General features: G+C 36.8%; 3 protein-coding genes, 1 non-coding gene and 1 pseudogene across 6 annotated transcripts in view; 2 read left to right on the top strand and 3 right to left on the bottom strand.

Moving 5' to 3' along the window:
- The window catches only part of LOC105054577 (uncharacterized), a 61,059-nt gene extending 39,320 nt beyond the window's left edge, over positions 1-21,739 (top strand). For both annotated transcript variants that reach the window (XM_010936115.3, XM_010936112.4), the window contains exons 3-4: positions 20,674-20,944; positions 21,263-21,739. In XM_010936115.3, the coding sequence (XP_010934417.1) occupies positions 20,674-20,944; positions 21,263-21,599 (608 nt within the window). In that variant the 3' untranslated portion in view covers positions 21,600-21,739. The remainder of the gene's footprint in view (positions 1-20,673; positions 20,945-21,262) is intronic.
- LOC140853031 (small nucleolar RNA R71) lies at positions 8,925-9,030 on the top strand. Its single transcript, XR_012136109.1, has one exon. It is a non-coding gene; the product is annotated as a small nucleolar RNA R71 (small nucleolar RNA).
- Positions 21,740-32,572: 10,833 nt separating the features above from the next.
- On the bottom strand, positions 32,573-35,509 carry LOC105054576 (MYB-like transcription factor ODO1). The gene is made up of 2 exons (XM_010936111.3): positions 35,182-35,509; positions 32,573-33,347 (listed from the first exon to the last, which is right to left on the bottom strand). Exons 1-2 carry the CDS (start codon positions 35,442-35,444, stop codon positions 32,870-32,872), a joined length of 741 nt encoding a protein of 246 aa, XP_010934413.1. The 5' UTR covers positions 35,445-35,509; the 3' UTR covers positions 32,573-32,869.
- Positions 35,510-37,712: 2,203 nt separating this feature from the next.
- On the bottom strand, positions 37,713-45,526 carry LOC140852853 (uncharacterized; annotated as a pseudogene).
- A 193-nt stretch (positions 45,527-45,719) lies between these two features.
- LOC105054574 (non-specific lipid transfer protein GPI-anchored 9) lies at positions 45,720-58,760 on the bottom strand. 2 transcript variants are annotated; one of them, XM_010936109.4, is made up of 4 exons: positions 58,202-58,760; positions 57,871-57,903; positions 53,056-53,173; positions 45,720-46,035 (listed from the first exon to the last, which is right to left on the bottom strand). In XM_010936109.4, exons 1-3 carry the CDS (start codon positions 58,743-58,745, stop codon positions 53,061-53,063), a joined length of 690 nt encoding a protein of 229 aa, XP_010934411.2. In that variant the 5' UTR covers positions 58,746-58,760; the 3' UTR covers positions 45,720-46,035; positions 53,056-53,060. The 2 variants fall into 2 exon arrangements, with proteins under 2 accessions (XP_010934411.2, XP_010934412.2); XM_010936110.2 differs by lacking the exon at positions 53,056-53,173.
- Positions 58,761-72,089: the final 13,329 nt, after the last annotated feature.

Raw genomic sequence — 72,089 nt, 5'->3', positions numbered from 1 at the left:
AGATTTTGCACACACCCCAAGAAGAAGGACTCTCCTCTTCCTTTTCATGTCATGAACCCATGCCCAACTCTTTTCAATGTGAAGGTCTCTCTCTCAGGTCTCTTACATGCACGAAAATGAAATAAAACTCCTTTTATTTCAATGTGTAAGGAAGTGGGATGAAGAGTCCTAGAGATCATGGACTCTTGATGTGTTGTCACCCCTACTCAAAAATTCATGCCAAAACATGCCAAAAAAAAAATGAGACACCACTTTTTATATTTTTCTAAGGTAAATAAATTCTCCAACTGATCTCCTAAGAAAACCTTCTCAAAAAGTTGCACATATAAGGAGAAATAAATAAGTTGGTGTGGAGAGGTTGATTTGGATAAGAACATACTCTCTTGATAAGGAATATTTGAAATCCAATTTCAAAACCTTCTTTTTATCAAAACCTAATCAAATTTGGATGTGAGATAGAGAGGAAGAAGAGCACTTTGGGATGAAAAAATCTCACACAAAAATATGGCGTGCAAAGTTGGTTGGTGCAAGGGAGAAGAGTCCAATCCTATATGGACTCTTTATTTTCTTATTTGAATCCAAATCAAATCACATCTAGTTTAGCCTAAATAAAATAGATGAAACCCAATCTAATTAGATTCATAAATTTTTAATGATCTTAATTAAATTAAAAATTAATTGAACCAAAGTCTTGATCAAATCAGGGATAATTCTCCCTTAGCGATTAGGTCATCTCATAACCTAATCGGGTCAAACCTAATTGAATCCAATTCAATTAGATTTTATTTAATCCTCTTTGCTCAATTAAATTAAACTAATTAGTAATTTAATTATTAATTAATTTTTATTAATTTATTAACACTTAGTGAATAAATCTATTATAACTTTTGCATAAGGTTAATCATCAATCGAATGGACGATTAAGCCCTTGAACGATTCTCAATTATTGATCAACCACATGATCAATCAAAAATTTTTTTTGAGTGTGACTTCATAGGTTTGAACCTAAGTCAGTAGTACAAAAATAACTTTTTGAATGAATCAATGTAACCATCTAGCAATGATGACCCGACATCTGATAGGTCAAATGAAGCCAAAGCAATATTCAAGAACCTATTGGCGTATGGTTACCGTATAATTCATCCCTTTAACCTTAATGCTCAAGGACGACCAAAGATTTAACTGTCAATCCTAGATAAATCATTCATATTATATTTCAATCTTTCAAATCTATCTCATAGATTATTCGAGCTTAGATTTTGCTTAATTGAAATACATTGATACATTAACTCCTACTAATTCAGAGGGGTCAATCCCAACTTGACTCACACACCAACTTGATAAGTATTTGACTGCATCCAAAAATCTTTCATCACTAAATTATAAACTTAGATAGTCCGACAGTAAAGTACAGTGAGTTGCTTGTAAGTCACCATGATGATCTCAGGTTGGAGGGATACTTATATCCATACCCTTCGTGAGCTATCCTTGATAGTAGAGTGCTCCACAGTTGATCACGTTTAGTGATGATGTACTCCTACATCTCACCTACATGCCATACCAACATCTCCACATAATTTGGTTATAAGGACAACCAATGCATATGGCACACAACGACCTACACTTGATAACGCTATCATCCTAGTAATAGCGTATCATTTGGTCGCGAACCAATTTAAGGATTATGCGATAAATCTTCCTTTATCAATTAAAGTAATCCTAAGGACTTCATCACAATATAGAAGTTCATTAGAATATATAACCTTATGATAAAAAAGATCAAATAACTTTTATTATTTATCAATTCATATACAATTATAATTAGTACAATCATCAAATGATTGGCTTTAGGACACATTTCCCAACAACTTCTATTTGGACTTGATGCGTAGTCGTTGATAGTACCAAAAATAACTCTACTCACTACGTAGGTAGGATGAGTCGAGATCGTATCTTCAGGGACCTTGGGCTAAGTTGAGATTGCAAAATTAAAAAAAATATATTATTTTAAATTAAAAAATAAATTATCTTAAAATTGATATAATTAAAAAATAAAGAGCTCGGGAGTTTTAAATTAATTTTGCACTAGTAGAGTTGTATCTCTTTTTTTAATTAAATAGATGCGATTAATCTTAGAAAAAATACCTATCTTTCCTCGACACACCCCGTACCCATAGATCACGGTGCATCTCCAAAAAGTACTAGGTAAACAACTATTCTTTTCTCGGCACACCCCGTACCCATAGATCACGGCATGTCTCCGAAAAGTAAAAGTTGTTCTTAATATTAATCTAACAGGAAAGCATAAATAAAAGCATATGAAAGAGAGCAAATAAAGAACTCATGATGATTTAAATAAAAAGCATAATCTTTATTGCATATAAAGAAATACAAGAAAGTTTAGAATAATAAACCCACTCTGTGTCATTACAAAATTTCTTCTCCACTCCTGAGACTGCAGCCTAGCTGCTCATGGAGTAGTCCCTTTCTCTTCCTCTATGCAAGGCTCTAGAAGAATTTCTGGGCTCTCCCCAATGGGATTACAAAAGCCTTTTTTATAGGTGTTAGGAAGGAGGAGTTTTACATGGTTTTTCGATGTGGGACTAAAGAAAATACTAAGGACTAAAAGATGGATAGATGAGATGGAAAGATCACAAGCAGATAAAGAAAATACAAATTCTTCCTCATAAAGTATTTTCAAGTATTATCTTTTTTTCCTTTAATTTTAGATCCATTGCTATCTGTTCGCCACTGTGTCCGCCAGCAAAATCTCCCCGCGAACCCACCATGCCGCGTGCCCGATGCCACGCCCACTGCCGCGCACCCGCTGCCGCACGCCAGATGCCGCGCGAACCCGCCATTAGTTGTTTACGCTCCAAATTACAAAAAAAACTTTTGTTTCTTTAAAATGACATCTATATCCTTTTTGGGTTTTTTGCATAGTATCTTCATTTTCTATAATACCGTATGCATCCTTCTTTTATTTAAATTTTATTTTAAGTCCAATTTTCTTCAAACTTGAGTCTTTTTGATCTGCAAATCGGACTCTTTGTATCGACGATCATCTTTTCTGTAAAATATAAAAAGAAGCATCAAATTCTTAATAAATAAAATAAATTAACTATAATTTTCTGCTTTAAATGATTTAAATTAAGTGTTTATCACACCCCCCAACTTGAATTTGCTCGTCCTCGAGTAAAATAGATATATCAGCATTGTGTACTGACTCGATCTTGAATAAAATATTAGGTTAGGCATCCCAAAAGGTAGATGATACCTGGTCAGATCATTAAAGAGATACTTCATTGGATTATCAATTTGACCCAATTAGTGGCTGAATATTAACTAAAAAATTTCAAGAGCTTTTCTTTCACCAACTTCCCACTTTACTCTTTAAATCCTCTAACTTAATGTGAGAAAGCTTTATTATCTTCTTGCAATTTAGTCTCCTTATTATCCACTATTATTTTTTTTTTAACATTGCCCAACTTTTTACGTGAACCACAATGCTTACTTAGGCGAAGGGGCCCGATTACTCAGTAGGAAATCAATGATTTTTTTTTAAATAAATTTTAAAGAAAATTTTTGCATACCTCGACCTTTCCACCCAATCTCTCAAGAAGCAGATTCTTTATTGAGATCAGTAAGAAGAGGGTTGTAGAATCACTCCTAAAATTTGGTCTAGTCTAAACCCTACCATTCATTGGGTTTTCTTAATAATTTATTCCTCAATATCTCTAAAATTATCTTGATCGTTAATCATTCATTGATTAGGATGCCTAATTGACTCTTAATCAAAATAAAATTTGGATACACAAAACTAATTATTTCTGACCATACTCGAAGATTTGATTAATTTTCTTTCCCCCCAACTTAATCTACATTATCCTCAATGGAGTAGGAAAGCAAAGAAAATAAAAGGAGAGAGTGCACCTGGGATAATTTTGCTTCGAAAGTTGAAGATAGCTTCATTGATTAATAGGCTCTTGTTCTAAACTCCTGCAGCTGCATTAAAGTAAAAAAAAAATATATGAAATCGTTGGGTTACCTCCCAACAAGCGCTAAGTTTTACATCTTCAGCCAGACGTCAAGTTTATTATTCATTATAAAGTGGATCACACAGGTAGATGGTGTCGATTCATTCTTTATGTGCAATTTCATCTACATATGGCTTCAGACGTTGGCCGTTTACCTTAAATGTATTGCCATTCCGGGGGTCATGAATTTCAATTGCTCCATGTGGGAATATTTGTGTGACAATGAAAGGTCCATCTCATCGGGATTGAAGTTTACCGAGAAAAAGGCGTAACCTGAAATTGAAAAGCCATACCTTTTGATTTAGCTCAAATGATTTTCTAGAGATATATTTGTCATGAAATACTTTGGTTTGAGCCTTGTAAATTCATGAATTTTCGTATGCATCATTGCGAAGTTCTTCCAGTTCATTGATTTGCAACTTCGATTAGAACCTGCATTCTTCATGTTAAAATTAAACATTCGTATGGCCTAGAGTGCACGATGTTCTAATTCAACCGACAGAAGGCAAGCTTTGCCATAAACTAGTCGGTAGGGTGACATACCGATAGGGTTTTAAAAGCTGTACGATAAGCCCATAATACATCATCTAAGCGAAGAGACCAATCCTTTCTATCGGGCCTAACCTCTTTTCTAGGATATATTTAATCTCCCTTTTTGACACCTCTACCTGACCATTAGTTTGGGGATGATATGGTGTGGCCACTTTGTGTGTAATATTATATTTTTTCATAAGTGCTTCAAAATATTTATTCATAAAATGAGTCCCCCCATCACTAATGATCACCCTTGGAATCCAAATCGACTAATGATGTTTGTTGGATAAAACTAGTTACAATTTATTATCATTAGTCCGTGTAGCTATTGCCTCCACCCATTTTGACATGTAATCAACTGCCACCAAAATATATTGAATCCAAACGAGGCTGGAAAAGGTTCCATGAAATCAATCCCCCAAACATCGAAGATTTCTACTACAAAATGGGGGTCAGTGGCATCATATCCTTCTTGGATAAATTTTTATTTGCTGACATTGCAGACAACTTCGGCCAAATTCATGTACATCCTTGAAAAGCATTAAGCCAATAAAACCCACTCTACAGTACTTTTGTGCAGTTTTTCTTCCACTAAAATGTCCCCCACATGCCGAAGAATGGCAAAAAATGAGAATGCTTTGGAATTCACTTTGGAGACACAACGGTGAATAATTGATCAGGACAGTATTTGAATAGTTCAGGTTCTCCCAGAAATAATGTTTAATTTATGAGAAAAATCGATCCTTTTCTTTTTTGTCCAGTGAGAAGGTACTTGTCCTGTTGACAAGTAATTGACAATATGGGCAAACAATGGAGGACGGCTAGAGAGATTGCGAAAAGTTGTTCGTCAGAAAATTTTTCTTTGACCTCATCTATGCCTATCGTGTGTTCAACTAAGATCCTGGAGATGTGATCAGCTACCACATTCTCGGAACCCTTCTTATCTCGGATTTCAGATCAAATTCTTGTAAAAGAAGGATCCATCTGATCAAACATGGTTTAGTATCTTTCTTTGAGAGGAGATGTTTCAGAGCCGCATGATCAGAGTAAACTAGAACCTTAGACCCTAACAGATATGAGCAAAATTTTTCAAGGGCGAACACTACTGCTAGTAGCTCTTTTTCTGTTGTAGTGTAGTTTAATTGGGCATCGAAAAGAGTCTTGCTAGCATAATAGATCACATGTGGCTCTTATTGATTTTTTGGCCTAAGACGGCACCTATTGCAAAGTCAGAGGCATCACACATAATCTCAAATGGAATGGACCAGTCAGGGGTTTTATTATGGGTGCTGTTGTCAGGGCTGTTCGTAATGTGTTGAATGCTTTCAAACAGTCTTCGTCAAAGAAAATGGTGTGTCCTTAGCCAACAGATTGCACAAGGGTCTTGAAACTTGCTAAAGTCTTTGATGAAGCATCTATAAAATCCGGCATGACCTAAGAAGGATCGTATTTGTCGGACCGAAGTAGGGGTGGTAGTTTTGAAATGACCTCAACTTTGGCTTTATCTACCTCGATCCCTCTTTCAGAAATAATATGTCCTAATACAATTCCTTTCCGCACCATGAAATGGCTCTTTTCCCAACTTAGGACAAGATTTGTCTCCATACACCGTTTAAGAACTTTGGAAAGATTATGGAGACAATCCTCAAAGGTGGTTCCAAACACAGAAAAATCATCCATAAAAATTTCAAGACATTTGTCCACCATATCCGAAAAAATGGCCAGTATGCACCGTTGAAATGTAGCGGGTGCATTGCAGAGCCCGAATGGCATACGCCGAAAAGCGAAGGTGCCATAGGGGCAGGTGAAGGTAGTCTTTTCTTGGTCATCCGAAATACAGGTACTTGATTGTACCCTGAATAACCATCAAGAAAATAGAAAAACTTTGTCCTGCTAACCGTTCTAAGATTTGGTCGATGAAGGGCAATGGAAAATGGTCCTTCCTAGTAACGGCATTTAGTTTTCTATAATCTATGCATACTCGCCATCCAGATGATATGCGAGTGGGAAGCAGTTCACCTTCTTCTTCTCAACCACAGTAATACCTGATTTCTTAGGTACTACTTGAGTGGGACTGACCATTTACTATCGGATATGGGGTAGATGATTCCAGCATCTAACCACTTTACCACCTCTTTCTTTACTACACGCATGTTTGGGTTCAATCTCCTCTGCATATCTCGATGGGGTTTGGCATTTGCCTTAAAATGAATATGGTGCATGCAAATGGAGGGGTCAATTCCTTTTAAATCGACAATGGACCAACCGATAGCCTCTTTGTGTTCCTTCAGAATACCAACCAATTGTGCTTCCTGATTAGGGTCAAGTCTGATGCAATGATTGCCGGGAGGGTGTCATTGGGTCTAGAAATACATACTTGAGCGTAGCAGGAAGGGGTTTCAATTCTAACGTAGGTGGTGATTCTAAAGATGGGACTATTGGTATACTGGCTAATATGGGCAATGGCTCATACTTGATTGTCCATGGAGGAGTGGTTTTATCGTGTGGTGTATCCAATAAGGTTAACTTCTTTCATATATCCCTCAAAGTCATACACTTCAAAGTGAGCCAAGCAAGTATCTAAGGGGTCTGGTGCTAGAATTGTGGGTGTTGCATCTTCTATAATGTCTTCTAGTGTATCTACTTCGAAGCAACTATCCATTGATGGTCCTTGGGAAGCACCAAACACATTCAGTCTCAGTTTCTTATTCCCAAACGATACGTCCATGACTCCTGTCCTACAATTAATGCATGCATTTGCCGTAGCTAGGAAGGGTCGTCCTAAGATAATGAAATTTATCTTGGGTTGCCACTTAGTTCCATGTCGAGAACCAAAAATCAACTGGAAAGTAAAACTCATCTATCTTGACCAAGACATCCTCAAGCATTCCACGTGGTTTCTTAATTGATCTATCGGCTAATTGCAGTGTGACTGATGTGGGTTTCAGTTCTCCGGATCCAAAAAGTTCATACACCGAACTAGATAAAAGATTCACACTTGCCCCTAAATCCAGAAGAGCTTTTTCAATGTGATAATCTCCTATAACACAGGAAATGATGGGGGCTCCTGGGTCCTTGAGCTTTGGAGGAGTGGCATGCTGGAAGACAGAACTAGCCTGTTCATTGAGGCGTACTTTTTTTGGGATTTGTGATCTAGATTTACGTTTTTGGATGCACAAATCTTTCAAAAATTTGGCATAAGTAGGGACCTGTTTGATTGCATCTAGAAGGGGAAGATTAATTTGGACTTGTATAAACAATTCCAACATCTCATCGAGTTTTTCTCCCTTCTTATCTGCAGGAATAGGGGCTTTCAGGGCATCCAGAAATGGGGCTTTAGGCAAGTAAGATGATTCCGGTGCAGTTGGTTCCTTCTCTATTTTCAGGTCCTCCTTGTTCTTGGGTGATTTGGCTTCGGTTAGAGGTTTAGGGTCGGTCTCATTGGTTTTACTAGTGTGTTCAATGATCTTCCCACTTCTCAGAGTCATGATTGATTTGGCATGTTCAGAAAAAACTTCTGGGGTATTAGAGCTCTCAATCACAAATTACTCTCTTGGGTTGCTCTCGGATTGGCTAGGTAATTTTTCTCCTTCTCTTCTACTGAATGCAGTCGCTAGTTGACCTATTTGGGTCTCTAGCTTAGCAATGGATTGTGTGTGGGAGTTAAGGGTCTGAGTGTTGACTTCTAATTGTTCTAGTGCTTTCAGAACTTTTTTCTCAAAAGCTGAGCTGTGACCAGTAGTAGACGGTTGAGGAGCATTTTGAAATTGATGGTATGGTCCATGCCTATATGTTAGGTCCTGATATTGAGGTCGAGGTACGGCAGGGCCAACCACTGGTTGTGGTCTTCAGGAAAAATTTGGATGGTTTCTCCAGTCGGGGTTATAAGTGTTCGAATATGGATCGTTTCCTGGTTTGCGAGCTTGTTGGACTTGAGCTTGCTGAACCTGCTCGTGTACAAACTCAGGAAATTGAGATGCGGCTGGGCATTCACTAACAAAATGGTTCGGACTTGCACACAATGCACAAACTTCTTGGATTGGGTTAGGTGGAATCGGGGATTGTCCAGTATTTAGAAGACGATCTAATTTTTGGGACAGTTCATCTATCTTACTGTGGATATCCATGACGTTTCCAATCTGATAAATTCCACTTCTTTTTTGTTGAAGCATGGGTTGTTCTTTAGAAGTGACAGACATATGATGTAGGAAATTTTCACTAAGTGTTTCAAAGAGCTGCCAGGCTTCATCCTCACTCTTTAGCATGAATGTCCCACCACATGATGCATCAACCATTTGTCGGTGTTTCTCCGATAAATCATCATAAAAATACTGACAAAGTTGCCATTTAGGGACAGTATGGTGTCGACATTTACGAATGAGGTCCCTTAACCTTTCTCATGTCTCATGAAAAAGTTCACCCTCCAATTGGGAAAAACTGGTGATAGCTTTTCTAATTTGATTTGTTTTTCCAATTGGAAAGTATTTCTTGAGAAATTCTCTCTGAAGATCCCAAGTTGAAATGGTTATAGAGTCTAAGGAGTGTAACCAATGCTTGGCTTTGTCCTTAAGTGAGAAAGGGAACAGTTTCAATTTAAGGGCATCATCGGAGAAGTTTTGGAATTTTACTATGGAATAAATTTCAAGAAATTCATCCAAGTGTTTGTATGGGTCCTCGTTACTAAGTCCATAAAATGATGTCAACATTTGAATAATGCTAGACTTAATCTCATATTGGGTAGCTTCTATTGGAGGTGCTTGAATGCATGGAGAGTAGGTATACGAGGATGGAGTGAAATATTCTCTCAATGAGCGTGAAGGATTAGCCTCACTAGGTGTAGCCATGTTTCTAACTCGGATAGTCCTAAGAGTCTTTTCTAATTCTTCGTCTAATGGTTGCAAGTCGGGTTTTAGTGATCGTCGACCTAACATGCAACTAAAAGGTCTATGTAGGACTATCCTAGTCTGTTAAGGATTATTTTTTTTTTTATTAAGAGGAGAAGAGAAGAGAGAAAAGAGTTCTAAAGAAGAGATCCTAAGAAGTCATAAAACTAATAGAAGAATTAGTTGTGGTTAGATTTTAATTACAATCAAGTTAGCACGCAGTAGACTCTTTATCCTAAAGTTACTCTAGTTCTAGACAGCTCTTAACTGTAGTTAGCCTTCAAGCCCTCCAAGTCGGAGCTTGACCAACCAACTGGCCAGGTAAGTGTAAGGTTGGTGGGAGTCCTCCTGTTACTTTCCTTAGACACCAATTAAATTGGCTAGATCAGCGAACGGAACCAATTAAAAACCACTTTCCTTCGGGCCCAGTCGTCCCGCAAACCACTTGCCTAGACACCAGCTAGCTGACCAAGTCTAACCTGGTTCAACTCTCAGGGTCACTTGTCCTAATGAGCTCGAAATCCTTAGGGGTCAATGTCTAATTAATTTTAGATTAAAGTCTAGGTTATGCAAATGCAAGGGAGTGATTTGTGGGCCAAGAAAGGGTGATCAAATCCCCACCTTATCTTAGTTAATGAGTTGCGTCCTTAAAGTTAATTATGGAGATGCAATGCAAAGAAACAAGGTGTCCAATCAAGTTAGAAATTTTTATATTTGAGGTTACGCTATTTTATTTAAGTGTTATGAAATGTCAGTGGCTTTTTTTTTTTAATTCAACTGTGCCAAGGTCTCCGGCAACGGCGTCAAAATTTGATGCGTAGTCGTTGATAGCACAAAAAATAACTCTACTCACTACGTAGGTAGGATGAGTCGAGATCGTATCCTTAGAGACCTTGGGCTAAGTTGAGATTACAAAATAAAAGAAAGAAGTGTTGTTTTGATTTAGAAAATAAATTATTTTAAAATTGATGTAATTAAAAAATAAAAAGCTCGGAAGTTTTGAATTAATTTTGCACTAGCAGAGTTGTATCTCTTTTTTAATTAAATAGATGCGATTAATCTTAGAAAAAATATTTATCTTTCCTCGGCACACCCCGTACCCGTAGATCACGGCGTATCTCCAGAAAGTACTAGGTAAACAACTCTTCTTTCCTCGACACACTCCGTACTTGTAGATCACGGCGCGTCTCCTGAAAGTAAAAGTTGTTCCTAATATTAATCTAACAAGAAAGTATAAATAAAAACATATGAAAAAGAGCAAATAAAGAACTCATGACGATTTAAATAAGAAGCATAATCTTTATTGCATATAAAGAAATACAAGAAAGTTTAGAACAATAAACCCACTCTGTGTCGTTACAAAATTTCTTCTCCACTTCCGAAACTGCTAGCCTAGCTGCTCATGGAGTAGTCCCTTTCTATTCCTCTATGCAAGGCTCTAGAAGAATTTCTGGGCTCCCCTTCAAATGGAAGTACAAAAGTCTTTTTATAGGTGTTAGGAGGGAGGAGTTTTACATGGTTTTCCGATGTGAGACTAAAGAAAATACTAAAGACTAAAAGATGGACGGATGAGATGAAAAGATCACAAACAGATAAAGAAAATACAAATTCTTCCTCTTGAAGTATTTTCAAAAATTAATTTTTTTTCTTTAATTTTCAGATCCCTCGCCACTGTGTCCGCCATGCCAAATTCCCCGCGAACCCGCCGTTCCGCGCGCTCGCCCGCTGCTGCGCTCGCCTTGCCGTGCGCCCGCCTGCCGCGCGCCCGCCTTGCCGTGCGCCCGCCTGCCGCGCGCCCTGCCGCGCGTGCCTTCCGCGTCACGCACGCGTTAACGCTTTTTTTGATTCCAAAAAGAAACTTTTGTTTCTTTACAATTACGTCTGTATCCTTTTGGGTTCCTTGCATAGTATCTTCATTTTCTATAATACCGTATGCGTCTTTCTTTTATTTTAATTTTGTTTTAAGTCTAATTTTCTTCAAACTTGAGTCTTTTTGATCTATGAATCGGACTCTTTGTATCGGCAATCACCTTTCCTGTAAAACATAAAAAGAAGCATCAAATTCTTAATAAATAAAATAAATTAACTATAATTTTCTGCTTTAAATGACTTAAATTAAGTGTTTATCACCAGCTATGCAACCCAAGAGGGGGGTTGAATTGGATTTTCAAAAATTTAAAAATCAACTTACAACTATGGGGATTATTTAACAATGAGCAGGATAAATGTGGAGAGTGAAATTTATGCAAGGTGTAGAAGTTGGATGCAAGAATGCAAGAAGATAAAAAAATTTAAAAGGAGAGCAAGTAAGCACAACACAAACAAAAAAATTTATAGTGGTTCGGTGCCAACTTTGCACCTACATCCACTCCCCAAGCTTCTACTTGAGAATTCAAATCCACTAAACCGTATTCAATACGAATACAACGTTGGAATCTCCGACTCTAGCTATTCCAAGCTAGAACACTTATTTTTCGGGTACAAACCAATCCAATACAATCCGATTCAAGGTTCGGATCAACCTTTCCACGTTTTGGAACCCTTTCAAAATAAAATATCAACTCAAAATAGAGTATAGCAGTTAATCACACAGAAATACAGATGTAGCTCCTTTAATGAGCAAATAAAGCTTTAAATACACTTTACACAATAAGAATGAAGCTCTTCTGATTTTCCTCAAGTGGTTGAAGACTTGAAAGAGCTCTTGAGGGGTTGGTGAACTTGAAATAAAAGCTTCTTGAACTTTTAAGAGGGCTCTTGTTTAGGGTTGAAATGAATGCTTGAAGAACCTTTTCAAAATCTTTTTGATTCTCTCTTTTAAGTGCCTTTTATAACTTTAAATGATGGTGGAGAGTTATTTGAACTGAAATAGAGCCGTTGGCCCACATTAAATGGGCATTAAATACAGCCAAAACGAGCTAAAAACTAGCCGTTGCGGAGTTTTTTCGTCGTAGGGGTCAACTCATAGGGTCGACTCATGCACAGGGATCGACTCATGGGGTCGACTCATGTGGCGCAGAATAGAAATTGACAGTTCTGTATCTTTGGCTTGCACAGCAACAGAGGTCGACTCATAGGGTCGATTCATGCACAGAGATCGACTCATGAGGTCGACTCAATTGGATGTGCCAGCTAAAAATAATGTGCCGTTCAGCTTCTTTTGACATGAGTCGACTCATGGGGTCGATTCAAATTTATAAACATGATTTTCTTTCAAAATACACATCCAAAAATATTGAAATTGCCTCCAATAGATTACAAATCTTCTGCTCTTGCTCTTGAGGCTTCCGAATCAGAACTTGATAAAATTACGATTTTGCTCCTGAAATACAATAAATCTTTTTCCAAGCCAAAATCATTAGCAACCCCCTCAAATGCTCTGTAATCATCAAAATCAATTCAAAGAGCAACATAGAGAGTTTCAAAAGGGGATTTTTCTATGGTTCTGTTGATGGAACTATTATATGCAAACTCAGCTTGTGGTAAGATTAAATTTCATTGTTTTGATCTTTCACCTGCCAAGCATCTTAAAAGGTTGTCCAAAAATCGATTGGCCACTCCAGTCTGCCCATCAGTTTACGGATAATATGGGCTGCTAAAATTTAATCTACTTTCTGCCCTGGTCATCAGAGTTCTCCAAAAATGACTTACAAATTTAGTATCCCTATCTGATGTGATTGATCTAGGAATGCCATGCAGACGCACAATGTCATTAAAAAATAGTTTTGCAATATGTGATGCATTGGATGTCTTTTTACAAGGAGTAAAATGGATCATTTTAGTAAAGCGATCTACAACCATAAAGATTGAGTCAATGTATTGTGCAGTTTTGGGTAGGCCAAGAACAAAGTCCATAGTAACATCTTCCTAAGGAGCAGAGGGAATAGAAAGAGGAGTATATAAGCCTATATTCTGTTTTTGACTCTTAAAAGTTTGACAAGTCATACAACGTTGAACGAATTGTTCTACGTCCCTATGCATGTTTGGCCAATAGTAGCGCTCTTGAATTAATTCCAAGGTTTTATCTCGTCCGAAATTTCCCCCTAAACCACTACCGTGTAGGTCTTGAATTAAGAATTTTCTTAATGAACCCTTAGGGATGCATAACTTGGATTGTCTAAAAAGATATCCAGACTCAACGCAAAAATCAGAGGACAAATTAGTGTTGGAAGACATATTTTTTCATGATAGGTTCGAAGTAAGGGTCATCTTTGTACTGATCCTTGATAGTCTCAAGTCCTACAATCTGTAAGGAAGTTGTGATAAAGAGATGGATCCTATGACTAAGAGCATCAACAATCCGATTGACTATACCCTGCTTATGTCTCAAGTGGAAAGTGTATTCTTGTAGAAATACAGTCCATTTGGCATGCCTCTTGTTAAGGTTCTTTTGGGAATTCAAATAACATAAGGCTTCATGGTATGAGTTAAGGATGAACTCCCGATGAATCAAATATGGTCGCCAGTGCTTCAAGGCTTGCGCAATCGCATAGCACTCGAGATCATACGTAGAATAATGCGATCGAGCATCATTCAATTTCTCACTAAAAAAGGCTATAGGTCGCTTTTCTTGGGATAACACAGCCCCTATTCCCACATGTGAAGCATCACAATCAACTTCGAAAACTTTATCAAAGTTAGGTAGGACAAGTACAGGTGCACTCGTGAGACTGTCTTTAATCATTTTGAAGCTTTGTTCAGCCTCAGGAGTCCAACAAAATTTTTTCCCTTTCAAACAGTCTGTAATCGGAGCAATCAAGGAATTGAAATTTTGAATGAAGCATTGATAGAATGACGCAAGTCCATGGAAGCTTCGAATCTCAGTGATGGTTTTTGGGGTTGTCCAGTCTTGAATTACCTTAATCTTAGCAGAATCTACTTTAATCCCATTGGCAGACAATGTAACCTAAAAAGATGAGGCTGTCAGTTAAAAAGATACACTTCTTAAGATTAGATACAACTGATTTTCTCTCAAGATCTGAAGCACTTGTCGAAGATGGTTCAAATGGAGTTCAGGATTCATACTATAGATCAAAATATCGTTGAAGTATATCATGATAAATTTTTCAATAAACGGTCGCAACACCTGATTCATGGTATGCATAAAAATGCTTGGGGCATTGGATAGCTCAAAGGACATAACTAACCATTCATATAGTCCGTCTTTGGTTTTGAATGCCGTTTTCCACTCGTCCCTTAGTCGGATACGGATCTGGTGATATCTGCTCTTCAAGTTGACCTTGGAAAATATCTTCGCACCCCCTAGCATGTCAAGCATGTCATCGAGCTTAGGGATGGGGAACCTATACTTCACTGTGATTTTATTAATAGCACAACTATCTACACACATTCATCGTGTTCCATCCTTCTTAGGAGTGAGGAGAGCGAGTACAGCCACTGGACTCATACTCTTTCTAATATACCCCTTCTTCAACAAGTCGTTGACTTGTCAATGTAGTTCTTCATGCTCGATCGGGCTCATCCTATAATGAGCTTGGTGTGGTAGACTCATCCTTGGCACTAGATCAATACAGTGCTGGATATCTCTCATAGGAGATAGGCCATCAGGGAGTTCTTTTGGCATGATGTTAGAAAACTCATCTAATAGAGGTCGAGCAGTCGAGGGAACCTTAGGAGTTTCAATTTTTTTTTATCACTAAGACATAAACCATAGGGGATTCCGCTAGATTTTTAGTAAATTGGGACTTATTCAAGGCCATCATGGATTGCCCCTCAGTGGATGGCGATTTTTGAGATAAGTCTGACTTAGGCTTCGGCTTTGATGTACTGTTGAGTGAAATCAACCTAATCTTCTTGTTGTCCTTAGTGGCTACATACGTGTTCTCCTTTTCGTCATGGATGGTGCTACGATCAAACTGCCAAGGTCTTCCTAACAACAAGTGACATATGTTCATGGGCACCACATCGCACCAAATCTCATTAGTATAAGTCATCTCAATGAAAAACTCAACTAGACTTCGTCATGTTACGGAAACCTCATCCCCATCCTTAAATCAGGCAATTTGATAAGGTTGTGCAAGCTTATCAGTTTTTAATTGAAGCTTGTTAACTATCTCTTGGGAGATAAAGTTTTCCATGCTCCCACTGTCAATTATGATAGAGTAGAATTTTTTTTCAACATTGTAGATGGTTCGAAAAAGACTGTTGTCTCCAATCATCCTTGGTAGTTTTGGGTGCTACAAGGACACGATTGATCATTAGGTTTGATTCAGTAACTTCAGCAGGCTCATTGAGGATCTCGCTATCTCTAATAGCATCTTTCTCTTGCATTTTTACCTCTTTTTTCTATTCACTCTGATCAGCATTTTCAATTAAATTTGTCCTGGGCTGAAACTGTCTCAAAGGACACTGTGACGACTTATGACCTAATTGCCTACACTTATAACAAGTGATATTGGACTCCGAGGGCTTAGGACCTAAAATCCCTTTACCCTTAGTATCGACATGTTTTGGAAGGGGTTGGATGTCATTTTTTGGGGCTAGTTTGATCCCTACAACGGTCTTCCCACTTAGGTTTCCCTATCGGAATGTTTATCTTTTCAACTTGGATTTAGCCTTAAGGGCATGACTGTAGGCCGCATCGATCTGTAGAAAATTACAAAAGGTTAATTCATCTTGAATTTGAGGGCGAAGTCCGGCAAGATAGCGAGCTATCCACTGTTCTTCATCCTCCTTAAGATCATTATGGGCTTGCAAGATATAAAATTCTTTGTTGTATTCTTGCAACATTTTAGACCTCTGCCTAAGATTGTGAAGTTTTTGGAATAAGGTTTATCAATAATCGGTTAGAAGAAATTTTTCTCTAAGTTTTTCTTTCATTCTTTCCCAAGAGGCAATTTCTCCTTATCTTGTCTGATCCTATCATTTTGGACTTGCTTCCACCAAATTAAGACACGATCTTTCAACTTAAGAGAGACAAACTTGACTTTTCTATCCTCGAAAAACTTTTTCCACTCAAAGAATTGTTCTAACTTGTCGACCCAATTTTGGAACTCTTTAGGTTCTAACCTACCCTCGAACTCACCGACATCTATCTTAATACCCTGATCCCAATGTGTGGTGTTCGCTTGATGTTGGTTTGGCCAGTTTCTCCTAGGAGGTATGTCTTCTACATCATGGTCGCTCTCAGAATTGGTGGCTCCATCCACCCCGTGTTGACGAGTCATGGTCATAGTTTCTAATATTTGTTGTATTTGATTTAGTTGGTTTTGCATATTTCTCATAGCCCCATGTTGTCTTTCATATGCCTCTCTCCAATCCCTAGGATTTTCTAAGTGATTATTCTTCATTTTGAGGTGCTAATGGCCCTACAATGAGATGTTAATGATTTGAGAAAATTATGGACAGCCAACAAGATGCAAGCGATGGATTTGAACACTCTTTTTTGTTAAAAAAAAAAATCTTTCTGGACAACAATGAAGTGCAGATGGGACAAGTTCATGTAATGTACATGCGATGATGTATGATTCTAATAATGCATGTGAATGAAAACCCTTGGATCAGAACTTGCTCTGATACCACTTGATGAAGCCGCAATAATTTAATGAAGGTCCAATACAGGAAGTAAAAAAAAAATCTCAACAATAATTTAATTTAGATATAAATTAATAGCATTCATAAGAACTAAAGATGACAGACCAATAACTGAGATCAATACATCAATGCCAAGTACATATAAAAGCCTAAAAAAAACTCCAGGAAATGAATCTTTCTGAGCTTAATTATTTAAAGAGAAAGTGGATAGGTTTTGAAGGAAGGTGAGGAGGGTAAAAGGTGGGGTAAAGGGTTGTGATGGTGATGAGATAATGGCGATTACTTTAGATGAGAAAGTGAAGGTCAGCGAGATTCAAAATTGCAATAGGTTCACCAGCTGTGGGTTATCTACGACCACCAAGGCTTGTAGCACCCCAATGAACAACTTCAGCATGGGAAGGATGAAAAACGAGAATGTAGAAGAAGTGGAGAGGAGGGAGAGATCGATGCGGGTGCGAGGGAAGCGACTACAGATCAGAAGATAGAGGGAAGCTATATGTAGAGAGAGAAATTTAGGATTTCTATGAAGTCTTGATGTTTTTCTGCTCCCCTTCTCAAGCCCTAAGAGTCCATATTTATAACCCTTTGCTTCTTTCTTCCTTTTTCTATTCTTTTTTTTTTGATTGGTTAAAAATATCATTTTTTTTCTTTCCTCTCTTTTTTTTCTCTCTTATCTTTTCCTTCCCTTTTTCTCTTTCCTCCTTTTCTTTTCCTCTCTTTTTTTTTCTCTTTCCCCTTTTTCTCTTTCCTCTTTCTTTTCCTCTCTTTCCCCTTTTTTTTTTTCTTTTCTTTCCCTCTTCTTTAATAAGAGACAAATCTGTGGAGAATCATATGGTCCCCGCAAATCTAGATTGGCTTCTCGATTTGGGAAAAAAAAATAAACGAAAGGATTTGTTTCGGATTTGGGTCAATCTATCCGATTTTTCTTAAAATAATTAAGCTAGATTGAATCAAATACCATAATGAAAAATAATCTGACAAATAAGATAAAATCATGGCTTAATGCACTGCATCAAAATCTCCCGAAAAAGTCTCCAGCTCTCAAAGAACTGCTTTTTGGCCCTCTTAACGCAATGCCAAGTGGGGCTTAAGTATAGTTTTTCCAAAATGGGATGCAGACGAGACTGTCAAAGGAAACAATAGGGTGCTAAAATTTGGACAATTTCTAATAAAACTTGTAGTAAACCCATCGCCAATTTGTTTCTCACTGGTTTCACCAAGATCTTATGGTTTTACATGCAGTTTTGACAATTCTCTCATGATTTTATTGGTTGTTTCCTTTTCTTTGGTTTGGAAATCAATTTTATTCCTTATGGGCATTCCCTTTATACTAGTTATTGCATGTGTTTTAGGAAGTATGGCCTTACGGCAAGGAAAATGCTCCATTAAATTGTTTATATAGCCACGAAGGGGGAAAAAGACAGACCAAACATTTAATAATTAAGGTATGAATGGTGGTGAAGGCTAGCGATAAAAGGCAGAGTAACCTAGTGTCAAGCACCTCAAATCTTAAGAAGGCTTTTATGGATTTTGAAAGCTTCCAATTACAGCTTGAATTCATAACAGAATAAAAATCTTCATAACAACTCAACAAAACCTGAACCAGTGTTTAGAAAGTGGGCTTGACAGCTAGGTCTTTCAAATAGCAGAAATGCTGTTCACGAGTGCATGTACAGTTAATATTCATAAAAGTTATAAAATAAACATGATAAAGTATAAATAGATAACAATAAGTGAGAAATTAGAAATAAACAAGTGAACATTAATAGAAAAAATAAGTAAACTAAAGTATACATCTGCACACTTATTTGGGAGCCTATTTTAATATCTCCACTAAGAGAAACCCTATGTACTATTCTCTAATTTCAAGTAGGTTACTGTAGCAAAAAATCTACCACATAGCAAATAAAGCAGGGGAAGTGGAGTGTGTTTGTGTGAGTGAATGAATGAAAGAGAGAGAGAGAGAGAGGGAGAGAGAGAGAGATGAGGCATGGACCGCTGATGCGGGCCACTTAGGCCATGTTTGTTTGCCTGACAACCTGCTATGGGGCTCTGCTGCATCCAGGGATGAATGACCTGCTATGCGACTTGGCTGCATGCAGGGATTACATTTGTGCAATGCATTGTGATTGTGGGGCCACATCTGCATGTGTGGGTCCATTTGCAGCAACATAAACTGCATTTGGAGTCAGAGGCTTAAACAATAAGAAGCAACAAGCTAAACAAACATGGAAAGGAAGTGATTAAGAGATTAAAGAATGGACATGAAAAGAAAACCTAAATTGGATACCATTAAGTAAAACAAAATACAAAACCCTCAAATGAATATTGTAATGGGTGCTATATGGTTCATAAATACTCAGATAAACCTCTGGAGTAGTGTGAAGTTAAAAGCAGGGTAAAGAAGCAAAGCAGGTGCTGTTAGAGTATTGTGTATGGCTCAAAAGACAGGCAATTTGTAGGCATAACAGCAGATTTGCATTGAAAAACTAAAATCTGGTGAATCAGATATTCAGATCAAATCTTCTTTGGTGGCTGATGAAATCTATGGTAGAAATGTTGAATCTAATCCAAAGTTGGCCTGCTCATATATCAGAAAAGGGTAAAAACCTAGGCTTTGGTCAATTGAAGCTTGCTGTTCCATTGAGTTGAATGCCTAATACACTCCTTGGGATGGTTATTAGGGTCAAAATATGGAGCATGTTTCGGTTTAAGATGATTAGAAACGTAAGATGCCACCCTCGCTACAAAAGATTTATCTAGGCATTATATTGAAAAAAAAAAAAAATGTAATGTGTGTACCAAGACTAATGTTAATTACCTTCTGGTACTTTTTGAGATCGGATTTGGTAAGTGTCTGCTTGATGAATGGACTCTGGTAAGTCTATCTTGTCCATCTTTTGTAATTTTGACCAAAAGCAACCCGACAAATTTCAGATAATAACCTATTTCAATATCCTAATCAATGGCATCAGTCCAAGATACTATTCCAGAGATCCCTTCTCAATCTTAGATTTTTTCTTGGGCCCTTCACATCTTAAAGGCATGCATAGACCTCTTTTGATTGCCTTGTGATTTAGTGATCATATCAGAGCATCACTGCAGCCATACAGACTCCTTTATAACACTTTTTTGTGCCCATCACATTATTTGCTTTATTTAAGCATTATGAAAGCTAAGCATATTGTACGTTATTTCTACTCATCATCTTATGTGAGCTTCTGCAAAAACTAGCACTTTAAATCAGAGACTGGAAGCAGCACACTGCAAGGATCTAAATACATAGGTGATGCACTGTTCAACTGATTTTGCCACCAAGGAATGTTCCTCAGCTAAAGTCCAAACACTGTATCTTAAACTAGATATTCTTGTTAGGACTAAGGCGGCAGAGGATCATTCCTGCTGGCTTCTTATCATTGGCTGCGATCCCAGGGTTTTCTGGACAGTGGTCTGCACATGCAAATTTCCAAATTTCTGTTTAAGGTGATGTCAGTTCTTAGTTAGCAGCTTCTCCAAGAAATAGCCAAAACTTTACCAAACTTATCAATCTAATTTTGCTTGTTTAATTCTTTTGTCATTTATAGTGTCTTAGTTTTTCTCCAGTGTGTTGCTTGTTTACATGTTCCTGGTTGGCTAATATTATTTAAATGTTGATTATTCTTCAGCAAATCGAGCTGTTGAGGTTGGTGAAATGTGGCGTGCTCGAGAAAAGGAGCTGGAGTTGGAGACTAAGCTGAAGAGTGGCACAAAAGATAAAAGCACGATCAGGGTTGACAGGCAGCACAAGAATTTGATAAAATCAAGTTCAAGGCACGAACAAGCCAGTAGAGATCCTGCTGTTTCTTCTTCATCGAGCAAATGGGGTCATGAGGATTGCAACTCTGATGATGATGGTGGTCTAAGGGATGATGAAATTGAAGAGTTTCTTCACTCAAGGTAAGCAGCAGCTGATCATCTTGTTATTTTGTCATCGAACTGAGTATTGCATTGTAAATAACTAGGGGCTTGCTGAAAATCTAAGTAATTGCAATTTTCTAGAATGTTATTTAACATGTAAACTATGTTTGTAAACTTTTTTTAGACAGTCCTTTGGTTTCTATAGTCTATTGGTTTTATATATTCAGCTTTATTAACAGTAAAGTGCCACTTTGTGGCTGCACTTCATGAGTAACTTGTGTTGAGTACAGGATGGGTGCTTGTATTGCTTTTTCTGATGTTCCTCATGGACAAGAACTCCTTTGTGTTGCATGCCAGGGCCAAGCGAGGCAGGGGTGCCATAGGTTCAAGGATGGGTGAACCTGGTCCGTATCTCTCATCAGCATCTTTAGATCGTGATGGACAGCCCTTGTTGAATCCTGATGTGCGGGTGAAAGAAGAATGGGAGCGACGAGTTCTTGGTCCAGAAAAGCCTTCTTTTCTAAAATCTCATGAGCTACTTAAAGATGATTCTGATATAAAGATTAAGGCTGATGATTCATGTACCTCAAAGAAACACCATTCCAAGGAGAAGAGATTGGAGGACAAGAAGTCAAGGAAAACGAAAAAGGAGAAGAGATCCAAGCATCACCATAAGAGTCGAAGAAGAGAGTGACTCAAAAAATATAAAGCAAGGTTCTGTACCCGAGTCTATTGTAGTGTTGTCTGGATATTGTTTAGTTGCTCTTTAACAAGGTTGCACTATTTGAAATTGGATCGTGTTCAATAGACGTGATCTGTTGATTCACTGAGTAACTCCACCCCTTTTTTCTATGAGGCTCTGTGGTTGATTAGGTTGTTTAACTTTCTTTTCTTCTTATTTTTCTTTTGGGCAAAGAAAGTCGCCGCATTCATCATGTTTAATATCCATGTACAACTGTAGTAAGTTATGTAGCTTTAGAGTTTAATGTTAGCATTGAGTTATAATCAATGTTTGCCATATGATGCATACCCATCAATATCATATCAGTACCGAACCAGCACATGTTGCACCAATATTAGATATGCTAACTTGGTCTCCATAGAGGATGGTACTTGTAAAGAGTCTAGCATCCAGGGGGCGAATCTTGTTATAACACATGACATTTTTTGCTCATTGTCGTTTGTCTGTTTAGATCGATCTGCTTTTTATTGCGGCCTTTAGAGACCCTTATATTGTTCTCCATGAGTGAATAGGAAAAATATAAGATAATACAGTAGACCAAATGGAAGATGCACCATATATGTGCTATTGGTATTGTAATGAAATTACTTAAATAAGGTATGAAATGAGTCCGGCATACACCAATACATATTAAACTAAACTTTTGTTGGTTTCAGTTTGGGCAAGTATGGCCTAAATTGCTAGGACTGACCCTAGATCGAGCAGTTCAGGGCAGGTAAAGATTGATTCGCCTCAAGCTGGCTTTGAATCGAGCCATACCGTCTGGTACCACATTGGATAACTAGAATAAATACAGGCTCAAAATTGAAATCAAGCCGAGCCAAAAATCGGCCCATCTCAATTCATACATAATGGATCCTTGATTTAATCTAGAGTTAGCTTCAGCTTGTCTTAGTAGGATTATCTAATAATCAAGAAGTCTTCGTGTTCAGCTTGATTTGAAATTAACCTTGAACTAATGATAAATAAATCTAGCTTTTTTTTTTTTTTCAGTACAAACAGACAATCACACCAATCTAATACGAGAGTAGTCCAAAAAATCAAGATACACAAAATCCTGCAGTGCCAGTGGACAGTCATCATCTTGTCTCCACAGCCAATCACCGGAGTGCTCAGCAACAAAAAGTCATCATCTAATCTGTTGCAGTGTTTGCCTTTCGATAGACATACTTAAATAAATCTAGCTTGATTTTGGAGTTCAGGCTAAAAATTTATTTCAGACCAAGCTCGACCAGTCGATCAAACTTGGTTCGATTACATCCAAATGACAAGACAAACAGGTGCTAGTGATAAGCCAGTCATGGATAGGCCCATTGTTAGTTTGATTGTCCGATAAACCTTGATAAAACCTTCTGAACTAATCTCAACTGCAGACCAACCAGAGATGATATCTACCTACAATGAGTTTGTGCTGGCTAATTCATCAGTAACCCTCAAGATATATACCCTATTTTGTATGAAAAATTATTATATACTCCAAAAATGTGTTTTGTTCTTATTTTTATAAACAAGAATTAGTCTAATAGATATAACAAAGACAACATATTAATAAAGAGCATATAAAAAGCTATCAAACAAACTGAATATATGATGCATGCATGCTCCATATATACTCATACCTTATATAAAGTGGCACATTCAGAAAAGCCATGGTAGAAGAAAAAAAAAAAAATTAGTAGTGGCTGGTCGATATCAACATGAAGGAGATCTAGGTTTATATTGGCCATAAAGTATTTTTTTGCCAAAAGTGCAATAGTATTGTCAGATCTTGGCCGACATTATCGGAGCCAACATATCAGAGCATATGCAGTTTTAGTTAAAATCAAGATAAATTACCATCTTAAGATATTGATTTCTGTATTTAATCATTGAAATTTATTCGTTATTTGAAAAGAGATTTCATATTTGCCAATATGTCATAGGTATATAGGATTGTATCGGTTAAGATAATAAGGCCAAGATTTTGGTGCTCGATACAAACATAAATCAAGATCTCTAGCAAGATGAAAATCTTCTTTAAAATTGAAGCTGTTTAAGACTGGACAGAGGAAATTATAGGTCAGGTTTACTTAAAATTATTATACTCAAATTTATTCTCTTAAGAGGGATTCTTACTTAAATCTTAAGAATGGTTCAACTGTACATCCACTTGGGAACCACCTTTTACTTTGAGTTCTCTGCTCCTTTTAGCTTTTATGCTTTATAGCTTTAGGATATTCCCTTACCTTCGTGCCGATATTCTGGCTCTTAATGGAACCAATAATTTCAACTCTTTCTTGATCATTGTCTCTTGTTGCACAAACTTCTGGCCTATAGCTTATGACTCAAATTAGCTTACGAATCCTCATATGATCTATAGATAAGGAAGGATCCTTATTTTTGGTTCTGGCAAGCTTTCCCTTGTAAATTGCTGGTTTGGTCCAATTGTAATCAAACAATTCCTTTGCCACCCACTAGGCTTCATGATGTCATTATACTCCCCTCAAGAAGAAAAAGAGGTGTCTGTCACACAAAAAAATCCCATGAGTTGGTCAAGTTCCTGGTCTAAGCTAGCTTCTTGACACTAGAATACATGTGTTGGTTGGTCACAAATGAGTCTGGCTAGCAACAACTTCTCTTCATTCAGTGATGTCATGCCAAGAAGCACTGTTCCTTTGTTCTCCAATAGTTTCATTTCTTGTTTTCCACATGATTAGAAAGATGAACAAAATCTTGCTTTGAAGTGTGTTAATTATGATTTCTTTGGTTAGCAGTCATCTAAATCTTTAGTTGGGGCCCTATTATTAAAGGCACAAACAAATGCTTTGAAAAGGATGAACCAACCAACCTCCTTTTCTCTATGTCTTGCCTTTGTGTTTGTTGTGCATTCACCAAACCTGATAGTGGTGTGATGACTAATCAACTGCAAGTGGAAGTCAACATTGGTATAATAACCCTTTGTCAATTTGTTCTTGGCTTCCCAATCATAGTTTCCAATCTTTATTGCACCAGATGCAATGTGTGAATCGCATTTCGCAATGTCCCTCTCCCAACTTGTTTCCTGTTGAATGCCATCATAGGTTGCTCGGATGCGTGCTCTCGGCCAATGTTGACTAGTTTTGGTAATTTCTGGTTCCTATTTCGCCTGTTCTAAGAAATGACAAGCCATGTTAGGAGACTATCTATGCTTTGTATTTTATTGATTTGACTCCATCCTTCACTGAGACCCCTTCTTGTAGGAATATATGGTATCAAAGATATCAATAGGTCTTCTTCTATTTTGTATTTTCTTGAGAGTTATGTTTGCATGCCGTCACGCTAGTAAGCAGTCATTAACGAGCGTAAAAAACAAATCACAGAGAAAATTCAGAAGAAATACGAAATTTCATTATTCAATATTTTTCTGATATTATACAGTTTGTCATGGACGTGGATTGTTTTTATGTATCTATTATTTGTTTTAGAATGTTGGTAACAAGTCACCTTTCATTAAACTAAGACTAAAGACTATTTAGCTATAGTGTTCTATCTTAATTTATGTGAGAACGCTTTGTGTAAACTTGGTCAAACAATCCAAGATATATCTAACTGCTCTAGTCATTATTCTGTGCTTGTGAGGAAGGTTTGGTAAGATTTCATACACTTGGAAGGAATTTAGTGAGTTCGGAATTGGGTAGCAGATCACAAGAAATGTACTACCATTCTCTTCTTTCTTCTGTCATTCTTCTTTCTTCCTTGCTAAGCATTGTGGCTATTCATTTGTATCTTGGATCGAAGCATTACCGAAGAATTTACTACCTCTTTCTCTCTTTGTGCAAAAAATCTGCCTTATTCAGTTGCAAAATTTCCCTTTTTTACATATATTATAAAAGAAGATGTTGCTAAACACAACTTAGAATTGCTGGAGTATATGGTTGAGGTACCATAGGCAGCATCATAAAACTCCCAAACACCAAAGTGGCATCTTAAGGATGATGAGCAATGAAATAACACATAATTTTTTTTCTGAGAAGAAATATAGAGCAATTTATTTTTTGAAAGAATTATTTATGCATGTGAATATGCTCTATGAGATGATTAAGCACCTGTTGCACGTATCCTTTATTTTTTGAGAGACATTAATTGCATCTTATTGAAGAAAAAGAACTATAATTGGTGTGTTATAAGTAAACTTATAATTAACACTACTAATCTTGTGATAACTGATAAAGGTAAAATTGACTATTTACTAACAGCATTTTTAGCAATGTGTTCGGAGAGAAAGAAGAGACATAGTCTTTCCCTGCCTTAATTGAAGTCCTTAAAGTCATGGAAACTTATAGTAGGAGATTGGATTTTCCTTTTTTTTTTTTTGGGGGTACTTTGTCAACAGAAGTGCGGCTCCATACATAATATAATAAAGTTTCTCTATTATTTGTCATCGTTTTCCCTCTTTTTGCAAAGATTGTAAGCAATGCCAAGCACAATCTATGATGGATAAATTGACTGATAAGTCACAAACAGGCTTCATAACAGGCTTCAAACCTACAGTTTTCTTTGTGGACATGAGATTCATCATCATTACAGTAGAAAAAAAAGATTGAAGAATTATGTGCAAGCTTGACTTTGAGAAGGCTTATGATAAGCTAAGCTGGAAATTTGTTCTGCTTGTAATGGAAAGAATGGATGCAAGCACTATTGTCAACAAACAGAGCAGCTGTTCTCATCAATGGTCAAGCAGTGGGAAGAGAGAGAGGACTCAGGCAGGGCGATCCCTTGTTTCGGTTGTTTATTTCATCTTTAATTTGCTCACTGCAATCCTTAACAAAGCTCGATAGAAAAACTTAATCAATTGCATTGATCATAGCCAGCACTATGCTGATGACACGCTACTCTTCTGTGAGGCTAAGCATGATCAGGTGTTAACTCCTATTTATATGGATCTGAGATCCTGTCAAGCCTATCCATTAAGTTTCATAAGAGTTTCTCTTATCTATTTAGGTGAAGATGAAGATGCTGCTACAAAATAGTCAAATAGGCTAAATTGTTAGATTAAAAGGCTGCAGATCAAGTTCTGATGCCAAACTTTTATGTTGGAAAGGCAAGTTTATAAGGGTAGATTCACCCTTATAAACTCAGTTACTAACTAATCTTCCATCACATGATCTTTAAACTGCCTCAATAGGTAATTAAATACATTGATTGTATTAGAAGGGTTTTCGCAGCTCAGAAATCTGTGGTTCTGCTTGTCTAGTGAAATGGGAGAATGCATGTCTGTAAGTCAAATATTGAAGGAAGACTTGGAATCCAAAACTTGACGGCTTCAACAAAGCCTTGTTGGAAAAATGGGGATGGCATATGGTTTCACATAAAAGAGGAAGCCTCGTTGCAGCAAGTCGTATACAAAGCTTTCTACAGGAGGAAATTTGGTATGAGAAGAAAAGGCAGTGTGAGATCCTTGTGGGTTTCTGAGAGGACTAATCTTTTTCTACAATATTATATCAGGCACTCGACGAAGAATATCGCAGCTAAGAATTGTTGGAGCTTAAGGAGCAACAATTGGTCCATAAATCTCAGAAGACCTCTGGATGAATTGGTTGATATTCTGAATTTAATGAGGCATGGTGATGGATCAGTATCAAAGGCCATGGCAACAGAAAAAATCAAAAAACTTTGAAGAAAAAGAGCTGCTTTGAAATGAAATGCTCATTATTAGGAACACAAAGCAATTGCTGGTTCAACAACAAAAGATAAATTGAGAAAGTCTAATGGAAGTCTTTGCAGCAGTTGTTGAAAAATCAGTTGTAAATTAATGAATAGGCTTGTAAGCATGGCCCTGGCGAAGGATTAGAATGTTACTAGACTAATCTTACATATTTGTACAGCTGCATTAGCTCAAGGATCATGCAACTTCTATTATTCCTTTAGAGTGTGGATCCTACTATAAGAATTTAGTTTTTGGTAATAACGGATATGACCTGCACATTTGATTAAATATACACTGGTCTTTTGACAAAGAATATTCATCCAATCATCACTTTTGATTCATGATTTAATTTGAAAAAAAAAAAGAGAGTAAATAATTAAATGAAGGACTAAATTCTATAAGGACTCAGTTATGCATATTATTCTTAGGTAACTCTCCAACAAATTGGATGAGTTGACCAACATACCAACTTACATGATTCTTTTGGGAACAATACCATACCAACTCATATGACAAATGATATATTCAAAGAATGTCGATTACCTACCAAAAACAAGCATGTGTGTCCAAAAATACAACTGTCAAACATTTCAAGGCCAATCGTTGTTGATACTTTCCTCGCCTATAAAGTCTACTTTAAACCACAGGGCCAACCCAAAAGCTAGACTGAATTATAAAACCAATGCACCAGAGAGTGACGTTTTAGGGCAACTTTATCAAATTGGTTAGCTAAATCAAAACTCTAAAAAGATCTTCTTCCGCTTATGATGCTCGATGGTGCTTTTTTTTCCCCTAATTGTAATAGCAGCAGCAGTAACAATTAATAGTACCAATAATATTGTTACTATTACTTTTGCTTGAGAAATTATTGCTGTTCGCTTATAACATCATAAATTCTCAACCACCCACTAAATAATACTCTCCAGATGACCGTCTCACTTTCTTATGTGAATATTTTAAGTTATTTCATGATCACCTAATGGATAAGCTTGCAAAATTGTACGATCTCACTTCATTGAGAAGGCTAATATTAGTAGCTCAAAGTTGGCATATAATTAACATTACCAAATAAACAAAGAGATGATGAAATTGAAATTTATGCTGCCGTTTTCTACTATAAAGACTGTATAAAAGACCAAAAAGCAAGGAATTATAGAGTGCGATTACCTTTTTAACTTATGCATTGGGTGCACTTCCAATGAAGTTTAACCTATGAAAGGTGGTTGGGTTGATTCTATGTTATTTATGATAGAGAGGTTGTATAAGAGCCAACTAAAATATCATTCGTGTTCTGGCAGGTGCAAATTATGATGATATATATATGGAATTTGGACTGGAGAACTTTCTGAGATGAACAACCATGGTATTACATCATTCAGACGTAAGATTATACTGGTTATGACTTGAAGCAATACAACAACTCTCAAAGAAACAACTAATATAACAAGTATTTGATTATTACACAACTCTTTATTTGAATATTTTATGCATCTTACGAAGAAAAAGAGATATTAAAAGAGAGAAAAAAAAAAAAAAAACGTATGACCAGTAACCGACTTGCTTGCAATCTCAGCAAACATTAAAGAGACTAACTATTATTTTCTTTTGGGACATAGGTCATAAAGAATTAATTAATGAAGCGTGTCCTTTGTAGGCACCATTTGGCAAACTTTGAGAATTAAATTGAAGCTCAACAAGGATCAAAGCTACAAGCTCTCCTTAAGAGGAAACCATCATACAGTTACCATATAGGATGTCCCGTTACAAATCTAGTTCCCATTCAACCATGAAAGGGCCTTTTTCATTTTCTTTCTATATATTTCTCTCATTTATGGACATCATGTTGGAAAAATGTGTTGTTATGTTATTCTGTTCCTTATAAAAATGAAATAAATTTGATCACTATATAACCGGAAAAATTAGATATCACTTGGTTTAAAATATATTATGACTAGCATCATTTCATTGTCATATATCTCTCTCTCTCTATGTGTGTGTGTGATGGTATACGGAATAGAAAGTCATTCATGCGCTTGTTGCTCCATAAGAAATGTATGCTTTTTCCTTTTTATCTTGAGAAAATCTAAAGAGAGGTATGTAATCTCACTCATCTTAAAAATAAAAGATATATACATTGTAACACGTATCCTCTAGCTCACCTAATTCAACCTAGTCCCCAACTCAGCCTCAACTTAATCGAGCTAGATGAGACGACCCAGCAATGAATTTTTCTGTTAGTAATTGAAGCCACCAGCTAAACAAGACCTCCGCTTGAGCTATTAGGAAGGCAGACAATCGCTTTATGCTCGTAATGGGTGTGAGACTTCTATATTAGGTCAACCAAGTATGTGCAATAGCTGGTGAAGGTGGTTGGTAATGCCCAAGACCTCACTTCTCCCCCTTCTTTCTTTTACTCCCAATCTCTCTCCCTCGAATCTTCTCCATCATCATCACCCTGTCTCTTAGATCTTAACCTCCTCAAGCCTTCTAAGTCTTGACCGATCGCCATTCTCCTTCTCTTCACTAAGATTGACTTCCTCTTTTGCCCTCCTTATTTCGAAAATCCCATCGTCCCTACGGCCTATTTGGGCTAGGTAAGCTTTACCGCACCATCATCTCTCCTCTTTTCTCTACCAGCTTTCTCTCGTCCCTATAGACTACTTGCTAGCTAGCATCCTTTCCGATTCCTATTGCATGGGCAATAATTGATCCTAATTCTGAGTTGGTATCTTATTTTAAGATAGGGGATCCCCTATTCCAACCTATAACCAAATGCCATTCGATGATAATCTTGATCATTTTGAGGGATAGAGTAATAGTTGGATCTCATCATTTGATCGGCAACTAGCCTAATTTCATCTTTTCCTATTAGATCCCCTATTTTTTGGTTGGAAAAGACTCTATACAACCTTTGCTATCTCCATATGGTGGTCATCACTACGATGGAGCACCCGACTTTATTTTCCATCCTCAATTCTTCATGCACCACTTGATCAAATCGATTCCATCAATTGCCACCAAGTTCTTCCCTAAGGCCTTATTAAAACACCCCCTAGGTGACTTATGAATCATTGTGAGACCCCTTCTCTTCTTATCTCTTCTAATTCAATTTAATGATTTTGCAAATCAAAGGGATACTCATGTTCACCTAACACAACAGATGGACCCCACACCTAAAGTAACCATGAGCCCAAATCTATTTTTGAGTCAGAGGATAGATAGTATCTCTGGTGGCTAGGTTGGACTCAAGAATATGCATTCATATCTTGGCTACTAGTTAGCAGATCTAGGGTCACAATCCTTGACCTAGATGGAGCTGGGGTTTTGGAGTCTCGAATAGATCCTATAAGCCTTGGGGTCCCTAGTGAAGATTTTAAAATAATAATTAAGTTTTAGAGTAAACTTAATCATTAATTCGTTACCATCTAGATCATGTCTAGTTTGGTTTGAGAGATTTTTATATTTAAGTTGAATAATTCTTACCTTTGTCTTTAAGATTTTTATTGTGCATATCTCATGATAGAAATCATTTATGAAAATGATTAATCAATTCTTTTAGAAAATATAAAAATAGTTACTGGTGGCTTTACACATGTCATTGATAAAGAGTTGAAAGCATTTCAAAGATAAATTTTAGAAATTATTTATGCATAACAGAATTATTGTAGCTTTATACATGAAAATAAATTTCAAATTATTGATCAAGCATAAAATACCTTACTTGACGATGACACTAAGTTATATGCATCAAAATTTGTATTTATTATTTTGACATCATGACCTGCTATGTGAAAATAGTAGATCAATTATTGTTTGCTAAAATCATAACTTTGGATTGGCTATATTACTAGATTATAGATATTATATATATGTATCACTCTCTAGTCTAACCATAATTTGCATCTAGCTAATGGAGTTGACCATTGGCCACACGTGATTCAAAACCTAGTTTTCTTTAGGATAGGGATGGCAATTTTAGCTGATCTATCGAGTACTTGATTTGACGCATCTGAATGAGACAAATAATGGTATGCTCCCTTCCCGTCGAATTCGATGCAATATAATCTTAGCCTAAATCCCTTCTTTCAAAGTTATAATTATTTTATAATGTTTGTATAATAAATTTTTTGTCTAATCTGATCCAACCCCTCTTATCTAGTCGACCAAACTCGACCCAACCAGCACTACTATCCGACCCACCCTAAGCTAATAAAAGGATGAGGTTTTTAACCGTAGGGTGAGTATGGGCAATAGTTGACCCAACTCATTGCCATTCCTACTTAAGGGCCTAGCTAGGTGGAGCTGATCGATCATCTGTATATATTGTGGTTGACATATTTTTTCATGTGATTCAGAACTAGTCTTCTTTCGCACCTAACCAATCAATATTGATCATTGGGTACGTGCTGATTGAAAAGTACATATTTTATGTTTAGGAGCTAATCTTCTTCGGGCATAGTCAGATGGGGCTAATTGTTGGCACATATTATGATTGACATTTTTTTTTATATATCTTAGAGCTAGTTTCCTTTCGAGCCTAGCTGGTCAAGGTTGATCGCTGGCATATACTGATTGGGTGCATATTTTGTGTTTGGAAGCTAGTTTCTTTCGAGTCTTATGATAAGGAAAATGACTAAGTGATAGCTAATTGATTATATATATATATATCTCTCTGGTTGTTTATATTTCTTGATTTGACATATTAAATAGTTTGAAAATTTTGTTGGTGTGCATACTTTCATAAAAAATTTATTCTATGTTGACAAGGATAGTTTTATTCATAGTTGGAAGTTTTTATACCACAAAAAAAAAAGTACTTCTTAAAAAATTAGTACTTCTTGGATTTTATTTATTTTTTTTAAATACCAAGGAGTAGTTCGGATAAGATCCTTGCACCAAGTGGAATGAAAATTAGGGTTTAGTGGATTTTCCATATATCGTGCTTGAATAAATCGATTGATAAGGTATTTGTAAGGTTTTCTCTATTTCACGAGACTATTAGAATAATTTGAATTATTATACTAATTTATTGTTATAGTTGTTGTACCAGTATGTATCTGAATTTTTGATATGTTAAATATATATGAAATATAGGCCTTGCATGTACTATAGAGATAAATCTTACGGATGTATGGTCATCTACCATGTGCCTCGCTCGTGCAATTGGATCGGAGCATGACATACATCTAGCTTTAATTGTTCATTGATTAAATCATAACATCAAGTGCCTTCACATATAGTTGATGCTAGTATGCATATATACAACTTACACATTTACCTTGTATAATATTTTCCACAACCAGATTTCATGTCTTAAGGGCAAACACTTCCCTTACTCCATAATACATGTATTTGGACTGGGAAGCAAGTACCAATAGGAAAGAGTAACTAGCCTTCTACTTGGATCCCACTTCCTATCAACTAGAATTAGGGGATCCAGCGTTCCTTCCCTAGCCAAATCATTATTTCATTATCTACAATTATCTACAATTTTTTGCTTGGCTCATATCATACTAAGGACTCCAAGATCGTTTGCTTTGTTTGTCTACAAGCCCAGCTAATTTTCTATAGCTGAACTCCCCAATCCCATGTCTCCTATTCCAAAATCTTGATAATCCAACAGCCACTCACTGCTCCCTTCCCATGGTAATGGCGCGACGACGCTGCTGTAGTCCTCTTCATTGCATGGAAACGTCCATGATTCATTTATGAGAGGTATATCCTCCTCCCATAAGCTACCAACCAACAGGTCATTGCTGCTAGTGTTCGAGCTCTCCTCCGGTGGGCTCGATCGCGAGTTCTCAGAAGACTGGTTTTGGCCTTCATATCCTTGCGACTGTAACTGGTGATCGTCAGATTTTGATTCAGTTGTTGCAGTGGATTGCGAGCTTTTCGGGCTTGGTTGCCTGTTGATTGGCTTGTGTGTGACTGGATCAATTCCCATCTTCAGAAGCTTTTTCTTGATGTGAGTGTTCCAGTGGTTCTTTATTTCGTTGTCTGTTCTTCCTGGCAACTTTGCAGCTATCTTGGACCACCTGCACCAAATTAGATCAAACATAACTGGTGAGCTTTTGGGAGAGACGACTAGTGGCCAATAAGCTCCATGATAATAGAATTAAAGGAGATGTAAGCTAATTTCTAAATTCTTGTAGCTACTGCTTCAAATCAATGTATGTGTATATATAGTCAAAAGGATAATAATTTTAACATCTCATTCATACATGCAAAGTTGTCCCTGCTTAATATTATGGTCTCTTCTTTCAAGTGAAAGAGATTAATTGGTCATGCAAGACCTAACTGCCCCTTGAGAAATTGGAGGAAGAAGAAGAAAATATATGAAAAAGTTGTGAAGAGGGAGTAACCCAATATTTACCCTTAAAATTAACCTTTTGGATTACTTAATTTGTGAGGAAATATTGACCTTAAAAGGCATCACATGAAATAATATATACCGGGGGGAAAAGTGGGGAAGACAGAGACATGGAAAACCATGAAAATACTAAGCAAAACAAGTGGTTTCGGCTATCTGGAATCTCCCCTTACCGAGCCTGCCCAATACCCTTTCAATGGAAAAATACTTGGTTAAAATATATAGTCCTACCACATATACCTTAGATCATCTGATAAGGAGCCTTCACATCATCTATTGTTGAAAAAAAATACACTGTGATACAAATTTGATTAAAAATTTTGACTATAAAAATATATATATATATATATTAATAACTATGAATGGCCAGCTAACAACTTTTGTTGTTTTGAAGGGAAAAAAGGTCACTTTCTTGGATGGTATGATGGCTCTTTATTCGGTGATCTAAGTTGCACATGATGGAATCGCGCGTTCTAAGCAATAAGTCCTTTTATAGATGATGTTTTAAATAGGTAATCCTATTTTTATAGGCCGGCCATACAAATTATTCATTATCTTAGATTTTTTTTTTTTTTTTTTCAAACGAAGATCCTAGTCATATGGAAGTTTAAAATATGGATAAGTTTGTCGTCATCCACATGTATGCGACTTGTGAACTAATTTCCCCATATTTTGTCAAATAAAATGGAAACTTTAATACCTTGATGTGAGCATTTGAATCATTGTCAGCCGACCTAACATCCAGCTAGCACACTTATGTTTTGCGTCCTTCGTCAACTACCGAAGACGGAGGGTTGATCCACGTGTTTAGTGTTGATCCATGTGTCTAAATTTGTGCATCAATTTTTAGCATCAAGTACATGCCGAGCACTTTTACCTCATCCAGACTGTACATGTATATGTGGAGGGCCCACAGAGAATATTGCTTGAACGAGTTCTCGTCTACGACGGTGGATTAGGTCATCTCGTGATGGAAACGAGCACCTACTACAACTAATCCACGAGATAATAAATCCCTCCAACTTACAGATGGCGGATTATTTCACAAAAGCACAAAAAAAAAAAAAAAACATAAGCCGTAGATTATGAAAATCTAATTATCTAGTATAAAATTATATTTTTTTATTCTCTGCATCGCATTTAGTGTGAGAAAATGGCATCTTTGGTCTCACATCAATCGCGAATCAACAAAAATTTTGACTTATATGAGATGGAGCCTTTTCTCTCCATCAGTAAGATAAATCAAAGTGGATAATATCTTATACACACACGAGCCGAACCATCCGACCACAACGATATTTAACCATATTTTTATCTAATTTGTGAATCCAAAGCTATATATTTGTCTATCTCTATGTCATGGTCATATAAATGCATGCATGAACAAGTGAAATTAATTAATATGTAGCAGAAAGAGAGGTGATATGGCTGTGCTTTTTGTGCATGGTAGCTCCATTATTATTGTAGTGAATGAAGAGAAGAGAAGAGAAGACGACCACCTATTCCCCAAGCGAGCATGGAGGTCGATGACCAACTGCTCCTCCGCCTCGGTGAGCAGCCCTCGCTTGAGATCGGGGCGGAGGTAGTTGGTCCACCGGAGGCGGCAGCTCTTGCCGCACCTGAGGAGGCCTGCAAGCTTGGGGACGGCTCGCCAGCAGCAATGGCCGTTGGTGAGTATGAAGCTGATGAGCTTCTTGTCCTCCTCCGCCGTCCACGGTCCCTTCTTCACCCCGAGCTTATCGCAGCACGGCTGCCTCCCCATATCGATCTCACCCACAGCAGCTCCGCCAATTCCTTAAGGACTCCGGAGCCATCCATCCCACCCACCCACCAAACTCTATATTTAAAAACACCACCTTTGCTCTCTCTCCCTTGCACAAGCCTCCCTTTGAAAGCAGCCCGGCAACTGCAATGACCCGACCCCGTGTATTATTGTTCGACTCTGATGGTGATGGTTGATGATGTGCTAACATATGAGACCCTTGCATTCTGCAAACCTTCCAACTTGGCTTGTTTCTTTTCCCACACCGATCCCCTCCATTGTTGCACTCTTACTCAACCATTCCATCATCTATTTCGTCATCCTCGAACAGTTGAGTTGCTGTACGTAAGTGTATATTTTAAGCCCCACACCTTCATCTACTTTATCGTATTAGTTAAGGGGGGATGGGACTGGAAAGGCCACTGTTGCAGCGTGGAAGGAAAGAATGAGCGCACCAACGGATGGACAAGACACTCCAACTGCTCCTGGACCCCCCCCCCTTCCCTCCCCCAATCCCATATGTGCGTGCTCGATCGACGTTTGTGGTGTGCAGGATTGTAGATTTTTATACCATCGATCTAATTAACAACACGGAACCAATTATTTCGATTGGTCCAAATCTCAAACCAAAACACCATATCTTCTCATTTGAATCGTCTATTTGGGAATCTAAATGTAGATGATGGTCTCCCAAATAAAATATTTTTCATTAATTTGTATGCAACCTTGGGGTGGTAGGTGCGGATCATCTTCATCCTTGGAACTCTTATCTTGGAATCTCCCTATATTTTGATGGAATTCTTATTCCTTGAAAGATGCATTTTTAGAATTTTGTCCATGTGTATAACCTCTGCAGCATAAAGTTTTAATAAAACAAATTGCTTATTTTTCTATGTAGGGACAAACTTGATAGACCTGAAAAGCCCATCTTGTTCCTATTAGTATTGTATGAGAGAGAGAGAGAGAGGATACCCACTACTGAATTCAAAAATATTATTGCAAAAAGAAAGTCCAAAACTCAATGATACCTATATATTATACAATGCTTCTAAATAAAAAATTTATATTTTAGAGGCTCCTATTCGACGTGCCACAAAGACTTTCTCTAGGAGAACTCGATGCAAAATAAGAGATTTTCATGACTCGTGATTTCTTATCCATATGCATGTTAGGCATTGTCGATCCCATGAAATGGTACCTTTTGATTTTATAATTTTTATTACTGAATTTGGCAATAGGTGTATAATTCTCACATGTATGTATGTCTATGCGACCGGAGCATCACAGTTTCTTATGGACTTTGATATATAAAGAGCTCACACGACAATGCATGATGATAAAAAAGCTTTGTTGATGTACAGGATGAGAACACTATCAGGAAGGTTAGAGCCATAATTTTTGCGAGAAACAAGGATTCGCTTCCCTTCACGCAAATCTACCTTTGGATCATCTAGTTGTCATTTGAGATTTGTGTAGGCAGAAAAATGGAGTTCGGAGCACTTTGAGATCTATTTAGTAGTTGATCCAATGATGGATACGCGTGAAAGAAGGTAAATCCTTCTTCGGTGCGCAAGATATAACCCCGATCCCTATCAGACCTCTACAAGCCAACATGGTAATACATGATTATGAGGCAGTGGAGCAACACACACTCATTTGTGCTGTTTGAAATCATGTTCTTCGATCGAATCGATGCATAAAGCCTTAGGGGTGGTTAGATCTTTCCCCTGAAGAAAGTCAGTTGGATAATTATAATTTTTCCAATGCCAAAAGAGTCCATGAAATTATGTAACATTTCTTTGTAGCATTTCTTTTTTCTTTCTTCTTCTTCTTCTTTTTTTTTTTTTTTTTTATAAATTTTTTGTGATGTTAAGGGAGGCTGAAAACAGACACCCAATCTGATGTGCCCAGGCCTAAATAACTATCTTGTATAGGTAAGAATAAAGATTGGAGCACAAGAAAAAGAGAAAAAAAAAAAAAAAACCTTTGAAATCTGATTGATAAGAAAATCGCCACAATCAGATCACAAAAGGGTAGAACGCCACACTCAAAAAAAAAAAATGTGAATGATAAGTTCTAGGGTTTATAACTCGCCATTAACACACAGGGGTTAGATAAGAAAAATCAGCAACACTCATTTTCATTCATTAAAATCTGAATTGAATACATAGGTCGCCTCCCTTTATATAGATAAGAGAGAGAACATAAAACAAATTCAGTAAATAGAAAGAAATAACAGAATTTGACTATCATAGAAATGATGGTGGCTATATCTTGCTACAAAAAAAATGATAGTGACCGTATCTTGCTACTATGGAAATGATGGTGGCTGGAGATCATGATGAATTAGAAAGAACAAAATAACTTTGGCTGCATCTTGCTACTATGGAAATGATGGTGGCTGGAGATCATGGTGAATTGGAAGAACAAAACAATCTTGATTGCGCCTTGCTATTATGAAAATGATGGTGGCTGGAGATCATGGTGAATTAGGAAGAACAAAAACAAGCTTCTAAACTCGGCCCTTTTTTTCAAGCAATAATTTTTTTCAAATTTCTGTCAAATCTGATTCGCACCACATCATGCTTCTACGCACATGAGCAAAATCATCAATTTGGCTCTTGGATCCATATATGACATGTGATCATCTCTTTCTTCATGATGGTGCACATCATTTCCCCCTTGTTGAGTAGGATTTGCCCTCAAATCCAAATCTTCCTCATCATCCAAACTATCCTCCAAGTAAGGAGAAAGATCTCGAACATTGAATGTAGCGGACACATTGTAGTCACCAGGAAATTCAATCTTGTAAGCATTGTCATTCACTTTCTCAACAACTCGGAATGGACCATCAGCATGCAGCATGAGCTTAGATTTTCTTTGGTTTAAAAATCGTTCTTTGCGAAGATGTATCCAAACAAGATCAGCTGGAGCAAAGCGAACTTATTTTCTTCCTCTGTTGGCTGCCTTCTCATAAGCCGCATTCTTCCTCTTAATCTGCTCCTTGATGCTCTTATGCATGGACTTAACCAACTCAGCTTTCTTCTTCTCATCCATACAAACTCTTTCACTGATTGGAAGTGGTGCCAAATCAAGTGGGATGATAGGATTAAACCCATAAACCACTTCAAGAGGAGAATGCTTAGTAGTACTATGAATACTACGATTGTAAACAAACTCAACATAAGCCAAACACTCATCCCAATTCTTCATATTCTTGTTAACAACAGTGCGAAGCAAAGAAGAGAGGGTATGATTTACCACTTCGATCTGACCATCGATTTGCAGATGGCAAGTCGTGCTGAAGAGCAATCTAGTACCAAGTTTCTTCCACAAGATTTTTCAAAAGTAACTCAAGAACTTGACATCTCGATCAGACACAATGCTCTTTGGTACACCATGCAGATGTACTATCTCTTTGAAAAATAATTCTGCAACATGTGAAGCATCATCGGTTCTGTGGTATGGCATGAAATGAGATATTTTTGAAAATCGATCCACAACCACTAGAACCGAATCCTTCTCCCTTTGTGTTCTTGGCAGCCCAAGCACAAAATCCATACTCAAATCTATCCATGGTTGATCTGGTACAAGTAGCGGCATATACAACCCTTGTGAAGTCTCTTTGCTCTTCGCCTTCTTACAGGTAACGTACCTCTCAATGACGTGATGCACATCACGAATCATAGCTGGCCAATAAAAGTGCTTTTTCACCATCTCTAATGTTTTCTTCTCTCCAAAATAACCCACCAATCCGCCACCATGAGCTTCTCTCACCAAAAGCTCTCGAATGAAACTGTTAGGAATGCACAGCCGACCTGACTTAAAAAAGTATCCGTCATGCCTGTAATAGCCATTTACAGCTCCTTTCTCGCACTCTTCATAAATATTTACAAATTTTGGATCGTCCTTGTATCGATCTATAATCAACTCAAATCCCATTAGTTTAGCATTAAGCAATGAAATCAAAGCATACCTCCTGGAAAGTGCATCAGCCACGATATTGACATTTCTTTTTTTGTATTTGATCACATAAGGAAAGATTTTCAAGAATTCCATCCACTTGGCATGTCTACGATTCAGCTTGCTTTGTCATTTCAAGTACTTCAAAGACTCATGATCAGTATGGATGATGAACTCCTTTGGCAATAAATAATGTTGCCAAGTCTCCAAAGCTCGAATCAGAGCGTAGAACTCCTTGTCATAGACAGAGTAGCTCAAGCTTGCACCATTCAACTTCTCACTGAAATATGCTATGGGATGCCCTTCTTGCATCAGAACAGCTCCAATGCCCACACCGGAGGCATCACATCTACCTCAAAAGTCTTGAAAAAATCGGGTAGAGCTAGTATGGGTGCTGAACTCAACTTCTCCTTGATCAATTCGAAGCTCCTTTGGGCTGCTTCAGTCCATTTAAATTCTCCTCCTTTCTTGATGCATTCAGTGATAGGAGCAAGAATAGTGCTGAAGTTCCTCACAAACCTCCGATAAAAGGATGCTAGGCCATGAGAACTCCTCACTTCAGATACATTAGTAGGAACAGGCCACTCCTTGATCGCTTTCACCTTTTCCTCATCAACTTCTACTCCATGTTGTGACACAACATAGCTAAGAAAGACTATGCGATCCTGATAAAAATGATACTTTTTGAAGTTGCCATATAGCTTCTCTTGTCGCAGAACCTCAAAAATACCCCTGAGGTGCTCCATATGCTCTTCCTAATTCCTACTAAAAATTAGAATATCATCAAAATATACAACCACAAAATCACCAATAAACTTACGCAGCACATGATTCATCAACTCATGAATGTGCTAGGTGCGTTGGACAAGCCAAATGGCATGACCGTCCACTCATACAATCCGAACTTGGTCTTGAATGCGGTCTTCCATTCATCACCTTCCTTCATGCGAATCTGATGGTATCCGCTCCTAAGGTCTATTTTTGAGAAGACTTTAGCTCCATGCAACTCATCAAGCATATCATCCAGTCGCGGGATTGGATAGCGATATTTTATTGTGATCTTGTTTATCGCCCTACTATCTATGCACATCCACATAGATCCATCCTTCTTTGGTACCAACAAAGCTGGTACTGAACATGGGCTCATAAACTCCCTCACATAACCCTTCTCCAAAAGATCTGCAACTTGCCGCTGCAACTCCTTGGCCTCCTCGGGATTGCATCTATAGGCTGGTCTATTTGGTAGGGCAAATCCTGGAATGAGATCAATCTGATGCTCGATCTCTTTGATTGGTGGCAATCCTTTTGGTAACTCTTTCGGGAACACATCTGTAAATTCCTCCAAGATCTCCTTCATTTGCGGTGGAAGGGAGACTTCTTCACTTGGAACCTGCTTAGCTACAAGAACAAAAATAATTTTATGGTTAATCAAAACTTGCTTCACTTCCCCCTTGTTGGCAAATAGGTTCTCTTTCTTGCCCTTTTCAATCACAAGCTGATCCTTCTGGATCTGTTGTGGGCTAAGTGGTGCCAACACTATGTTCTTCCCATTCTTGGCAAATGAATAGATATTTTTGAAGCCGTCATGAATAGCCCTCCGATCGTACTGTCAAGGCCTTCCCAAAAGAAGATGGCTGGCTTTCATAGGAACCACATCACAAACAACCTCATCTTTGTAGGACTTGCCAATAGAGAAAGATACTACAACCTGCTTTGTAACCTTCACATCACCATCGTCAGTAAGCCATTGCAATCTATAGGGACGGGGATGCTTAATAGTCACCAGATTAAGTTTTTTCATCAAAATAGTGAAAGCCATATTGGTACAGCTACCCCCATCAATGATAACACTACATACCTTATCATAGATGGTGCACTTGGTATGGAAGATATTTTCGCACTGCTCATCATCCACTTTGGCTTGTAGGTTCAGATTGCGACGAATAACCAACAGCTCTCCTTCATCTACAAACTCCACATAATCTTCTTTTACCTCTTCCAAAATAGCCTCATCTTCACTTTCAATTTCTTCTGGTGACTCCCGAATGAACATCACCCTCTTGTTTAGACATTCAGAAGCTATATAACCGTAACCAAGACACTTGAAACACTTGATATCTCGACTTCGTCTGGGAGGTTGTGAATTCCCCACCTTCTCTTTTTCTTTGGCCGCATCTATGAGTTGCTTGCTAGAATCATCTTTTTCTATTTGTTTTGGAACCATCTTAGGGACGGACCATGGTGATAAGGAAGATGAGTTGGTAGTCTTACTTGACTTACTTGCACCACGCTTGCACTGTCTCTCCACCTTAACAGCAAGTTTGATCACATCATCAAGGAACACATAAGATTGCAACTCCACCGTATCAGCAATCTCTTTATTCAAGTCTCCTAAGAACCTTGCAATGGTCTGTTCTTGAGATTCTCGCAAATCGCATCTCATCATCAACATCTCAAATTCTTTGACATAATCCTCAACACACATCCCCCTTGTCTCAAGCTTTGTAACTTGATGTTCAGCTCCTGCTTATAATATTGAGGGACAAATCGCTTCTCCATGATCCGCTTCATAAGCCTCCAGTTTCGGATCTCCTCTTCTTCATCCCTCCTACGCTGAGCTTTCACATTCTCCCACCAAAGATTAGCATAATCAGTGAATTCAAGGGCAGCAAGTTTATATTTTTTTACCTCAGAATAGTCTTGACATTCAAAGACCTTCTCTACATGTTGCACCCATTCCAGATGTTCTTCGGGTGAGCTGGTTCCTTTAAAGGATGGAATCCTTATCTTAATATTGTCTCTCGAACTCCTTTGCTGCCGCCTTTGCCATGGGTATCCTCCACACCATTATCATCTCCGGGTTCGTCATACTCCTCTTCATCATTGCGATCAACTCGTCGTGGTGTTGGATGGCCATGCCGCTGTGGTGGTGGGGGAAGTGTTGCCAACCGCTCAAACGCTTGTGTTAGGTGATTGAGTTACTCCATCATCTCTTCTTGACGCCGCTGGAGCCCCATAATCTGAACTTGTTCCAGACTTATGCCTCTAGGAATGACAGGGGCCTCGTCTCCTCTAGACATGATTTGGACATCAAATACTCCCTCAGGCAGGTTCTGATACCAAACTGATGTGCCCAGGTCTAAATAACTATCTTGTGTAGGTAAGAATAAAGGTTGGAACACAAGAAAAAGAGAAAAAAAAAAATCTTTGAAATCTGATTGATAAGAAAATTGCCACAATCAGATCACAAAGGGGTAGAACGCCACACTCAAGAAAAGAAGAATGTGAGTGATAAGTTCTAGGATTTATAACTCGCCACTAACACATAAGGGTTAGATAAGAGAAATCAGCAATACTCATTTTCATTCATTGAAATCTGAATTGAATACATAGGTCGCCTCCCTTTATATAGATAAAAGAGGGAACATAAAACAAATTCAGTAAATAGAAGGAAATAACAGAATTTGACTATCATAGAAATGATGGTGGCTATATCTTGCTATAAAGGAAATGATAGTGGCTGTATCTTGCTACTATAGAAATGATGGTGGCTGGAGATCATGATGAATTAGGAAGAACAAAATAACTTTGACTGCATCTTGCTACTATGAAAATGATGGTGGCTGGAGATCATAGTGAATTAGGAAAAACAAAACAACCTTGATTGCATCTTGCTATTATGAAAATGATGGTGGCTGAAGATCATGATGAATTAAGAAGAACAAAAACAAACTTCTAAACTCGATCTTTTTTCCAAGCAATAATTTCTTTCAAATTCCTGCCAAATCTGATTTGCACAACATCATGCTTCTACGCACGTGAGCAAAATCATCAATTTGACTCTTGGATCCATATATGGCATGTGATTATCTCTTTTTTCATGATGATACACATCACAATCTTTATTAAAAAGACGTTCTTTGTGGCATTTCCAAAATAAACCCCTAGATCTTCTTGCCCAATATACGTGACAAGATGCCTCCTCACAGAGATTCTTGTATTCTATGAAATTTGTCAGAGTAACTAAAACTTAACTGAAATGCTCTCAGAAAAATAATCCCGTCAAAAAAAAAATCTGACAAAAAGGTAAATCAATTCGAAGAATGGATAGTACGAACTATTTGGAGATAAGAACAACGCTAATAGATTGTTTAAAAATTTGTTGATCTGCACCAGTCTGAATACCTTCTCACTTCATGGAGAAGAAAGCAAGGCAGAAAAAAGTTTGGGACTTTGGTTCCCCGTCAGAAATGGTTGCAGGCTCAATAACCGGAGTCAAATAATGAGTGTCCAATCAGGACTAGAAACCCAACATGGGACCTGATTATTTCATGTCCACCATCATTGGCTTGTAAAGTAGCTGAACTGAAGTCCTGCCCACATGACTTTGTAAGTTCAAATAACACTAACAGAACTGATCTAAGCCTGATCGATTGCTCGCTGTAGTAGCAAGAATAATATCGGTGCAGCATAATAGTTATGCAGCAGAAATAATGGAGGAAATTGTATACAGAATAAGAAAAGAAGGTCGCCAAGAGCAACATAGAACAGGTTCATAAGAAATGCTTATTGCTTGGTAAGAGCCAGAATAGGAAAAAGAGTTTCTACCGGCCAGAGAGAATGGAAAATTCCCCATATGGATTTGCATTCCATATCCAAATTGATCAATTAGCCTAGTAGAAGCAACATTCTGGTTCTCTTTATTCCCACTAATTTATCAACAGTTCTTGGTGTGAGCACTGGTTGCAAAAGGGACAAGAAAATGTTATCGGGAAATGCCGGAATTTGGCTGAATGTAAGGGACAAGAAAATTCACACATAAACAAGAGGTTCTGGAGAAGTCTGAGAGTTCGGAACGTTCTGACAGCATGATGCTATCACACAGAGGTAGATGTAATATGTTTTATTCCTTTTCTTTGCCCTCACGAAGGAAGAAAAATAAGTAATTTCCAGCCACTAACTGGAAATTAACACTGAAACAACATAAACCACTATAGCAATCCATCCTGATTAAGAATTGTCTGCAGAGGATGTTGAAAGATAATGTTACAGAGTCTGCTGCAGGGGTCCCGGAACGGTTAACCAGTGATCACTTATTTCCTGAGGGGCATCAAAACTACTGCATCCAGACCACCAGCCTCACTGTAATACATAGGTCGATCCAACACGGTGACATACAATTTACCATGAAGCATCCAGTAGAAAAGCATATTACATAGACCATCAGGTGGATGCTGGCACCTTGCCAGAAATCATCAACATCCCTGGCTAAAGATGAGCCACAGGCCATCTTGACATTCCCAACATGATGAACGATTAGCCAGCATGTTTTTTTGGTTCGACCAAGATGTATCAATAATATATGAGCAGGAAGCCCAAACTTCTATTTGTATATTTCTAATAATTAAAGCAGCAGATACAGAATATTCCCATATCTGGACCCTTGATGAATTGAAACAGCATTTCAGCACAACATAAAAAGGATACTAGACCCAACTAATCCTGAACGTACTGGTAAACAAGTAATTTCTGATCCATGTTTTCATTTCCACCAGCATCTGCAGGTTTAGAAAACCATGTTTTTGACTCACTTATCTTTGAACCTAAAAGAAATGGTTTCTGTGATCAGATACTTGGAAACACATGCCATGTCAACTCTAAGGAACCACATTCCCAGAGAATTTGATAACTAATCTAACACCACCAGCGCAATAGCACATGCACTGGAACCACCTGGGTATATTGCAAATGAATCTACCAGATTAAACATCATGCTCAGGCCAATTAAATTTAGCATCAAACATCCAACAAATTTTTATTAGCCACCATGGAGATGGACTTAGCTTTTCTGCTTGGTTGTACCTCTACAGAGCATGCAATGGAGAGGTTCCAGCTTCAAACCTGGAATCTGTCATATTCTCATCAGTAACAACAGGGTTCTGTTCAAATAACAAAGGCAGCACACCCCCCATTGGGAAAGTGCATGGAGTGACCTTGGCTGCATGGAAGGAGGCAAGAAATGCAGGTCTAACCACAATCGAAAGATAAAGATCCAACAGATAATGGACAATAAGTCGCAAGAGGGTTCTGCTCAAACCCCAAAGGTGACAACCCCACATTGTATTAGAAGAGGGCAAGATAAGTGTGAATTTAAGAATAGGGACCATGGGATAGCGAGTGATAAGAGGAGCCTGCTGAATGGTTCATTGACAAAATTAAATTTGCAGTGAATGTTTGCAAGAAGATAGAAGAATATGAACTCACATATCTTCATGTAAACAAAAATAATATTTATTCAGCTAAAGAACACAATAGAAGAACAACGGATATTTATTGATAATACTTCAAAATACGGTGAAAGAGTTTATTAAGTACAGGATCTCTAGCAACACAACAGATAAACACCCCATGAAGTTGACACAAATAAAAAGATTGAAACTAGAAGCAGCGACAACATACCCCAATTTGGATTTGGATCTCTCTATTTTTTGCTAGACTAGGAGGCTGATAGCAAGCACTTCCTATGCTCTGACTGACCACCAAAACAAGAGCAAGCTCACCATGCCTGACATTCCAATCCAGGCTACCCCACGTACAGCAGAGTTGACGTTTTTCGCCTCAGGAGAAGCTGAAATGACATTCAAACTGTTAACATTCAACTCAGAAATAGAAAACAGAGATTAATGTATGCTTCCCATCTCTCTCTCTGCATATGTGTAATGAAAAACATGGGTAAAAGCAACACACCCTTCTTTAGGGTTGTATTAATATTTATAAAGACATGTATAGATGACTTAGCATAGATGGACATGTACAAATAAGACATAGAATTAAAAATAAAATAAGCCTCATATGCTACTGCCTAAGTACATCAAATGCCATAAATACAATAATACTCTAACATGTAAATATGGATTATAGTTTTTTATGGCATTTGAGTAAACAACACAGTGTCCACTACCCCCAGCATGGAGTAAAATTCAGTCAAATATCATAAGATCCTAAATATTTATTTTGCTCATAAAAATAAACATGTCTCTGTAGTATAAATGCATGCAGATATTTAGGGCTGCACCCAATGGCAGTCAGAGGAAACTAACAAATGATGCAAGAGCTACAAGCCTACAACAACAAAGTCGAAGCTTTTTCCAGCTCATAACTGCATGAATTCTTCATAATATTGGTAACAAAATGTTGGTCTGGCTATCATGAATTGGATCATCTTGAGAAAGAAAATGTTTAACCATGTAAGTTCACTAAAATTGTTGTGATCTTCAGTGCTCTGGATTTGTTATGTACACACTACATATTTTAGGTTTCCAGATGTTTCACACACTTATACACTTCAGGGCATTCCTTGACACCTACAACCACAAGTCATAATGTCATCTCCAATACATCTCAACTTTTGGCACTTTCACGCGCAAGTTGTCAAGTCTAACATAACATCTAGTAAATATTCTATCAATTTATACATTTAAGAAGCCATTCATCATATGCATAGATTGTATATATAAGAACACATCTTAAAGATGCAGAACTGGCCCGCAAAGCGAGGTTTAATTTATGTCACAGCTTCCTGTGCCATGTTTCCAAGTAACACTAACTTTCCAGTGACGAGACAAGCAACATAACTATGCTCAATTCTAATTTGAGAGAGTCAACTTTGACATGTTAAAAATGAAAACAATGCCATATGAGTCTGTCACTCAGGAGTATTATTTCCTTCTGAACATTTAAACAACCACTAGAAATGATATGATATACATTGGACAAATTATTTCAGTTATAATCACAATGAACAGCAGCATTGATGTGCACTATATTTGTTATGAAACAATGAGGAGACAGAGGGAAATATTATGTACATCAGACAATTCAAGTTGCCAACAGCTCTTAGAACTATGGCATCCCTCTTCCTAGGGGAGAGATCCCCGGTTCAACCTGGACGGTGGCATGGTGGCATTTCCAGCATATACCTCCACAACAGGAAAAAGAAAAGAACATCCATGGTACCTAAGGCATTGTCTAGTTATCCAAGAAAATTCCAAACTAAAACTTGTGTTCAAGATTACAGTCATTTTCTTGAACTAGTTTTCCTAACCACAAGGCCCGAAGGACAAGTTGGTTGTGCAACTAATCTAAGATCTCAAAGGATTTTAGGATGATTGATGTAGTATGCAAGCTTTAAAATCCTATGGGATAGGACCGTCTTAGTTTTCATATGGAATAGACCTGGCTTTGTCCCATCCCATCCCGACACTTAGGATAGGGGACATCCGAAGACATGCCAATCAGGATACTAGGACAATGGCAGGGCGCTCCTATCCCAACACTCAGAATGGTACCCCATCCTGGTGACCCATTCTAACTTCCCTTGCCGATCAAATAGCCTTTTGGAAATATTGAATATTATTGCAAGGTTTTGAATATGCTTGGATGGCAAGGCGGATTCCCACCATCTTAATTGTTGAGATTTGGAATGTTGGGATAGGACATGTCAAGAAATGGACCGAGACAGATCGAGACATCCACCACGTATAAGTGTCAGTATGGGGGGCATCCCATTCCCCAAATAAAAGGGCGGCCCTGATATTTAAAACCTTGTAATTATAGTATCACTAATTTAGTACATCCCTATTTTCCTAATCATGAGATTTTGTAATAGCTTTCTCCTATCCACTCTCATCATTGGGCTTTTGCAACATCTTTCTTGTTTCACACAACACCAATCTTATATGTGTAGAGTGGTCAGCAATGATAATGTAATATAATCATGATATTTTCCCATCCTACTTTTGATATGGTATCAAAGTGGAAAAATCTTCACAATGAGTCTTTGACCATTCATTTCTAAATGTTCTTTCCACCTATTTTTAAACCTGTCACTTAATGAACATCATTTTACCCAGTAATTCCTACATTCCAAACACTGCACTACCAAGTTTCTTTTCATAGTCATCTCATAACTGATCCTATCCACAATCAGATCACAAATACACTCACCCTCCTGTCACAACAATGGCGAGCTCTAACAACTCTACACTTCAAGCAACACTAGTGGGAAGTATGATGATTCCTCTACTCCATGTTTTCTTCAACACTAGGATAAACTAGTGAATATTCCAATTTCTCGGCCTTTGTTTGGCAACACTTATCCATCTTAGAGTCGTGCTATGTTAATGGCATTAAGTGCCAAGAATAAACTTGGCTTCACAAATTCTTTGATCCCAAAACATTTAGTGGGTCAGATGCAACAATACAGCCATATCTAGGATCATCAACACGGTTTGTAAGGAACTTGAAAGAGGTGCGATTTGGTTGGCACAGCCATTGACATCTGGATCAACATAATGATGCAAAATATTTTACAAATTTGATAACTCTATTAGTCAAGCTTGGTGCATATCAGCCCAACCTACTTGTTCTTATGGGATTATAAAACCATTCATGCATATCAATAGGTGAGGCAAACTATGCAGTTTTTAATGGGGTAGTGACATATTCTGCTATGTGAGGTCAGGTATTTCTCACAGATCCAATATCACCAATAACAAAGCTTTATGATTGGTCCTTCAAGAAGAACAATGAGAGATCTCCGATTTTAATCTTCAATCAAGTGAGTTTGTTACCTAGCTGCCTAGCCAGTCCTCCAGCTCAAGTTTATGATTGTGATGTAAAAAGATCCCTAAGAAAAATTTAGTCGATGCGATCATCCTATGTTTGACGATAGTCATTAGGTGGGCCAAATGATTGATGAATGTTACATTTGCATGACTATCCTTCAGGACAACATCTGCACAAAGGTGATTCTTCAACTACTTCCTTCACGAATCTAGATGCAAGTCAAAGCTCAGAAAAATCATCTCCAACACCATCTCAAAATTCTAATTCTTTACAACAATAGTGTTGTCGGTAACTTTATTAAATTCTTATTGTTTGCCACACATGGTCCAGCAAGCAGGTACTTCTCACTCAACTACTCACCTATAAGGTATATCGCTTTGTTTAGTTGCCGCTGCCAAATATCTTAATTTAGATTTTAGGCATTGGTGCAATAGATCACATGGTCGTATCGCTTGATTGTCTTAATTCTACTAACTTCTCAGGAGGCTTACCTTCAAATTGTCAAATGGGAATCAAGTTGCCATTGTCGCTCTTCTTCCTTCCTTTTCCCAAATGATGCCTTTGCAGTTTCTTTATTTGGTTTCAATTTGATATGAGCCAGCAAACTAACCAAATTGATTGCCTAATTAGAATAAGGAAAGCTCTTCATCATCAGCAATGAGACTTTATATGATTTATCTAAGGCACCAATGACTCAAGTATCCATCTTAGGCACCTTTCCAAGCCTCATCTAAGTCACAACTCAGAATAAATATTTCTTCTATTCCTCATTATGATGTTATTTCCTTGGAAAAAAAAATATCATGTTCATTTCCTTTTAATTTATTTCTAGAATAGGCCCTTCCTTTCATGCATGCCGATATTTGCAGGGCTTGTAAAACACCTTTATTTAATGATTGTCATTCCTTTCCTAGTATTCTTGACAATTTTTCATGTTGCACAAGGGTCCATCCATGGTTCACCGAACCTCCCCGAACTATACCAAAGACTAACCAGTGTGATTCGGGCGTTTAATTTGGAATGCTGGCGAAAATGCAGTCAGGGAGAAGGAAAGAGAGGAAGAAAAAGAAAGGAGGGGAGGAAAGGAGAAGAAAAGGCCAAAGATGGCCAGCAATGGCCCGACGAGACCGTCGGAGGGCCTTTGGGACTCCGTGGTCCTCCACAAGATGCGATAAGAGAGAAAGAGAGGGGTGCAGGCAAGGCCGCTGGAGGGCTGTCAAGTGGCCACTAGACGACCCAAAAATGCCCTACGGTCACCATGGATTCAAAACAAAGACGACGCACCTGTTGCATCACATCTTTTAAAAACATGGTAAATAGTAAAGCCAGCAAAACCCCTTTTTTAAAAAATCGATGAAATAGGTATGTCACCCTTGTTTTGAATCTATGACGATCATTGAGCATTTCTAAGATATCTGGTGGCCATGACCACCCAGCAGCCCTTAAATGACCTCCCTACCGCCTTCTCCTCTCTCCCCTTCTCTCTCTTTTCCTCTCTCTCTCTCTCTATCTCTATCTGCTTTCATTTCCTCTTATGGAGGACCGTGAAGCCCAAAAGACCTCAACAACCCTCCAAAGGACTCCGCGGCCCTCCAATGACCACCGCCGACCTCCCTTTCCTTCCCTCTTTCTCTCTCTTTTCCTCCTCGATTCATCCCTCATTTCCAAATTAGTTCAGGCCCAATATGGGGTCATACCGATTCATACCACCGATTGGCATGAGATCTGATTCCAAGTCGACGATCCTCGAGTCTATCTAATGCATTATAAATTTGATGCAAAATGATGCAAAACATTAAAGCTGCCAAAGTGATGGTCTTTTCAAACAATGCAAAGGAATAATGACAAGTATTCAATGAAGTTATGGTGGGCATAGCCAAAAAGACTTGTTATTTGAGTTTTTTTTGTGCATTTCTGATATTTTTACAACTTATTTAGTTATTTAGTTCAGCCTTTCATGTTTTAGCTTTATTTCAGATCCTTAATATGGTAAAGCTTTAAAACCTTGGTTTACATTTTATAGCGTGAATCCTAGTTCCATGATGGTAAGGAATGATTCCATTTAAGTAGAAATATTAACCTTCCCTCTCCATGCTTTTTGTGTCATAAGCTCATATAGGCCAAACCTACACATGTTTCCCAGCTTGTCCTACTGCTCAGTGCAAGATTGAGCCAAGCCATGGATGTGGGTCAAGGTTAAGCATTGCATCTAGCACACGAAAATCTTTTCCATGTATGGCAGCACCATTGTAACAAATGCTATTCTACAAAGGTATCCATTAGGGATTTCACATACTAAGACCCAAGAAATTAAAAATGCAGCACTCCTTACATCATCAAAAGGGTAAGCATAATGCGACTGTATTAGTTATACATTCTTGAGGGTAAGTTCATCTCCATATATGTATTCTAAGAAGCTAAATAGTTCCGCTTAAGATTAACCACCTCGGTACCGGACCCTGTACTAATACCATCCTATTACAATGTCAGTACATGGTACAATATGGTAAGATTCCACATACTAAGTGTCGGTATAGTACGTCCCAAAAATCGATTCTGTATAGGCACGATATGTTACACATGGTACAGTATGGTACCAACCAATATGGAACCTTGGTTCCAACTTCAAACTAATATTTATGTCTAGAGGACAATTCTTGACATCACGACGGGAAGAGGAATAAAACCTGAAGAGGACTTTTAGGAAAACATCAAGTTTGCATATGATAAGTTGAAGCGAAACAACATCATCGATGGATAAGCAACAAAACTTCCTATTTTGACTTGCTCGTTGTCAAGGAGAGGTGTCAAAAGATATTCACCAAACACAACTATAGTGGTCATTGATAAGAGGCATTGCCCAAATAAAACTATAGTTGGCATTGATCATAGTCAGTTAAATTAACTTGTAACCTTGAGATTATATAGTCAAACTAGCAACGCTAAGTTTTATCCTTCTAATAAAGTGAACTACCTAAGGGCACAAAAGTCACGTAACTATTTACATATTGATGAATGAAAATCAATCAAGTCACATATAGTATATCGTCTCAGGCGCAACCCATCATGTCTCATATCATGGTGTGAAGAATGAAGGCAAGATTCGCCAAGCCAGTAACAGAGGTTGTACAACCAACTATCGGTTCAATACTTACCGAAACATGCCATATCAAGCCTAAGTGAATTGCAGACAACAAATCAGGAGGGAAGAGAGGGAGAAAGCCCTAACCCTAATCGTAGAAGGAGAACATGTTCTCTTCTCACACCTAGAAGGGGAGAAAAAAAGAGAGGCATGCAGAGCATCGACATCAATCGAGACTGTCAACATCGATGTAAGTGTCGATTAAGGGCATCGGCTTGGGTGTCAATGTCGATCAATGATGGTGGCATTGTCATCAAGTGTTAATGGAGCATTCAGCAACTACTTCATGAGACTTCAAAGCTCCAATCACAACGGAAGGGGGGTTGAGAGAGAGAGAGATTAGGGACGGTCTCGGGGATTTTGAAGACCGAACCATCCCGATTCTTGGCTAGTTTGGGACAATTTGGCAAATCCTAAATGAAGGCTTCATAGTGTAATATCATCTACTTGTCAAAGACAATATAGTACAGCATCTCATTTTGGTTGTCTTAATCATCGTATCTAGCTTAATATAGGTTACATAATTTGCTAAATAGTAAGCAGATTATATCAATCTTTAATGAAGATCACATACTATTCAAGTCAAGGCGAAGTGCTTATTGTACTCCTACTCCTCATTCTCCTTAATGAGGATGGTTTCGACTATGCAAATATTGAATGAAGCTTGTTCATAGGATTTCATAAGGAACATACATTTATATTATGCATAAATGTAAAATATTCAAGCAAAACAGGATCAATAATGCACAAGAACATAATCCATTAAATCCACCATAGTAAGTTACATAGATGCTACTCATAAACTTCATAGTCCTAGTTGATCATGAAACACAGACGCATCTCGACCCAATGTCCTAGTCCATGCCTTGCTGGACCTACCAACATCACTTCTTGGTAAATGGCCAAGTGATCTCCTCCATTTGTTCTTCTACAGAGTAGTTTTTGGCTTGATGTGCTTCAACATCATGCAACTTAGGCTCTTCTACCAGCGTGAAGGCTGAGAAAATATGGTTTCAAGTTTCAACCATACAAATGTTGAATAAAGCTTGTTCAAATGATTTCACAATGAAAGTGCATTCATATTATGCATGAATGCAAAATATATAAGCAAAATAGGAAAAATAATGCATAAGGACATAATCCATTAAGTCCATCAAAAGAGGTTATATATATGCCACTCATAAACTTCATGACCCTAATTGATCATGAAATGCAAAAGCAACACGATCCAATGGTCTAGTTACTGCCTCACTATGTCTCTTGTTGGTAAATAGCCTGGGGTAACCTCCTCCATTTGTTCTTGTACATAATTTCCCCCTTGATGTGCTTCAACATCTCATGAAACCTAGGCTCTTCTACCAATGATGGTTGAGGTATATGGTTTCAACCATACAAATGTGGAATGAAGCTTCATAATGGGATTTCACAAGTAAAGTGCATTTATGTTATGCATGAATGTAAAATAAATAAGTAAAATAGGAACAATAGGACATAAGAACATAATCCATTAAATCCATCATAATAAGTTACATGTATGCTACTCATTAACTTCATGGTCCTAACGATCCAATAGTCTAGTCCAAGATCTACAATACCGAAACCGGCACCCACCGGTAGGTCAGCGACACAGTACAATATGTCCCTATGTCGTGCCATTTCGGCATGAACTGATGGGGAAACCAGCACGGGTGGGAAAGAGCGAGAAGGAGAGAGAGGACAAGAGAGCGAGGAGAGAGGGAAGGGGAGAGGGAGGGAGCCGCAAGGAGTGACAAGGAGAGAGAGAGCAACAAAGGGGGAAAGGGAGAAGGAAAGAGAGGAAGAGAGAGAAAGAGAAGGAAAGGAAGGGGCAAAGGAAGGGAGAGTGCGGCGGTGAGCGAGGGCTGCCGGAATAGAGCCAAGTAAAGTCAGCAGCCACTACCTTCATTAAAAAAAATTCAAAAAAAAGAAAATAATAAGTGAAGTCCACTGTGGCTGCTAACTTCACTTTAAAAAAAAAATCAAAAAATAAAAAATAAAAGGGACCGAAAGGAAATAAAGGTTCCACCCTTGTTCCGATGCATGGAGGAGAGAGGGCTTCGAAAGCTCTTTCTCCCCCCTCCCTTGGCCCTGCTCCGATAGCCCTCGCTCATCGCCGCCCACTCTCTCTCTCTCCCTCGCTCTCTCTCCTCCAACCCAAAGGTAGGAAACATCCCGATCAACCTCAAGTACTACTCGGTATACTCTGAACTAGGCAGCTCAAGACAATACCACCAACATTGGTCTAGTCATTGCCATCACTGGACCTGCCAAAATGTCTTGTCAGTAAATAGTTTAGAATAATCTCCTCTATTTGTTTCAATACATAGTGGTCACCTCTTGATATCCTTCAACATCTAATGAAACTTAGGCTCTTCTGCCAACATGATAGCTAAGGTATTGTACAAAATATGATATGGGAGCTCTTAATTGACAATGTTCAAGATGCTTATAAAATTCTGCACCAAATAGGTTCTCAAGCAGCATTACAACATGCTATATATTCCGCTTTTGTTGAAGATGAAGTTGTTGTTCTCTACTTGATGAACACTTAGAAGATCGCTCCAACATATACAAATACATAACCTGAATTAGAGTTATAAAATCCCCAACTACATGATAGTAGTGTTGTGCCCTTAGAATGGATCCTTGATAGCAACATACATCATCTATTGTATCCTATAAGTTTCAAAGGATTTGTTGGATAACTACCAACTAAGTTAACTTAATATTATGCTAACATCCACTAAGGCTATAAGTCCAACCCATATACCTGGTACCTGACCTGAACCCCACCAGGACCCAACTTGGATCTGCCAATGAATTGGTTAAGTATGAGTCCAAAGTTAAAACAAATGAAAATTTTGGATTAGGTCTATGAATGATATACCTGACTTAGACTCGGCCCAACCTGACCAAACAAGGCCTAGTTTGGTTCCTAGATAACCCCTTATTAAGTGGTAGTATCTATATAAGCAGCCAAGCACCACCACTTTTTGGGCGGTTAGCTTAGCCAATCAATGCCAAATTACCAAGCTAGCCTAATTAAAGATATTTCAAGGGGGCATAACTTTAACCACTTGGTTAAACTCCACTTCCCTCATTTTCTCCCATTCTTACCCTTCTTCCTTCACATTTTACATCTTCTTATCATTGCCTTCTTTCTCTATATAACCGACAAAGTGACACTAAACCACTTAACAAATGCTTTTCCCAACATTTTTGGTGGTTAACTGAGTAACAGTCAAAACACTTTTCAGCTTCATGGTTAAACGTCTAAGAGTTGGATACCGATGGTTAAAGAATCAAATTGGGCCTAAGGGGATACATACAAGCATTGATTTGAGGTTTCAAGAGTTGAAAACACCCAAACATACATGGTTTGATGGCAATTTTAGCTGACCCATCAGGTACTCAACCCGATTAGAACCTAGCGCGAGCATGGGTTCTAGAAAAAAAAATCCGAAGTGGGTTCAAGTTGCGTATGAGTAATGGCATGCCCTATCCCAAACCTAATCCGATATAATCTTAATCTCTATCTCCCTTTCAAAATTATAATTATTTTATAACGTTTATATGTACCTAACCTAGCCCAACCAGACCCCCAACCCTTCTTATTTACCCAACCTAACCTAAGATAGATACGGGGCGGATATGAGTATTGGCCGATTTAACCCATATCCGATTTGTTGCCATCCCTAATTATATGCACATATGGATAATATTAGCTGTACTTACCTTCTAAGCTATTAACATACAAAACTATTTTATATTTAATTGAGGAGAAAGAATAAAAGTAATCACATGAACATCTTTGGGAATTTCTGGTTGACTTTAATTTAAGTATATCATTTAATTTTTTAGTCAATCATTGTTATACTGTTAACTATTGACTACTTGTATTCAATTGTATAGGAAAGAAAAAAACGTAGTCATGTTTTCATTTTTAAAGCATGCGTTGGATGTTCCAATTTACAATTGTCCCAAGAATGGATGATTTTAACTTGATTAGTAATTCAAGATATATTGTTTGTTAATTCAAAGTATATTATTTGGTATCCGATAGGAACCTGGACATGAACCACACCCAACCCAAACCCAATGCACATTAGGTGGGGTATAAGTCTGAACGTACCCAAATCCAGTTCAAAGACTAGATAGGTCTGATGATAGTTTTAATACCTAGACCTGACCTGCACCTTCAATGGGTTGGATTTGGTATGATATTTATATTTAGTAAAACCCTGATCAAATCTGACCTAACATGATTGCCCTATGACTCAATGCCACATCAAAATAAATACCAATACAAGAGTAAAGCATGGCATACATAAGATTGTTGACTCCGCTAGATTATGGGACATTATCTCTTGCTCAACCGTTGACTGCTGATCATCACTCAAGGTCAAACCCTAATCAATTAGAGTATCCATCAGTTTACAATTTTCTATTCCAAACTCCAACATTTTCCCAATGCAAATCTGTTGTCAACCCCAATAATCTTTGGATCTGTTTTAGATGATTCTGAAACCTATATATAATTGTCTTGATCAATGTCTCTGTAAAAGAACACAACCATAGGGGAAATTGATGTTTGGTTTCAATAATTGAAATAATTGATGACAGGCTTCAAAAATTTAAATAATTGATTTTTGTTTCAATAATAATTTTTATATCACTTCCAGCAACAAGGATTCCTGGTTGCAATGAAGTATAGGGAAAAAGAAAAATAAGATTTCTCCATGAAATGAGATATTGCCAATTTTCCTCAAAAGAAACAAATGGAAAACTACATTTTCTCAAGAACATAAGCTTCCCAAGAAATTTCCCGTGTGAGCAAACAAATTCAAGGGCCTATTTGGACAATCACATATGCAATCCAACAAGATTCACAAGAACATGGGCCAGGCCCGTATTCACAGCCTTCAAAGGAATATTTTCAAAGTAGGTTGGCCCAAATCCCATAGGGACAAAAAAATTGCCCCACCAGATCTTTGTTTTCCATCCTACATGAATAGATTGGAAAAGGTCCAGTTGACATGGGGTGGGCCAGGCTTCATATTCTATAAAACTAGATATAATTTATGCAGATAGTTTAGAAGATATGTGCTGAACGGGCCAGGCTAGATGCCTACAGGATTTTCAGCCCAATCCTGCGGGAATATCCAAACAGGCTTTCAAGGGTATCATTAACATATAGTGTAAGGAAGTGAAATCTTTTATCAGCATGCTTCACATAAATCAATGGTCTTCATAATAATAAACCTAATCAAAGAGACGACGTCGTGCAATTTCATAAACCACTATCAAAAGATTGCAGCAATTAGGAAGCTGCAATATCCACATGTACTATGTTGACATTCAGGCAGTTCATATTCCTTAAACATTTCAAGGAATAAAAGAAAATACATGATATGAAACAATAGCAACAACAAGAGCAACATCAACAACAATAGCATCAATGACATACTAGCCATCACAAATCACAAACAACTGCATGCTTAATCGGAACAGAACTCTTCCAACCTAAACAATTCCATCCAGCAATATTAGCGAACATCATCTAAATCAAGTTGGTTCAAAACAAGACCAAAAAAAAAAAAAAACATATGATCAAGCTGAAACCCACAATCTTTAACTTAATTTTTTTTTTAAAAAAAAATGGCACAATCAGCATACCTGTAGTGTTATTGGACACGGACGGAGCCGAATCTGAAAACGGGGAAAGAAAAACACCCAGAAAAGAACAGTCAATTACACGACGTCAAAAAAAAAAAAAAAAAAACAGAAAAAGAAAAACAAAGAAAGGAAACAATCAGGGATTTTTTTTTTTTTTTTTAATGGAGAAACTTGGTCGGCAAGAAATCCCCTCTACGCGATCTTTATCGGTCGGCTTTATTTATCCGGATCTGATCTCGTGAGAGGGACACGGCGGATAAAGAGAAAAAGGTAAAAAAAAAAAAATGGAATGGTACGAGGGGAATGGAAAGAACTCGGTGAGGTTACCGACCGGTGGTGGTGGCGTTGGACTTGGCGCAGATGGAGTTGCCGGCGTCGATGCCGCACTTTTTAGCGAGCTGGAGGGCCTGCTCGATGTCAACCTTGAAGGCCTGGAGGACGGTCTTGTCGTTGAAGATCGAGCAGAGGCAGTCCGTATCATCCTTCGCCGCCTGCTTCAGCGGCCCGCAGCACGACTCCGGTGGGGTCGTCGTGTTCAGGTAGTTCGCGCACGGTAACAGTTTCGACGCGCAATCCGGCACCTGCTGCGCCGATCCGGTGGCAACCACCAAGAGCAACGCCACCACACCCAGTGCCACCTCCGCAGCCGCCGCACCGCCATTCTTCCCTCGGATCGCCATCTCCGTCACCGCCACTCTGAACGCCAACACTGATCTGCTCTGCTGTCTCTTGTCTTTTTCACTGACAGTGTTTTCGCCCCACCGTGCCACACTATTATGATGCGGCGTGTTTTTCGCGTGTGGCGAACCGTGCATGAGACATCTGTCTCGCCGGGCCACCGGCAAAGAGTGTGGATGCCAGCTGCGAGTCGGCATGGTTTTGGGTCTACCGGCACATTGTAAACTGAAATGGGAAAAAGCGTGTTCCCGCAACGGACACGCCTCGGAAACAAAACCGCCAAAAGAAAAAATAATAATGATTTTTTAAATTTTGAACAGTTACAGTGACAGGCCCTCAATTTTGGACGTTTCCGAAGGACGCCTCGGCAAGGTTTCAAAAACTCGTTCCAGACAGATCCTACCGTTCATCAGTAACATGACATCACATCGCATGATCACATAAAATTATATTATAATCCAAATATCCTTCGTATCAATTGTTTTGGGATAAATTCTGCATAGATCTCAAGGAATCATTAGTACGTGACCCATGGTCCAAGATCATATGATGCACAAACTTCAAAGTACATGAGTATACATTCATCCATCCATCCACGTGAACATTTCTCAAAGTATCCTTAACATAAAATCTGTAAAGATTACTCATGTATGAATATCCAAACCGATCCTAAAAGATAATCCTATACAATATTATAGGATTTATACGAATACAAACTAGGCAAGGCCTATTTCATAGTATTCAAAAAAAAAATTGGAGTAGACTAATCTGAATCTTATAAAGAAAAAAAAAAGATTTCACTTAGTTTTTTTTTTTTTTTTCCTATCCTATATGAATGGATTGAAGAGATCCAATCGGCATGGACTAGATCAGACCTCATATACTATAATATTAGACATAATCTATATATGTTTAGCACGTATGTCTAGATGAGCAAAGCTCGATTTCTATATGAATTTTATTCCAATCCTACGAGAATATGCAAGCATATCCTAACCAGTTCCAAGTTTCGAGCTTTTCTTAAGCTCTTATAGTCTCCATAATTCTGATCTTAATACCTTCGGCAGTTTTGGCATTGAAACAAGCATGTGACTTGCCAAATTTATCTCTCGTCAATGTTGCATGCAATAAGAGGATAAAGTACATTTCAATTTGGTAGCATCTCTGATAAGGGCTATCCATCTAATCCCATGCCTTGGCAAGCTATGGGCACCGCTACCACAACCGGTTCTTCAATGCCACCATCGGTGAGTATGGCAATGATGTGGATGATGGGAGGCGGCAAACGTCCATGAGTTTCTCTCTCAATCCTCTTCAACCATCACAAATTAATGCTTATTCTCATCAAGTATGTTTGGGCTTCTGGCCAAACTGGGCTGAAACACACTCCTACCCCAAAATTCAACACTGTACGCAAAAGTAAGTGATTAACGAGCAAGTTATTTTTACTCACTCGACCTATTTGGGTCTAATTCAAATGATGTTTTGCGCCCTAGAAGTTTCAATATGTGAGTTTGGGTGGACCATTTTGCTTGAGTAGCTATCTCTATCTTGTAAAGCCCTCTCTGATTAATCTTTGCTTTGTCGCACGCTCTTCTCCCTGTTGCTGAACGGCCTCATTAATTAGGTACTCTAACATCTCTACTAATTATCTAATCATTTCTCCTGCCCTCTTCCATTCTCTTCTTCACATCATGCAATTTGTTCACCCATCACCTTACTTCTTATTACGAACAAAATTGAATCCTCCAAATCATCCACGATAATCTGCTTATCAATTAAATATTTGTCTATTTTTGCACGAAGATATTTGCAAGTGTGGATTTATTTGTTGCGTGTTTGTTGGCTTTTTGATTTTTAGAGGAATCATACTATGCATTCTTTTGTCTCGATGCTTTGTCAAACTTTGTTGTGGGTTGTCCAATCGATATGTTGGGCATGCATTACTGAATTCCATGCCACCCATCCCTTTACCAAAATGCCTCTTACATGAGGTACATGAAATGATGAATTCCCACGATGAAGCCCAGAACAGGAATGAGCCCTCCTATATGCATGAGCCTTGCAAAAGGCGTCTACATTTCAGGATGGGATTTCCCTTCAATTTATTTATATAACTCTCCATTTATGGGTACGTAAGATAAATCAATTGAAAGATTCACCGAACCAATACTAAAAGTTGTACCAATCGATGATCGATATGATAAGATACTAGTACAAGGCATATTGAACTGTAGCATATTAGAATCAAGAAGATAGAAAGAGAGAGAGAGAACTAGGCTTCAGACTCACTTGAGAGAGAGAGAGAGAGAGACTGAGGCATCCAACAACGGCTTTATTAGGGGACAAGGGTTGGAGGAAGTACCGGAGGGAGAGGGAGGTGGGGGGATAGAGAGCTCATGTGGAGCGAAGGAGGATGTGGGAGAGGGCCATCCAGGTTTGATGATGAGGACCAAGAGAGAGAGATAGGAAGAGAAAGGCTTCCTTGAGTGACCACTCGATGGATGGGGAGAGAGGGAGAGAGAGAGAGAGAATGAGAAAAGGTTTCATGTCCAATGTAGAGAGTCCTTGCGAGATAGAGAGAGCAAGCAAGAGAGCCTTTGAAAGCTTTCAAAGATTGATGGTTCGAATTGTTAGGGAGGGGGGATGCTAGGGATTTTATACTAGAATTGGCTTGCTTGGCTGAACCATCCTAGGTCAACATCGGTTTGGTTCAATATAGGCCGAATCAACCAGCTCTAATGGGTTCGACATTCCTCGATCAATAATAACCTAACTATCTGGTGATTTAAGGCAAACAAAAAATTGATGGATGCTATATAACATTAGAGATGTAGAGTTGAAGTGCTATATGAACATGATGATTGGATGATTGGACAGAGATCACTTTCAGTTTGAAGAAATTAATTGCTCTTTATATTGATTCCCTACAACAAGCATGAAGCATGGACCTAGTGTCCATTCCTGTTCTTTAAAGTGAGTCTTTACTATCATTTCCCTTTCCATTGAGTCTCTCTTGTGTTTTCATGCTTCTTAAGTTCTTTAATTTTTTTGCATCAGATTTCTACTATCTTTTTGTTTTTTTGCATAGCATCAAACCACGATTCATCTTTATCAATCCATAACTAGTTTTTCCATTAAACCTTAATCTCAATGACAGTTCATTTCAAAACCTTAAATACCAAAACTTTAAGATGAATTCTTTTTCATCAGTTCTTATAAAGTCCCATATAATTAGTTTGTTCGACCCGAAAACTATTTAATTTTATAAACTAATCTTTGTTTCATGTTCCTCAAAATCATGCTCGCTTCTATTGCACATGGTGCATCCAATGCTCATCTTCATAAGGAAATTTTGATCAAAACTCAGGTTTGAACTAAAATTCCATCAACTTATAAGTTTTAATTCTTCTCTACCCTCATTGGTTTCGTCCTGCGGTATCCTATACCAGCAATTCTATATAATTTTTGAAAATGAGAAACAAGTCTATGACATCCCAACCAAATATTTTTCTAAAAGATAATGGATCTCCATTTTGGACTTAAAATCTTAATCCATAGTTAAATGCATTTGTAGACAACAATACCCTCTCGAAAACCTAGAAACTGAGAGAACATCAAAATTTATAAGCATCCACATTATAGTCCTATTGTTGTTATGAAAAATACTTTTGAATAGAGAGTATTATCAAATCGAGAACTATTTTTAGTAGTAGTTTTCTGATAAACTTCAAATTTATTTAAACTATATGATGATAAGAGGTTTAAATTGACTTATCTAGGGTTTGGTTGAATTGACCTATTGATTTAAGAAGCAGAAAAAGAAAAGATCAGGAAGTGTACTAGGCACTGTCCTAAGGCAAATTCTCTACCCTCATGCTGGTGTCATTAAGAATTCTATCTTAAGATATGATTGGAATATCCTCTTTTAGAGCACGATCATAGAGAGCGTTGATAGTTCTTCTCTAATACTCAGCAATGAAATGAGAAAGAAATAATGATGAAAAGAGAAAGAGAGTTCACAGGACATTAGACTCTTGAAGAAAAAGTAAAAGGGATCACTGATTCCAAGATATCCTACAGCCTAGGACTTGTGGTCCTTTATAAATCATGAGAAGGCACCTCTAGATGTCTATTTGACTGGTGGACCATAGAAGGAGGTGATCGGTCAAAGCAAAATATGACCATTCAGAAGCAATGGTCAATTGACAATTTGACCGCGAAGGGAAGCGATCAATCAACAAAGAAATATGATAAAAAATAAAATAAAAGGATAAAATAAAATATAATAAAAAAATAAAATAAAAATATAAAATAAAATACGATAAAGAAAGTAAAGATATTAAAATATCAGCAATCATGAGGCATGTCACACTGCAATTCACACATATGAGTAGAGCTAGGTTAGACCATCATGTGCATTTATGGTACAAAATTCACTTCCATCTAAGGCCTAACCAAAGGCAGGCAAGGAAAGAAGTCAAATAAACTCTAAGATGTATTTATCCATTTCTACTATGGGACTAAAAAAATAAAACAAAGCATTTAGGAGAACTTGGAAAGAAGAAAAATTTTATGTTTTTCCTCCAAAACTCTAACGATCTCCCTCGAAACTCAAAATTTTAAAATAAATAATAATTATTATTTTAAATGTAATAATTGTAATTTTATTGTTGAGTATTTTATATTGTACAATGGGTGAAGTGTCTTAATTTCATATAGTATAGATAGTTTCCATCTGAAGGGATCGGAGTGAACCAGTTCTCGAATTATATTTCTTTGACCCAGATGTCAACTATCACACATATAATACAGAAGGATCTATTGTAGGATTGTGCGTTATTGGTTATGCGCAAATATCTTATTATTTGTGAGAGTACCTAAGGTTTGCTTATATCCCCTAGTCGCCATCGTATACAGAAGCTCTCACATAAGTGAGCCCTCTAAGGAAGCATGAAGAGTCACATCTCGAGAAGAATATATTTTGAATCTCATTCAGAGCTATGCTCTTCCTTAATACCTACATAGGAGCAAATAATTATCATAAAAAGGGGATAAAGTGAAGACCCCTACAGAAACATAAAAATATATGCTCCTTAACCAACCAATCAACTTGTTATTGCTATACTGAACCTCTTTCAAGCGGTCTTCTATCATACATATTGGATTTCCACTATTGAAGAGTCCATTATAGGTAAAATTTCATCTTTCTTGATGATTCTAAGATCTTAGTCCGATTTAAACTTTTAGCAAGGCAATTAGCAAGATTATTATCAATTTTCACATAAGATAGAGAAATAATGCCATGGGTTTTCTGCTTTCTCACAGACTTTTGTCTTACTTTTATATGTCTACTATTTTAGAATTTATAAGTTTCTTTTTATAAAAATTAATTACAGCTCTAGAATCATAATGGATCAAAATAGAAAGAATAAGAGATGAAATCAAAAAAATTTTAGACAAAAGATCTTTAAGGTATTCAGCATTAGAGCGGGTAGAATCAAGAGCAAAAAGTTTAGCTTCTATTATACTTCTAGTTAGGGTAGTTTATTTGACTGATTTTCAAGAAATAATACTACCGCCAAGAAGGAATACATAGCCAGAGATGGATTTAACATCAGATGAATCAAAAACTCAGTTGCCATCACTGTATCCCTTCAATGCAACTGGATAGCCAATAATCTAAGATAATATGGAATGATATCTTTAATATATCTAAAAACTCTTTCAAGAATAATCCAATGAATCCTACTAGGATTATTAGTATATTGACTAAGTCTAAAAATAACATGAGCAATGTCAGGTCAGATATGATTGGGGAGATACATGAGAAATCTAATGATTTGAGCATATCTTTCTTGTTCACAAGTTTATTAGAGTTTTTCAAGAGTTGGATAAAAAGATCAAGAGGAGTAGAAATAAGAGAAAAATCAGAATGACCAAATTTATCGATCAATAATTGGGTACAATAAGATTGGGATATAGATATTGAATCAGGGGATCAGATGATCTTCAAGCCAAAGATTAGATCAGCTTTACTTAAATCTTTCATATCAAAATAATAGAGAAAGAAATTTCTTGATATCATTAATTAGATCAAAGTTAGAAGATAGTATTAGAATATGGTCAACATAATCTCCAGAGGGATGCAGCCAGGGGGGTAGATTGTTTAGAACATTCTTCGAAGAGAAAGCAAGGAGGAAATATGATCTCTTTTTCTGATGAAGATCTCCAAAGAGTTCAGATTTCTCATGATGATGTTATTATCATTTCTATGATAATGCTAATTATGATATAAAAGAATTCTTGTAGATAAAGAAAGTTCAGTAGATATCTTATTTTATGATACTTTCTCTCAAATACAATTATCTATAGATTGATTAAAGAAAGTTGGCACCTCCCTAATCGATTTTATGATGATTCGATAAAGGTAGAAGTTATTCTTCTAGTAATGATGGGACTGGTACCTTGACAAAGTACCATCCTTCTTATTTTTCTTGTAGTCCAAGTACCTTCAGCCTATAATGTTATATTGGGAGGATCTGGATTCAATGCATTATGAGTGATTGTCTTGACTAACCATCTTCTCATCCGATTTTTGATGAAAAATGAAGTTGGTGAAATGCGAGGAGACTAGCAATTGGCCCAACAATGTGATACGACCATAGTCAAGGAAAAGAAATCTTTAGACACCCTATCAATGAACGGGTTAGATCTACAAGAAGAAGAAAATCGAGATGAATCCATTGAATGACTGATTTCGATCCACTCAAGGAGGAAGATCCTACTAAGACAATCCAAGTCGAATCATTGTTGAATGAAAACCTCTGAGAAGATCTAATGGCTTTCTTGCAAAAGGAATGTAGATATCTTCACTTGATCGACCTCCGACATGTTAGATATGCCCCCAATGTAATCTTTTAGAAATTAAACATTGATCCAAAGTATAAACCAGTGTGACAGAAGAAGCAAAACTTCACTCTAAAAAGGCAAATAGTGATCGACGAAGAAGTTGACAAGTTGCTAGCCATAGATTTCACCCGAGAAATATATTATCTAGAGTGGCTGGCAATTATTATTATGGTCAACAAAGCTAATGACAAATGGTGAATATGCATCGATTATACTAATCTTAACAAGGCATGCCTAAAGGATAGTTTTTTATTATCAAGAATCGACCAATTGATGGATGCAACATCAGGGCACCAACTATTAAGTTTTATAGATGCTTTCTCCAATTATAATTATATCCAAATGGCTCTCGAAGATGAAGAGAAAATGGCATTCATCATTGAGAAAGGCTTATACTACTATAGGGTCATGTCTTTTGATCTAAAAAATATTGAAGCGACTTATCAACAGTTGGTCAACAAAGTTTTCAAAGACCAAATCGATCAGAACATGGAGGTTTACATCGATGATATGTTGGTGAAAAGTGACAAGGCCTCTCATCATATATGCAACTTGGAAGAGGTATTCAATGCACTAAGCAAGCACCAAATAAGGTTAAATCCAAAAAATATATATTTGGCATAACCTCAGACAAATTTTTTGATTTTATGGTGACAAGGTGAGGAATAGAAACTAATCTTTTCACACGTCCGATCCGAGATGGTGAGCCGAAGGTCTTGGCAACCACTGCATACTCGTAGGAAACTCTCTCCATAAGCATGCAAGACATCTTATCATGCTATCATAAAACAACAACAGAATAATTAGTTAATAATTTAAATCTAAAATATAATAATCTAAATTTTAACTTTAATATCTCAATAAATATAATAATATTCAATGGGTCTTACATCAAATTCAATAAGACTTTCAATCTAAAATAAAAGTATGAAGATTTTGCTTCTAATCACTCTTCCATTCATTTTTTGTATCATCTTAATTTCTCAATATCTGTAAAAATAGTAAAAATAGGAGGTAATGAGCTAGACAGCACAGTAAGCAATGATCACTTTAAATAGATTTCATCAGGTATTAAAGTAAATAATCATTTATAGAAAATAAGCATATAGAGTTCATCAATTTAAAATTAATTTTAATTATGTAATATAATTCATGCTAAATTTATTTTTTTTTTCAAAATTTAAGTTTTTTTCAAGATTTTAATTTTTTTCATTCTTAAGTTCTTTTCATCAACCATAAATTATGACTATATTTTTTTTATTGCAGGGTCATAATACTACGTATCATCTTGCGGTAAACTATAAATCATCTGACAGCAAAGTTCTTTAGAATTACTGGTCTCACTGGTGGTTTGTTGCTGATCTCACTGACGACATATCGCTGGTCTCACTGGCAACATAAATCTTTAGGATAAATTAATTACCAACATATATATCCCTATTGGTGAGGTCCTTTACATAGTCAGGTTGTCAGTTCATATCATTCTTATATCAAAATTCTTCATAAATCATATCTTTTATTTTAGTTTGATAAGAAAGTATATAATAATATGGTATTGAAATCAATCAATATAATGCATAATGAAATCAATATGTTTAATCATGCTTCATCGTAATATTTCAAAATAAGTTAGTTTTTATAACAAAATATCATTCATCCAATTCATGCATCATTTTATAAATCATATCAAAAAAATATATTATAATTTATTGATAAATCTTAAAAAAGTAAAGCATTACTTACCTCATACGCATTCCAACAAATTCACATATTTTAGAAGTTTTTTTTTTTTAAATCTTTGATTCATAGTTCATATCGTAGTATCCTATGATCAGACATCTATAACCTTATATAGGATTAAATCTAATAATTAAAAAAGATATAAATAATTAAAAAAGATAGAATTGATGGATACCCGCATCCTATAATCTAGATTGATCCGATCATCTAATTTTATCTAATTAAAATTTAATTAGGACATAGATGGCCCAGAGTTTGGCTAACGGATTAAATCAGATTTTCAAAGTGATAGGATCGAGATTTTTTTATTGAGTTCATCAATTAAGTAGAGAGAGAAAATCAAAAGAGAGAGAATTCATAAGGTACAATCCAAATTGATTAGGTGACACAGTCCAACATCACGATTGGTCCAATCAAAATAATCTAATCAAGTCATGGTTAAGCCAGTATACAGATGATTAAAAATAAAATTATGGATGATCAAATCTAATGGTTCATGGTCTAATCAAGATGGGTGCTAGCATGCTGTCCAGTTACTATGGATCAAGTCTCTTTCACTAAGATTATTCAAACTCATCATCAATCTTCTCAAAATTTTAGAAAACCTTTGGAGAGGAAAATAATTTAGAAAAAAAAAATTTAGAGAGAGAAAGTGGAGAGAGAAATTAGAGAGAAAGAGAGAAAAAGAGAGAACAGAGAAGAGAGAGTCTTTTTTTAATTTTTTTTCTTTTAATTTTCTCTCTCTTTTTTTTCTTTTCTTTTTCTTTTTTTCTTTTCTTTTTTTTCTTTCTTCCTTCTTCTTCTTTCTTCGTTTAAACAGAACAGGGGACCATGGTTCCCCCATCTTCTTCATCCCAATCTCATGGAGGTCTCATCGAAATGGTGAGTGGGGGTTCAACCTAGGGAGGTGTAGCCATGGCTCCTTGTTTGGGTGCTTGTCGGTGATGGGCAGCGTCGAAAAACAAACACACACACATGGCCAAAATAGGAGTTTCAAAATCTTGAATTCTTTTTTTCAAAAAAAATAGCAATAAATCGGTAGAAATTTTGATTTATAATAAAAAAGAATTGAAGAGAGAATTTTTTGATTCATTATCTTGCTCTTTGTGGTATTTTTGGGTCTCAAAATCACTAGCAAAAGCCTTCAATCCGAGAACAAGGAAAATCAAGAGAAAAAGGAGGTGAAAGAGAGATTTTTCGATGATTGACGGACGAGGAAGGAATGGGCTTCCATTTTATAAGGGAGGATTTAGGGTTTCGCTCAAATTTGGTCTCCTTATTAGGGTAGGAAGAAGACTCTCAACGGGAGTCTTCTTCCTCCTATAATATTCTTTCCTCCTAAAAGAAATTTTGTCCTCAAAATTTTTCATACTGAAGTCCTTGAAATTTTCTTACTCAAGTCTTCAAATTTTTCAATATTCTAATTCTCGAAGTAATTTTATCATTAAGTCATTCTATAAAAAAAAGTCAATACATCAAAAGTTGAAATCAAAATCATTCATTTCTTATAATCAAAATTAGTGTCTCTATTCTAAATAAGTATATCAATTTTCTTTATCTAAACATCAATTACTCTTAATTAATTAATTTATTATAAAATTAAATTATAAATAACTCCAATCCATCTCTTATAGAACAATCTTCAATATCAATAAACATCCTCAATCTTTTTTAATCAGTCAGAAGAATAATATTGATAAAAAAAGTTCAAACTTCAAATTTTGGAGAGAAAAGATCTGTACCAAAATATTTCTTATTCAAAATTAAGAACCGATGGCCCACTATTTAGATTCATCCATTAAAACTTAACTCAACACAAGATAGAAGAATATACTAATATGAATTATATAGTAATATTCAAATCAGTCGAGAATCAAAAATATTTTTTCTCAACCATGCTTTCATAAGTTAGAGATCCACCATTCTAATCTCATCTATAAACTTTTTGATATTTTACTTTTAAATGTAATTTCAACATTAAAACTTCTCATAAAGGGAAAGTCAATATCGCAACATTAATCAGAATCAAAACCATTATTTTTGGTCATCAAAATTAGTCTCTCAATTCTAGATAAAGATATCAAATTTCTTATCAAAATCTTTAACTACTTATAATTTGGTCAATTTATCATAAGATTATAGATATTTTTCTATACTCTCCATAGGTGAACATCTAAGATCAAAATCAAAGATCGTTAAACAACCTCAAATTTTTTTTCTAACAGATAGAAAAGGATAAGCTTCAAATATTTTAAGTCTAAGATCAAGAATTAATGATCTACTCATTTAAGATTCTAGATGCTAAAATTTTTTTTAGCATAGTAAAGAAGAGACCGACTTGTGAAAATCATATAGTGATACCAGATTATCCAGAATCAAAATATCATCCTTTCCATTAGTGACATACTTTCTCTATAAGGGATATTAAATCATATCTTCTATTATAAATTCTTAACTTAAAAGATCAGTATTGTTGACTAGCTCAAATAATTTAGGTCATCATGCTTCCACTATGCACTCCGATCTAAATCATAAAGGGCTTTCGATCAAAAAATATTATTGTGTATTGAAAAGTTCCAAATTTACTTCCAAGTAGGTCAAAAGAACTTTTACGTCTTATTCTCAATACATATTGAGCACGACCATCTAAATCAGTCGTTAAGTTAATGGGTATATTCAAAACCATCACGTAGGTCTACTATAATCCCATATGAATTAAATATTAAATCTCTCATCAATTTATTTAGACCATCAAAATCCTATAAGTAAAATCAATCAAAAAAAAATCTTTCGATGCTCCTCCAAATTAGGATTTAAATTAGAACATATCAGTAATATTGAATCATCATCTTTTCTAAATTTCTTCCATCGAGATTTTTTGACATCTATCAAAATTCTTCCATAACAATCATGCAAGCCTTTTAAAATCAAATCTCCAAGCAATACTAAATTTTATCAAGAACCTCAATAACAAAGACAAATAAACTCTAGGTCAATTCATAATCCCAAAAAATTTAAATTATAGCTTTACATATCTCATGATCCTACAAAAATAATAATCAAGAATTTTGTTAGCAACCTCAACAGCAATGGTCGAAGATCCCTTGATCATCTTATAAATCCAAATTTTGAATGGAAGTTTCATGCACATTATATAGTCTCCAATAGACATAAATAAGATATACCATTTGGATTCAAAAATAACAACTAAAATTATTAATGATTCCATCAAAGATAAAATACTCCATGATCTCATAATCAATTTCTTCAATAAGAAATAAATCTCTTTGCAATGTCTCTAACTGTATTTTTTTTTCCATATTAAAGCTTCATACATGATCCTCATTCTAGTATAAACCTCAAGGAATATTCCAACCAGATATCATAAAAAAAATTTTCAGTCCAAACCTCAAACAACTTTTAGAGAATAATATTTATCTTGCCACTAAATAACCAACTTCAAGGCTAGAAGCAATATCGTGGTATTACTCCCGTACCAAATTTGAGCTTACAATTCACTTAAATGATTACTGATCAAATTAATAATCACAATGCACAATAAAATTTCATGATCAACCATTTTATAATTTTTTTTTCAAAATCTAACTAATCATGTCATGATCAATAGATTATTCATCACATATCAAATCCTCTGAATATTTATTCCTAAGCAATTCTTTCATTCATAATCAAAAGGGTTAGTCAAAATCATGAAGACAACTTATACTACAATCATTACAGATCTATAACCCAATGTCTCTAATGTCTATCCACTTATACTTATTCTATGTCTGATTCTATATTTTATAATTTATCCACTTAAGCTCTAATACCACTTTAATTGTCATGCCCCCGATCTGAGATGGTGAGCCGAAGGTCATGGCAACTATCGTGTACTCATAGGAACCTCTTCTCATAAGCATGCAAGGTATCTTATCATGCTATCATAAAATAGCAATGGAATAATTAGTCAATAATTTAAATCTAAAATATAACAATCTAAATTTTAACTTTAATATCTTAATAAATACAATAATATTTAATAGGTTTGTACATCAAATTCAATAAGACTTTCAATCTAAAATAAAAGTATGGAGATTTTGCTTCTAATTATTCTTCCATTCATTTCTTGTATCATCTTAATTTCTCAATATCTATAAAAATAGTAAAAATAGGAGGTAATGAGCTAGACAGTCCAATAAGTAATGATCACTTTAAATAGATTTCATTAGATATTAAAGTAAATAATCATTTATAAAAAATAAGCATATAAAGTTTATCAATTTGAAATCAATTTCAATTATGCAATATAATTTATGCTAAATTTATTTTTTTTTAATTTAAGTTTTTTTTGAGATTTTAATTTCTTTCATTCTTAAGTTTTTTTCATCAACCATGAGCTATGACCATATTTTTTATATGGCAGGGTCATAACACCACGTATCATCTTATGGTAAGCTACAAATCATCTGACAGTAAAGTCCTTCAGAATCGCTGGTCTCACTGGCAGTTTGTCACTGATCTCATTGGCGACATGTCACTGGTCTCGTTGGTGATATAAATTCTCAAGATAAATTAATTACCAACATATATGCCCCCATTGGCGGGGTCCTTTACATAGTCAGGTTGTTAGTTCATATCATTCTTATATCAAAATTCTTCATAAATCATATCTTTTATTCTAGTTCGATAAGAAAGTACATAATAATGTGGTATCAAAATTAATCAATATAATGCATAATGAAATCAATATATTCAGTCATACTTCATCATAATACTTTAAAATAAGATATTTTTTTTATAACAAAATATCATTCATCCAATTCATGCATCATTTTATAAATCATATCAAAAAAATATATTATAATTTATCGATAAATTTAAAAAAA

This window comes from Elaeis guineensis, chromosome 12, assembly GCF_000442705.2.
Source record: "Elaeis guineensis isolate ETL-2024a chromosome 12, EG11, whole genome shotgun sequence".
Lineage (NCBI taxonomy): Eukaryota > Viridiplantae > Streptophyta > Magnoliopsida > Arecales > Arecaceae > Elaeis > Elaeis guineensis.
Note: the sequence above shows the minus strand (reverse complement) of the source record. Positions and strands in the feature narration are given on the sequence as shown.

Coding starts and splice junctions, on each gene's coding strand:
- LOC105054574 (XM_010936109.4), bottom strand. CDS start 58,745: ATGCCGACTCGCAGCTGGCATCCACACTCTTTGCCGGTGGCCCGGCGA. Junction 57,904..58,201: donor GTCCAACGCCACCACCACCG/GTCGGTAACCTC, acceptor CCCCGTTTTCAG/ATTCGGCTCCGTCCGTGTCC. Junction 53,174..57,870: donor CGTGTCCAATAACACTACAG/GTATGCTGATTG, acceptor ATATTTTCTCAG/CCTTCACGCTGGTAGAAGAG.
- LOC105054576 (XM_010936111.3), bottom strand. CDS start 35,444: ATGGGGAGGCAGCCGTGCTGCGATAAGCTCGGGGTGAAGAAGGGACCG. Junction 33,348..35,181: donor CATGCTCGCTTGGGGAATAG/GTGGTCGTCTTC, acceptor AATTTGGTGCAG/GTGGTCCAAGATAGCTGCAA.